Genomic DNA, 72,089 nt, shown 5'->3' on the forward strand with positions numbered 1-72,089 from the left:
ATCGGTATGTCTTATCGGTGCATTTTGTTTTGCTAAAAAACCCCCAGTCTTTCAGAAACCTTCCCTTGTAAGAAGTAAAAATGGGAAATACGCGGTGTATGAATATTCAGGCATTTGTCTGGGTGTGTGGTGCACATGCATAAACTTCGACGCGTGAAAGAGTTTCTGTGCAAAAATACACCAGGTACCTATTAACAGGTGATGTACACAGAGTTTGTATTTTATGTACTTGCAGCAGGTACACAAGGTTATGCAAATCGGGATTTAAGAATATGTCTTGTAGCATACTAGAATGACACCTGCCCTATCTAAGACGGCCATTTCAGGGGATATTATGCTCTGGAATGGCTCTTCAGTGAGTGGGGTGACCTTTTCAGGTGTCCCTTCTAGATGCCTGATTTAGGGCAGATGAACCTCAATAAAAATTCTGAGACATGTGTGAGGGTCGGTAGATTGTTGGGCAAAATTTTCAGTATAATATGCATTTTTGCTTACTTTCGTCATGAAACAGATTTCTCTAGATGTAAACAGGACTTTGAAACTGGATTGGTTTCAATTGCCTCACACAATAAGAAATTTCTTTGTGAAATGTTTTCATCATTCAGAAAGCACACTTTCTACCAACAAAATATTTGGTAAATCTTTAGCTGCATGTGAGTAAGGCTCTCTCCAAACTCTGTTTTGCCCCTATATAAAATAAGTAAGCAGAATAGCTAGTTCAGACATCCAAGACAGTATCAAACTGAATGGGTCAGTGCTCCCTGGAAGCAACAATTCTTATATAGGAAGAAAAAGGGAAAGGGAAAGGGAAAGGGAAAGAGAAAGAGAAAAAGAAATGAGAAATAGAAAGAAAAAGAGAAAGAGAAAAAGAAATGAGAAATAGAAAGAAAAAGAGAAAGAGAAAGAGAGAGATACTTCATTCACATATCTCTACATATAATGGAATGAAAATTCCAGGATCCTCAGGCTCACTGACAACCCACTTTACCCTTAGAAGATATTCGCTACAAAGATCTCTTACAATATTTTGCCTGACCTCATAGGTAGCTCTCACTTTTCTCTTTCTGGAGGAAGCAAGCTGGAAAAGGTATCATTTCTCGGTGGCTGTCTTCCTTCTATTTGGGAACAACCTCCCAGAAAATAAGGAAAAAAGTGCTTCTTAGCAAATGAAGTGTTCTGCTTCACATTCTCTTGTCTCTCACGCTATTATCATCCAACGCAAAACTGTGAAAAATCAAAACAGAGAAGCATCAAATAAATTAGTATAGACTTTTTTGAATCTTGCTTTGATTCCCTTCTGAAACAAAATCTCACTAATATTAAGCAACTTCTGCGAAGTGTTAGCACTTGGACAAAGCCGCTTCCACAGGTGAGAAATCATTCAGCTAAGCTTTTCTGAATCAACTAAAATGCAAAGGAGCAAGGAAATGCATTTTTTAAACAGTTCCAACCCAAAGTCTGGCACAATGCCTGTACACACGCAATGTGTACATAAGCAAAAAATTTTTACCTGAAAATACAGAATAAAACAGTTGTCCACATTCATAAGAACCAGGTACACAGAAAAGTAATATAAGGTAAAGAACAATATTGCCAGAATAAAGGAGTTGAAAGTCTCCAAGACTGTATTTAGTCTGGAAATGAGGAGAGCATTCCTAGGCACAAAGGAAATTAGGTCCTATGATGTACCATCATGGCAAAAGGGCGGAGAGGGGAAAAACTCGAGCTACCTTTGACATGACACTCGGTGAGTTTCTGAGCAGTGATGTGACTTGGCACCAGCAGTGGCGGGCAATTGAGCTTAATGACTCAGTTCCTCCTGCTCTGGGTTTCCACAGGACCGCAGAAAGCCATGCTCGTCCTACACAAAACCAGCAGAGTGCCATTTGAAATCTCTTTGGAAAACTGAGTGCTGAAGGAAAGGCAGCAAAAATTGGGTCCTTTCCTTCAATAAGGAAAGGTCATTTCCTTCCTTTCATGTTGTGAGCCTGCCTGACAGCTAGCCATATTGCAGGCGTCACTTGCCAACGTGCAAATGAATGACTATATAAATATTACTAATCAATGGCAGGTATCAAAACTGTAATTTTCTCAGGACTTTGTAGGACCTAGGTAAACCACAAATCAGGTATGGAGCTGCTGACAGACAGACAATACAGACCATTGTATTGCTCTTACACGGGACCTGTGGCATGGGAATATATTAATTTTTAATGGAAAATGTTATTCTTTATGGTCAGGTCTTTCAGCAAAATCATTTATCAAGACTGACATCAGCCAGATACACTGTACATTGCTAAGGATTGATGTTAGAGTGGAGAGGGAGGGAAGGGGGAGATCTAGTATTTACAAATGGCATGGTTTTTAAAACACCACTACTTAGAATCAAGTGCAATTACAGTGCATTTAAATGAGTATTAAAGTATTTGTATTGCCAGTTTGCAAATTCAGCATCTTGAGAAGCCCAAATGGATTTTCATGTAATTATTATCATTAACTCAAAGGAGTAAATGCTCAGCAGAGAGTCTGCTTTAAAAAAAAAGCAAGTGCATAAATGTATCATTAAATGGCACCTTCGTGCTTAATTCCTCATGTGATCTTCTAAAATATACACCTCCTAACTGCTGAGTACCTCGGTGACATAACACAAGCTTTCTGTCTGCATAGCATTAGCATCAGGGAAGCTATATTTGGGGTCTTCTGAGAAGTTTCTCTTAGGAAGGTGACATTGAGAAATTTTCTTTCCCTGCAGCCCTATTTGTCTGATTTTCTTGCTAACAGATCCATGCCTGCCTTTTTCTACAAGCACTACGCACAGAAAAAATTCCCACGTGTTCTTACTCTCACAACTGTCGCAAGTTTCCCTAATGGTTAGTCCTTTCCACCAGAAATCACAGGTACTGCGCGTTCCACACCAAGTCTCGATCAAAATTGCCCATAGTTCTCCGGTTCTTGTTAGGTTTGAATATGCCGTGGAAGAGATGAGTTTTAGCAGCTGGTCACTAGCAGAGACTAGAAGTAGCTGGTAATCCCAGACTGAGAAATAAAGAATATTGAGAAATACCTTGTTTCTGCCACGCTGCCCCCAAGGCCCTGCGGAGCCTTGCAGCGGTGCTGTGCAGCGCAGCGCAGCGGTGGGCAGTGCTGCAGAGCTGCCATCCCCCTCGGCAGCACCAGAAAAGAGTTTCTGGGTTTGATTCCATCAGTGTGTGGCCTTGGATAACTCTCCAACCCTCCATTTTCTGATGGCAAAATGGGGATAGGAGGACTTATTTTTGCAAAATGTTCTCATCATCCTTCAGTGAAAGACGGTATGAAAGTTCAAATCGCTGATCGATTCCAAGAGTAGTATGTGGTGCCTTATAATAGAAAACCTTCAGCCTACCTCTTAAAAATAGACGGCATGAGACCATGAATGGCACAGGACTGTCCTTATGGCTAGCTGGGTTTTGGAACAAGGTGGACTTTGGATAACTCAGTAGGATGAAGGGATAGCAGGGGTTTTCAGCATTGGCCGAAACAACATTGACAAACAACAGAAAAAGTGGTAAAACAAAACAAACAAACATACAAAAAAAGATTACATTAGCCTAGCTTTAATGAGGATCCAATTTTAGGCTGGAAAGTCTGTCAGGAATCTTGTCTCCGCGTAACAAACCTCTGTCTCAAGGCGGACATTGAATAGTTACTAGTAACAACAAGCAATATGACATTCAGCTCTCTTCTAGAGATTGCAAACATTTGCCCAAGATAAAATTAATTATTTATTCTGCCCAACTAATAATGAAAGATTACATAGCCTAGCTTTAATGAGGATCCAATTTTAGGCTGGAAAGTCTGTCAGGAATCTTGTCTCCGCGTAACAAACCTCTGTCTCAAGGCGGACATTGAATAGTTACTAGTAACAACAAGCAATATGACATTCAGCTCTCTTCTAGAGATTGCAAACATTTGCCCAAGATAAAATTAATTATTTATTCTGCCCAACTAATAATGACTTTAGCCAATATTCAGAGCAAGAAACTCTTTTCACCAAGCCATCTCAGATGCCTTCATTCGTATTCTCAGTACTTGCCCCATTGCCACACAAGGAATATTTTCTCTCCTGATTGCCACAAGCAGGTCCTTGTTCCACCCGGATGTAATACGTGCTCTCAAACTGATGCATGAACTCAATTTCAACTGCCACAAGAGCAACTCCAAACTCAGAAATGTCAGTGTGTCGAGCAGGGCTTTGCTTTATAAACATTCCTTTGTTAATGAAATTGGAAAAGTTCAGAGAAGGAATTTTCCATGAGTAATCATTCCTCACGTAAACACTACTTAAAATCCCTTTCCCCAAATTCACTTTGACAGCTGCTTGGGAAATAATAATAGTAATAATAAAAAATCTTGGTCTTATTGTTATATCAACAGAATGAACATCTGCAGGTTCAAGCACTGAAACCCAAATTTCTGGGTCTTCATCCAACACGGTGCTCTCTGTGGCTGGAGTACACCCACCCAGTTAGGGGACAAGACTCAGGCTGATGGTCCACTTCTGGAGACCACCACTTTCAGAGGATGCCAAGGAAACGCTGACGCCATTAGCAAAAGGGGAACAGCCAGACTTTGTGGCATCTTTGTATTTCCCAGATCTTAAAAGTCTTTTTCTTTCCTCACTGCCGTCCACAAGCTGATTCCACCTACTGCCTCTTATCTTAGAAATAGATTGCCATCTCTTGGGGAAAGGGGGCTGGGTCTTCATTATATGTTTCTACAGCACCCTGTGAAATGGTGATGGGATCTCCAGGGATTTCTGAAGTACAGATAATGAATCTGACAGACTATGCTATGGAGGGGCTGTCAATCAACAGTGAGCTATTCACATCCCCTCTGTCAGGCTCCCATCACTCCACCGCGAGCTGTTGCCAGCGTTTCAGCAGCTAGAGCAGAGGGGAGTGGAAACAGCCCAGGGCCAGGTGGTGCAGGTCGGGCCAGCTCTCAGCGCAGGCAAAGGAGGCAGTCGCCTGGGGCAGGTTATTGCTGCAAGGGGGCTGGAGGAGAATGAAAGACAGGGACAAAAAATAGATACGGCCCTGCAGCCTTTGCACCTTGGAAAATTTCAGTATAAGGTGGCAACTCCAAGCTGCAGTTCCTGCCTGCATCTACCACGCTTCCCAGAGATCTTCCACCCCCAACTGATCCCCAGCTCTCCTGCCCTGCCTTTGTCCCTCTCCTGATAACAGTGGCCTGGGACAAACACTCACCTGGCTTTGGTCTTTGGAGGAGCTTCTGGATTGATAGAGGTGAGCCTCTGATTTTAGGCTCATAGCCTGAAGACCATTGAGGACATACAGTGAGGCACCAGAGCTGTGGGTACCTATAGGTCCCCCTGCTGCCGTGAGCTGTCCTGCTGAATTGCCGTGTAAAATAAAAGGTAAACCAAAGAACAGAGGATGTGTGAAGAAAAGTCATGAGAGGTTGGTGCAATGCCGTAGCTTTTTGAGAGATAACACAGCAAGTGCAAAACACACTACAGAATAGAGAGAAAATCAAATAAACAAAAAACCTCAGAAGTTTAAGGAACAACATAGGGGAGAAGAAAGTGTTGATGAATGATAGTGTCCTACCAGTCAGCCAGAGGTCAGCCCTTTTCCTGCTGATTGAGAATTCTCCATGTGCACAGACACCATGAGAAACAGTGGGTGAAAAAGGCTGAGAAATAGCACTGTGCACCGCTGTCCACATCAGAAAACCAGTGTGCTGTTTGAACCAGCTATGTTCAAGCTGGATATTGAAGAATTGTGGATTATGAAAAAAAAAACAAGGTTTGTTTCCCTGAACTACAGTCGTAACACAAAGGCTTTCCAAGAGGTAGATGTTCCTATCGTGATGAGTGACCTTTAAGGCTGCAGTTACATCCCCCCCTTAAAAATAAGGCTGAAGTGATGGAGTACTGCCTTGTGCTGGCTCCTTTGATTTCAACACTATAAATATTTCCCTTGTCACTGGTACCGGCCACAACAAGAACTGGTTAAACCCTCTGTGAAAATCAAAAGAGCAGAAATAATGAGTAGAGTTGGGCTTTGCAATGCACCTAGGACACATGGAGATTTGAGGTCCTGTTCCTAGGAAGAATGACCTGTTTAAGATCACAACAGTAGTGTTACCCATCACTTCCGAGTCTTGAATTAGTGTAGACAAGAAAAAAAGAGAAAAACAAATCTCTCTAGGCTTTGACTAGACTTTGTCTTGGGCTGATATATTCAAAGCCCTCCACCACTCCTCCAGGTAAGAAAGAGGACCTGTGAGTGTGAAAAAGAGCTTGCATCACTGGTCTTTCTTTCTTTCTTTAGTGTAAAGAAAACTTTTTTTTAAGACCTTATTTTTTATTTTCACTTTGGCAATATGTGTTGTGTCTAGGCTGAAGGACTGTCCCATGAGAGACTTTCTACTAAAATGAAGAAGAGTAAGATAAGAAAAAGCAGAGTAACCTTTGTTAACCATTTATTTAACATCAGTGCTTAAACTTTAGTCTTCAGAAAACCTGTGTTAGAATTTAAATACTGGCGCTTGAATTGATTCGCACGGTCTTTGTGAAACAGCTCAAAGATTCTTCAGTAAAAGTCTCAGCAAGAACAAGCAGCAAAGTACTGGAAGTGAAAATGTAAAAAACCTTTCGGTGAGCTTTTGTTCATCGAAAGGAAGCACAACAAGAATTTAGAAAACTTGTAAGAGGAAGAGGGACAATTGTTGAAAATCCTTGGCAGGTTACTTTTAAACACTCCTTCCCCTATAGGTCATAAATCATACAGAGAAGAGAAGCCAAGTTGCATCTCTTTATAAGATAGAAAAGAGTGTAAGATTTCCATAAATAGCCATTTTCTGCATTAAATCTGCCTTCAGAGAATATTTCTATCCTGGTTTCCAAAGAAAATAAGGACTTACACGATCCAAGATACGTGTGTATCAGCTCATCTCTTTGTGTCCCCCTGACAACTTTTGAACCTGTTTCAACAAAATTTGTTAGAATTATACAGGTTTTATGAAAATTTACAGCCTGGGGGAAGACAGGGACTTGATTAGTTGCACCAGCCAGAATAAGACAGGCTCCAGTTACCCTTTATCAGACACTGGAGAATCCATGTTGGGGACAGACATTATTCATACCACAACCATGAGAAAAGCTTAAGTTGGCGCTCTTGTTTGACGAGAAAGTTCAAGCCCGAGACACACATCCACAAGAAACGTGGTTTCATTAATTCTGCTGCTCATGGAACATCTTGTTCCCACTAACATCTTTTGTTGAAGGTATTAGCAAAGATGCCACTTCTTCCATTAACACTGTAGTTCCCCGTACTCATCAGCTGATGACACTGTTGACAGCAAAACAAGCCTTTTAGAGACTCGTTAGGCTAGTGGCTCTTCTGGACCATGTATGCAAACAAACTCCTTACACAAGCATTTCTCTGTTTCATTGTGTTGAAATACAAGTGGTGAGCGTGTGGGTCAGCTACAATTCAGAGCTCCTCTGAGTGTGGTCTGGGTGTCTTGCAGGAGCACAGGGAGAGCCATCAAGGTCTCTGGCTGTGTGTTGACTCTGAAAGGTCTTTTACAAGCCCAGCAGAAAGGACCTACTTTCTGTTCACCACCTGGGGATGGACCCACCACACCATCACTGCTCACAGTGGTTCCAGTGACTGGGTCATTTACACCACGGGCCCCTGGGACTAATCACAGCTCTTTTACACCTAGACGAGGTGTTGGTATGTTGCCATATACATACGTCACCTTAGACTTACTGATCACTCTTGCCCTATGGCCCTCCAGGATTTCAGGCTCCTGTATCTCCTTGTTTTAGGAAGAGGTGACCAGAAGCCATCTCCATTTCCCAGCACGCTGCAGGCTGAAGTAGACAGGCTCTACTCTGCAATTGTAAGAGGACAAGATCACCCCACGTTTCCCTAGTGAGTTCAGGCTCCCTGAGTGTGTGTGCGCGCTCCTTTCTGTCCACAAAAGTCTCTCATCTGCGCATGCTGGTTGCCTCTCTCCAAGGCCAGATTCTTTCACTCAGGCTGGAAACTCACCTACTTTGCAGAGAAGACAGTTTCTTGCCAGCTGCCTTTCAAAGTAGTTGCTCAGTTGGGCAGGGGATGCACAACCAACCATGCAGATGTGTTGGAGGACGCCCCGGCAGCACACCAGGTGGGCGACCCTCGCCGCATCTTTGCAGCGCTGTGCACACATGCAGGCTATAGTAAGCCAGTCAGTCCACCCTGTAGTTCAGACACCCTCAAGGGTCACTTTCAGGATGTTGTAAGGAGCAATTACTTCTCCAAATGACAAACTATTTAGTTCATTGCAGGATATACATGAAGATGGGATGGCATAAGAGCTATACTCTAAGTAAAAAGCCACCCAGGGCACCAGTGGTGGCTTGGCTGTCACCACATCCTCACTGCAGTTGTTACTTGGAGTAAGCAGGGTTGCGCATACTCACAGATTAAATTGCCAGTGGTGGTATAGCTTCTGCCTGGGACCCTCTATTAACATGGTTTAATCTCTAAAATGTTAAACAGGCCACGGCCATCAAGGCTATTCCCTTCACCACTGACCCTGCGAATGGTCTGAAACACAACCTTTCAGGAGAAAGGGCTTCACCTTGTACAGTCAGTCCCCGTGGGGGTGCAGGTGGCCCCAGAGATCCCAGTTTGTGGGTAATAATGGTCACACCTGGCTTGTGGATTCTTTGGGGACAGGCCATGCCTAATGAAGTGTGGTTTTGATCAGGGACTCTGAGTGCTAATGTGAATATAAATAGTATAATACTGTAACCCAGCCCCCTCCCGTTCTTTCAAATAACAAAATATCAGAAAAGTCAAGAAGATTCAACTTAAATTACAAACTTTAAGTATTGGCTGATTCTGAGCTAATCGCTATGAGCTAAAAATCGTGTTAAAAATTTCTTATAATTTGGAAACACATTTCATTTGCCCTTGCATGATGGCAGCCATGGAAATTTTGCTCAGATTTTCCAAGGTGATTCACTTTCTGGCTTCTAGCAAACATGGTTAATGCCAGGTGCCAAAAATTTCTTCAACAAGCATTTTGAGCTAGAATGAATGTTCCAGTCCCAATAGTAAATTTAATAATTGTTCATTCTACTGCATTTCTATTTGGGGTCTTTTTAAGAACCCCTCACAAGAAATAGATCCTTTGGTAGATATCTTCAGTACGTTTTCAAACTCAGGGGAAATGTCAACGACGCAGTTTTAATTTTGAAGGTCATCTTGGGACTTGAACTTCACAGCTGTTGAAGATGTCCTGCTTTTTCCTATTCATTCCTTCCAACACTGCAGCACAGAGGCAATGCTTACAACACTTTTAACGACTTTTTAATGATTATTAATTGTCCTTTCTTAAAACAGTTTGACCAAAGGTCCTGATTTTTTGAATATGCTAGCTATCTTCCTCCTGAAACTGATTTGCAAATTGGAAGTCCAAACACCGAGGCGCATAAAAATGTCCAATGTCTTTTGTATCACTGGTGGGTCTGAAGGGCAAAATCTGCTAACTCTGGTGATAAAGCAGAGACAACGGAAGCAGGTGAATTCTGCTCTGCACGTGAATGCAGACTCACTCCCTCTAGAGAGAGGAGCAGCTTTGCCGTTTCACTTCCCAGTAAGTACGAGAGCGCTGCAGAGCTCTGTGGTCTCTCTTTACGGATTCCATGCCATGTGCACTCGGCTTATTAATTAAAACATATTCTTTACTGTTTTCAATACATTAAATTGAACTCATCTAATGAATATCCAGCTGCACTTTTCCTTCTTTATACATAATAATTTAGAATCATAAATTGCACTCGTTCCAACCCAGGAACATTTTGCCCATTATATGGCTGCTGGTGATAATGTATCAGACAGCAATAATGATGCTTGATTTTCATAAGCTGTACTAAATGGGAAGTGCTCAGAGCTACATGTTTTGATTAGCAGACTAAGCAAACCATGACATGAGAATCCTTATTTACATGGAATACTAAGGCTTCTTTCACAAAGTGATTTATTTAGCCAGAGGGACAGTTTAAGTGTACCCAACCTGCCTTAACTGAGATCTAGATCATCTCAAGGTGGACACCTCTGATGCACAAAGCACTTGAATGATTGTCTAGCCTAAGCTAGATATGCAAAATTGTATGCTAAAATTCATTCTGCAGGTGATTTACTGAGAAAAGTAGTGTCTTTTTTAATGCTGCATGTGTAGAAGTTGAATCAAATGCAGAATATACTGTGGAGAGGCCTACAGACAGAGAAAAGCTATTTTGTCCCAGATGAAAATTTCTATGTCCATTCCTTTTCTAATGCTCCTCCATCTTTCTCCACGGCAGTCATGTGCCCTTCATGCCCTCCCTTCACTATACAGCTACACTTCTGTCATTTCACAAATGCAATCCCTTCCTGATACACCAAAAAAAGCAAACAAACCCATATATACATTCACTTGTGTGCTCTGCGTTGTTCCTTCAGCTCCACCTATTGACATCCTAAAAAATGAGTGCTTTGGGGCAGCAAGTCTCTTCCATCTGTCTTGAGCACATTGCTCAGCCTTGTACATGCACACAGGTGACCCATTCCCCTGACGAGGCTGTAGTTTAGCAGGTTGAGGGACATGACTAATCTCTGTGGGTTCAGGACAACTGAACAGACAAAGCTGTACTCTACCATGTTTAAATGGAAATTCTTCTTCAGATTGTGGCAGAAACCTGTGCTTTAGCTAAGAAAAGTTGAATACAAGCCAACCCAAAGGAAGAACAACCATCATTACTGTCATTACCATCATTACCAGATAGTCTGGTTTCAAGTCTGACACAAAGCCTACTAAGTTAGTGGAGGCAATCAGGATAAACTATAGAGAAGTGAAGAAATAAAGATGAAAGAGCAAGTAGCCAGTTATTTGTGTGGTTGGTGCACAATACTCCTCATTCACCAGACTGGGCTAAGTGAATGAAGAACTCAAGGAAAACCTGACACAGTGAGCCATGAAAGAAGGATGGTAAAGAGCAAGCTGGCAGAGCTAGGAAGTCTGGGGGATGAGCAATGGACTCAATTTGTTTCTCTCCCCTGCTGTTTGGGGTTATATTTTTCCCTCTCTTCATTGTGAAAGGCCTTTGTGGCCCAAAGGGACACAAATCACAAATCAGTAAAATGTCAAACTGCGAAGCTTTTTTTGGTCACCCTTGCAAAGCTCTAAGTGGAGGGTGTACATGGGGAAGGGCAGAGCTAGATAGTGGGGGAGCTGCTGGCAGGCATCTAACAACCTGCCACAAGGTCCTCTTCACCCCTTCACCTGAGCCTCATGCAAAGTGCAACCACACTTCAGTGCTCTTTCCCTGGGAAGAGTATGTTCACCACAGCGTAGCTGGTAGGTCCCACAGACCTTGTACATCTGGTACCTCCACGGCTTGCCCTTCTTGGAGGTCAGGATTTCTGGCTCTGGAAGAGCTGGTCCAGGACATCAGATGGGCAGAAAAGCAGCCTCATGCAGGGCAGGGAGCACTGGGCCAGGCCACATGAAATCTGAGCTCTCATTTGGCTCGAACTCACTACTAGCGTTTGACCTCGGCTGAAAAAGCACTTTCTCACTTTATGTCTGTCCTACCATCTTTCACAGGTAGCTTTTCTAAGCTCCCATTTAAGGGGATGTGTCAGATAATCCCCATCTTACCTGGAGCTGCACTCACCCAAATACCTGGTAGCAAATAAAGACACAAGGGAGAGAGGTTCCACTTCCAGCAGTGTTACGTCGCACCAGTCCATGCTGGGGAAGTCACCTATGGCTCAGTGGTCAGCCAGAGGTGGGGTGGCAGCGGGGACTTCAGGGAGTTGCTCTGAAACACTGAAATGATTCATATTTTTAAATAACCTTGATCCCTGATTGGAAGGAACTTGTGAAGTGTTAAATACCATCATGAAACAAGGACTTGGAAACTTTTCTCCAGCGATATTTGGTTTAAGGTTGGTTTGGTAAGTGGCCCAAACTACTGGATGTGCCTCTATAAGCGTTACTGGAGATGACTCTGAGTGCTGATTCAGAGACACACTCGCAGCTCTGCAGGTCTCCAGGCATTATCTGAACCCTCCCCAGCCTACAAATAGATGTTGGCAGCCACAGAGAAATGGGCATTTCCATCACCTCTGGTAGAAATATCTTGACAACAGCCTCGCCATATCTTGGCACTTCTGGTTCCAGAAACTAGAGATGGAAGCGGAGGGGGAAAGTTGAGGTATTTTATTTCCATGACTTTAATGAAAGGTTTGGTTGGAGACATTGAACACAGTCAGAGATTGAGCAACAAATCCATCATGGGAACTGATGGGCAACATTATAGCTTTTATCTTCTCTCCTATGTAGCTGAAGTTTATAAAGTAACTTGGCAAGCCTTTCTGGAGATAGCCTGTCACCTGGAAGGTTTACAGCTTTCCTGCTGCTCTGCAGTACCTAAAGAGGGAAAGGATGTGGACAAATTCATCTCCATGTAACTCAGCTGGGCTGAGGGGCGTTAGCACAGGGAATGAACCTGTCTCGCGGTTTGCTGTATCTGATATGAGATATGTGATCTGATAGGATGTGATGCAGCTCAAGGCTTTGCAGTAGCATAGACAAAAATTGCATATAGGCATCCCGGGAATGAGGGGCAGAGCTGAGACAGAAAGTCTTGCCGGGCAAACCCTGGAGAACTGGATTTGCAGCTCCTCCTGCTGCCACAAGAATTGACTGCTGTTCCTATGAGGGCTTGACATCTCCTGGAGGAGATACCGTCCCAGACACCCCAGTCACTCCCCAGCAGCAGTGGCAGCAGCCGGAGAGTCTGGCAAAAGCTAAATAGACGGTGACCAATGTCACACTGTCATCTGACCACTTACTATCATGCCCACAGAGCATGCTGTTTCCAGCCATCTATTTGCTTTGTATCTGGCCCTGTAGAGCCTGCAGCTTGAAACCGTTATGTCTTTGCTCACCACTTCCCTGCTTTGAATCACTCCATCAGCATATAGCTGCAGGAGCCACATTTTGTGTCGAACCGCTGCAGTCAATAAAGGAGACACGTCCACACCCTGGGCTCTTTGACAGAGACTTTTGCTCATCCTTGCAGTAGTTTTTTTGGGATCTAGCATAAAAGCGGTTCCAACCGAAAGGCTTATTTGAGTGGGAGAAGACGCAGGAAATGCTCAGACTGCTGGAGGGAGCGTAGGCTGAGGACACGCAACATCTTCTGTCTAGGAGAGAGAGCCCAGGAGAGAGCAGCCCTCCTGCACATTGCACTCAGGCTAAAAGATGTGGCTGCGTCTGTGTGGAAAGCCTGCCAAGGCAACGCTCAGATGCCAGATAAGGCTTGTCATTTTAAATAGGTACGGGGTGGGGTCCCAGGGCACTCTGCAAGGAAAAAACCATGCAGCCTGCGCGGTTGGTTGAAGTCCAAAACCACACTGCCTCTTTATACACGAATCATGAGTCTGTGGACTTGTTCCATGGCCCCACACTATTTCTGTATCGTTTCACACACATTTAGGAAACCAGTGCATAATCCCTACAGCTGTATATTTGCACTGTAAATTTACCAGCTGGTTCGTTACCCCCTCCTTCCACACACACACGTGTATATATTCATACAGAGTCTATGCCAAGACTGCAAAACCAATTCACAAACAGTGCCTAAAATTAACATACAAAATTTTATCCTCTACCCTCAACTTTCTACAGTATGACAGACAACGGCCCCTTGGGCCAGGTACAACACAGGGGCAGAAATGGTTTAGATTTTCATGTAGAAATGAGCTGTGAGGGGGGTTTGGGGGGAGGAACACAGGACATATTCCCAGAATCCACTATCGGAAAGATGTTCAAAACAACCAGTCATCTCACTAACCTCCAATCCTTGTTATTCCCCTTCCCCCATGATCTCCAAGTTATTATCTGTTTACCACATTTTTGAACTATAACAAAGAAAACAGAATAAAATCAATAGCCCTCTTTACAGCTAGGAGGACAAAAATGTTCAGCTCCCTGGTGGGAAAACTGGTTCTTTCTTTCTTCCTTTCTTTCGTTCTAATTTTAACCTTCACTTAAGGTTCAGTGATTGAACAAAAGCAGACAAAAAATATTGCAGTTATCTGACGTACAGAAGTGTAACACGAAGTCTGCTCATTATGGATAATATTTATGGCAGATCATAACATTAAATTACAACTCAGCCGCCTCAGCCAGAAATTTGTAACACCACACATGTGCTTCTAATTAAGGGCTTTTGAAGTTGCCCTGGATATTTATTTTCAAGGGATTTAGTGCACAGAACGATTAAAGTTTGCTCTTGTTAGGAGTTCTGCAATCTAAAAAAAAAAAAAAGAGATTGCAAATGGACCTCAAACTAATATATACATTCATTTTTGCATGAATGTATACGTGCGCGTCTGTTTATATACATCTATAAAAAAATAAAAATGTGTGTGTTAACATAGATAAAATAATATATTAAAAAGAGGGAGACAAAGGGCTCTTTGTTTCAAATGTGTTCCAAGTCCAAAATTTGTGACCGTAATTTTGTTTATAGGAAATCCTTTATAATGCTAGTTTAGTGTTTCCATATGGAATTCTCATAGGACTCTTTTTTCCCCCCTCCCTTTTTTATTTGGATAAGGCAAGAGAAAAGTGAATGTACATTCCAAAGATGCATAGTCATTCCGGATCAAATTCAATGGATTCTGGCAAGAGTTGAAAAACACAGATGCAGTGTTTTAGGTCTCCTGCTGTGCAGCCTCCAGCCGTGAGTGTCTGGTTGAAGCACTTTGTAAAATCATGAAAAACCTATTAAATTCATGAAATATGATATACTGCGTTTTCAAGCTAACTTTCCATTGAACTGTCCATGAAGATGGAATTTGGCTGGCTTGCTTATACAGCGAGTGTGCACACACACACTCACCCCCGTGTGTGCACAAATAGATACAACCAGGAGCTGCTGCAATCATTCAGAGGGGTCTTTTCCCCCCGCTTCTACAGCTGAATCTTCCTCTCCAAACCGGCAGAGCCTGGATCAAACCTCAGGAGTTCCCACCAAGCCTGCTCTACCTTTTGCACTGCCTAGCTCACCCAATGACCTCCATACAATTAAAGTGCTGAAGAGGTCCTGATGTTTAGGTGAATGGAAGCTAGTCTCCAACACAGCTGCCCCTCTTCCAAGTTAAAACAAAATCCCTTGCTAGGAAACTACCCAACTGAAAGCAGTCTGATATTCTTACTTCATCTCCTATTGGGTTTCACATAATAAAACCATCGCATGTTTGGGCTTGGGTTTCTTTTCTCCTTTTTTAAATGAAAAAGTGAGAGCAGTCCCCTGAGGAGAATGGTCTTGCCGTTAAATTTGTCCTTAAGACACAGGCAATTGCAGCCCTTTGCATGCCTGTCAGGGTGAGAGAAGTATATATTTTGGTAAAACTAGTCTGCCCTTGCTTATTTATGTCTAGGCACCCACTTGGTTGAAAGTTGTAATACATTTAATAAAAAGTGCATGTACATGAGCTCTCAATACAACTGCGTGAGGTTTTTTTTATCTCCGCGTAAGGCAGATGGAGCTCTCCCATAAAATATGTTGTACTTCCAATTGTGTCTTTTATTCAAGGATCTGTAGGTACTTTAGAAGCACTGAAATTCATAAATGTTTGGGACAGAAGGAACATTTCAGCATTCAGCCCATGTAATACAGACTGTAAATTTCATCCTGTAGCTGCTGTACTGAGCATAGTAATGTTGACTTCCAGTTTTGAGATGAAGACTTCAAGAAAAGAGGAATCCACTGCTTTCCCTGGTAGTTTGCTCCAACAGCTAATCAGCCCTTCTGTTAAAAACATTACCAGCAATAAATAACCCATGAGGTTTAAGATAATATTGCTAACAGGAGGATTTAAGTTGTATATCTGTGATTAAGACTGTCCGCAGGAGTCTTAACTCTAACCTTTTTCAGCAAAAATTATGATAACGTGCTTCCTTTTCTCTCCATGAACTCTACCAAGTTCTGTTCCACCACATCCACACATAATGTTTAAGATTTTGTATAGAAATGCATGGTGGTGATACTTAAATGGATATTTAAGTACAATCTTTTGGTACAATCTTTCCCATTTCTGTTGTTTGTAAGCTTTCTATCAGTGAAGGTTTGATGCTTATTAAGTGGGTGCACATCTTTTGATGAAGCTATTATTGCAAGTACTAAAGCCATTCAAAACTGGAAGTTGCTTTGCAAGAGAAATATCCAGAAGTTTGGCCATTTACTTAAAAATCCCAGATCCCTCTGGACTGGAAATAAAGGCTTAAATTTCAGGACCACAGTGCATGTTTGACACATTCGCTGGCCTCCGATACTCCAAAACAGAGACAATAGGCTGCCTGCTATTTCCCATTCAAAATAAGAAGGGTAAAGGAATGCCACAAGTCCCTTAAGTACTCACTTTTTTTGTATAAATAGAGTTTTGAACTTGAGCTTATTGCAGCATTGTTGTTTGCGTAAGGGTTAGATGTGAATTCTCTTAGGTTGTGCTCAGATGAATTACCTTCTGGAGCTGCCTGTATATCTGCATTGACTAAAAAGGAAGTCTAGCGTCTCTCATTCAGACCTCCATCGTTTTTTAGACATTTATTTTGGGTGAGAATCCCGTTTTTTCCTTAAGAAAACACATTGAAATGAAGACGGTTGCCGAAGCGTTACTACAGCTGTGATTGTCTGAGAACACAAGCAAAAATGGAGATAGCAGAGATAAGACCTTCTTTTTTGTTGATTAGAGGCTACAGGGTGGTATATTTCTGTACCGTGTGTCACCAGTGTCAAGGAGTCTGCTAAGTTACTTTACAGGTCTTTAAATTTTATTGATATTATGATTCATAATACAATACTCTGTGGTCTTCCAATTTCCTTTAAAACACTGAATCATACATGCGCAGATGCTAAAGGAACATTAATTAATGAGGTTTATGTTAACAGACATCTTGAGAGGATTAACGTGCAAAAAATTAGATAACTAAGTGCATGCCATTTAAGCTTAAAGTGCAACTCCTGCTGTGTTGTGTGAAAATGTTATGCAGAAAAGCACCTGTATTCTCCATAGTGCAACAAAATAATGGGGGACTTATTAAGCTTTACTAATTCGATATATAAAGTGGCAGCTACAGGAAGCATGTATTTACCGCTCTCTGCGTTTTGGCAAGGAAGGCTGTTCAAAGGGAACAAACAAAAACGGTCTGGGAATATTTTGCTGGATATCCAGTGAGCAAGCTGAGGGAAAATAAAAATTTGGGATACCCTTGGCTTTGTCCTAACCTCCCCATTCCTACCCCGGCCCTTGCTGGTTACAGCCATCATCACAGGTTGCACAACCCTTTTGACAGGGACATACCAGTGGACACGTCCTTTGCAGGGCTACCTTTGGTGACAGTGACCAACGTGCATGGGTCCCTGTCCTTCCAAAGCCTCCTGAGGCAGGAGGGAACAGGAACTAGAGGTAATGTCAGGCTCCTCAGAGCACTCGTTACCACCTCTGACCAAGATGTCGCATCCTGCCATGCAGTGCAAGCACTCCCAAATTCCCCAACCGTGTAAGATGTCTCAGACCAGAGTCTCATGAGCATGGATTTACAGATTGCTTCCAGAGATGCCATCAAGGTGAGGAACGCAACCCATAGACCTTGCAAAGGTCCCTAACCCTATTGCTCTTTACTTATACAACAAAATAAAGCACAGATAAAAGAATGGCATTACACACTTCTGTGCCCCAGCTCAGAAAGCACAGATAAAAGGATGGCATTACACACTTCTGTGCCCCAGCTCTCCCCCTGTTTCCGCATGGTTTGAACTTGGACCAAAGTCTTTTTGTGAAACCAGGATCCTATTTACCTCTGAAAAGATGATCTCTTGTTTCTTCTTCCCATCTCTGGAGTGGCTGGTGAGATATTTCCCATCGGTGGTCTCATCCTTTCTGTCTGGTCAGGCCCGTCAGATGATCACATTTCTCCTGAGTTACCCACTGATCCAGAACATTTCTTCTCAAGAAGAGCCTACTCTTTACTTGACTAGTATTTCCAAGTAAGTAGAAGATCAGGAAGATTTAACAGGTGTTTGCAGTCTTCCCTGTGATGCTTTTTTTTTTTTTTTAATTTCAGAAATTTCAAAAATAACAAACCATTCCTACATTCAGAACAGGGCTCAAGATTTGATAATACCTACAGTTAGTAATTTCAAAATAAAATTACCAAGCCACTTTTGTCAGTTGAACCCTTCATTTATTTCACATGGACCATTGGCCTGTCAACAGACCATCCTTCTTTTTGGTCCCCTATCTAGCTTTACATAGCCACATACAGTAACTGACCCTAATATACTTTGACTGTAAACTCTTTGGAGAAGGAATGATATTTGGTTCTGCATTCGTGCGGCGTATTCCAGTGCATCCAGCTCCATGATCAACACACAAATTGCTACCACCGTGCAAATAACACTACCTGGCGAAACACTTATCATTAGGATTGGCAGCAATAGCCAATGGCTTCATAAATTCTCACTTCCAATAACCACAGCTATTCATTACTTCAAATCCCATTTAAGGGGCTATTGGATCACAATCTCTCTTCACCCTCTCCAACAACAATAGGACTGTTAAAAAGGAACATTGTGCTCATTGCTTAAATGTAATGAAATGTTTTGTCCACCACACAAGGAGCTAGATCCTAAAGCCTTCCCTGCTTCCTCAGGCAAAACTCCAGCAAGACAATTCAAAATGACCACACCGTTACTGGCATCCTGCTTAATATGCACTGGGGGGGTTCACTATGGAGTAGCAGGGATGGGCATAGTTCAACAGTTATTTCCTAAAAATCCTGTTTAGAAAATTTATAAGTGGAAATGCTAGTTTGTTGAAATACAGTTCCCTGTCCACTTGCAAATCCCAGTGACACAAAAAAAAAAAAAAATCACTTTAAATTAATTTGAACTTCTCTCTTGCTTGTGGCGTTCTATTTTTAAATATAGGATTTGTGGCTATGGCAAGCTTGATTATATTCTCTAGTGTTATTCACATTATTCTTATTATTCATATTGTGTTCCTTATGGAAGCCTTAATCATAAATCCCACTGGGCTAGATGTTGTGCATACTCAACCCGAAAAGATGGCCCTCCTCCAAAATAGTTTTGGATTGAAACTTGAAACAAAAGAAAAGATTGATACAGACAAACAGATGGGAAAACACGAGCACAATACAAGGCAATACTGGTCAGCTGAATAGGCAAGAGCTCAACACACCAGAAGCCTGATCGTTACCAAATGCCCCATTTTCACTGTTCAGACCACTGGGTTAATTTGATTAAGTTCACTTATTTCTAACAAGGCTATTAGTCTCACCACCACCCCATTTTCCCAGTGAGCCTGGAGAAGACTGGCAGATAGAACAAGAGAAAATAGGAAGGAACGGATTAACATGAAATTTGACAAAGCTCTAGAACAGCCTTTCCATGGAATCATAGAATCATAGAATCATAGAATCATTGAGGTTGGAAAAGACTTCTAAGATCATCAAGTCCAGGGAGAAACCCTGGACTGGAAACACCCAGGGAGAAACCTGGCTGGTTCTCAGATGCACAAAGCTGGGTCTGTGTATGGGGTTATAAAATGGGTTGCCTGGTGGCAACCAGGAGGTGGACTTGATGACCCAGGACTAGTGGCGTATATATAGTGGGTTTTTTAGCTTTAGGCCCAAAGGAAAAGTACATAGAGATATGTTTCAGAACACCAAAATGCTATGAAGAAAATAAAGCTTATTAAAACCAGATTCTATACACTCCAAAAAAAAATGTTTTTATGGAGAACAGAGGCCACATATAGCTGAAAAATACTGGTTAATTTTATGAACAGTAATCACACTTGTATTGCAGATATGCAAGTTAAACCCCTATTTCTGCAAATAGACATATTCTTTACTTGGTTCTTTGAAAGATTTCCAATAAGAATAAGCTATCATCTCCTTTTCCATCTCTCAGAAGAGTAATTTAACCTGTCCAGAGCTCTGTACTATTGCAGCCAGGCTACTTCTGGCCCAGATAGTTCTTGCCATATCCAAAGAGATTGCTTCTATGTTTAAAGAGAGCATTTCAGGTAAGGTGGCATATGCTGAACATATTCTAAGATTATATTGATTATGCTTTCTGTTCAGAAGTTACTTTTTTACATATAGCATTTACACTGCCTACAATGTACAAAAGATTGGTGTTGCTCCATGTTCAAAATGGAGCCTTCTCTAGAACCAAGACCAGGACAGAGAGGGGAGGGGCAGGACCACCACGCTTCTCTGACAGGCATCCTTTCAAAGGGAACTCATAGAATCATAGAATCATTGAGGTTGGAAAAGACCTCTAAGATCATCGAGTCCAACCGTCAACCCAACACCACCATGCCCACTAAACCATGTCCCTAAGCGCCTCATCTACACGTCTTTTAAAGACCTCCAGGGATGGGGACTCAACCACTCCCCTGGGCAGCCTCTTCCAATGTTTCACTACTCTTTCAGTAAAGACATTTTTCCTCACGTCCAATCTAAACCTCCCCTGGCGCAACTTGAGGCCATTTCCTCTCGTCCTATCGCTTGTTACTTTGGAGAAAAGACCAACACCCACCTCGCTACAACCTCCTTTCAGGGGGTTGTAGAGAGCGATGAGGTCTCCCCTCAGCCTCCTCTTCTCCAGGCTAAACAACCCCAGTTCCCTCAGCCGCTCCTCAGAAGACTTGTTCTCCAGACCCCTCACCAGCCTCGTTGCCCTTCTCTGGACACGCTCCAGCACCTCGACGTCCTTCTTGTAGTGAGGGGCCCAAAACTGAACACAGTATTCGAGGTGCGGCCTCACCAGGGCCGAGTACAGGGGCACGATCACTTCCCTACTCCTTCTGGCCACTACTACAGGCCAGGAACTCAACAACTCAGACTTGAATGTCTCTTCAGCACACCAGAAAAGTCACCTGTTCCTGGTGAGACATCTCAAACCTCCTGAAGCATTTTCAGACTCCACAAATAAATGAAAATAACAGAATGAACATACCCATGATCTCAGTCAACACTGACGTTTGTGAAACTATAAAGCAAGTCATGTAGCCCAAACTCACCTCTTGTGTGAAGAAGGAATCTGACCATCTTACTTTTGCCAATGGTTCAAAGCAGTAGAAATTTCAATCCAATATTTAGTTGGGGAAGGAACTGCAGGTCTTCATGAGCAAAGAGGAGCATCTAAGTGTGGAGGGACTGGAGACAGATGAAGGAACAGCCAGTGGCTGTCCCTCATAGCTGACTCATTCCCGTGTTCATTGTGGGCTGAGCTCCCACGGGGCTTGTACTCTGTTCCTCTTTTGTCCCAGCCCAATCCCCTTTGGATGTAGTAGATATCCAGGATACAGTGGACTCTGCATCGCCACAAATCCTCACGTTTAGATCAATTATCTGCCTAGGTGCGATGTTACAGGTCAGACAGAAGTTTTGGGCTTTTCCTACTCTGACTAGCTCAACTCCACTTCAGCTAGACATTGACAGGACTTTCTCTGGCAATTAAAAAAATATAAATCCCTCCTTTAACTAGGGTACAACAGCTACCGAATCACGCAGTTGTTCATAAACACTTTTCCCTCACTCCATCTGTCTCTATAGCCAGTGAATCTCGTGATTGGAGCAGTAATAAGCATCCATAGCTGTTTGACCAGGCACAAAGTTTCCCTAACGCTGGCATGGGTGACTGTGTTTGGACACATGCCAGCTAAGGCAGTGTTTTCATTTTCACAGGCTGTGGCCCTCGGGCTGTCCGGCAACTCTGTTTTGTCCTCTCGTTTTGTCCTCTCATCCCTTCGACTTGCTGGTTTTTGTGAGCAGGTTTCTCTTGTTCCATGACAGCACTTTCCACCCACAGGTCTCACAGCATGTTTGGGAACATGCATCAGTTGAGGTCCACGGTGATAACCATTGGCTGAAAATTGTATAGCCCCTGAAAAGGCTGTATGTGCAAAGGTGACAAAGGCCCTCATCCAGAACCCGTTGAAGCCAAGAGAAAGACTTATAATCGACTTCAGTGGGGTTTGCATCTAGCTTACGAGGATTTGATTTCCAAGGCTGTTGATCTGTTGCCTTTCATGAGCACTAATTTTACTAATGTATTTTTCAATGCAGTTCAGCTATTGCTTAGATAATTTCAAATCTGCCAAGTCAGATGGATGTGCTGCACACCATGGTCCATAAAAACGAAAGGTCAGCTATTAATTGGCTTCAGTTTAAGCTTAGTGACTTTGGAAAAGTCCCTTTCCCAGCCACAACATGTAATTTATGGACAGATATATTTGGATCTGTTTATTTCAAGAACAAAATTCTCTGGTTTGCAGCCATTGATTTTATAAAAGAGATAATAAAAACGTAATGAGTATGGAGATGCAAAAGTGGAAATGACACAGAGAAAGTAATAATCATTAAAATAAAAATATAAACCAAACCCTCAAGATATTTGCCATGTGTCATGTAACTTTTATACCTGGTACTTCATAATGCATAACTTTCAAAGAAAATTAATTTGATTCTTTTGCTAACCTTACTCAACCCCAATCAAGTAATAGGTAGCAGGAAAAACAATTATATGCACACACAATAAGCCTTCATTTAGTTCAAGTGGTAATTCGAGTATTTTGATAGCATAATAAAGACCTGAAACCCATTTTACCAATAGCAACACTGAAATCCCAGAAACTCTGTTTTTTACGTGAGACTGCTTGGATACTTAAACCCTCTTAAGCTTCTAAAACAGAGCTTTTGTGGGACACTTATCTGTGCTGGCCTCTCTAAATTTCATCAGGTACTTTAGACATGATTCAGCAATAAGCTATAAATATGGGATCAGTCTTGCAGGAGGGACAGGGCTTATGACCAAAGTACGCTGCTGGACCAATAGCTGGTAACGATGGAGACAAGGACCTCTGGGTCCCAGTCTGAGTGGCCAGAGAGGAAAGGACTGACCCTCATCAGCCCACCCCCGGTAGGACCATCCACGGCAGAGGGTTTAGCCATGGCAGCTTGTACTGCGAGCCCGACCTGACAGCTCAATGTGATGATGCATCAGAGCTGAGCCCCTGTTGGGATGCCCAATGGGCACTGCGCCATCTGCGTGATGCCAGGCAGGAGGCACCTCCCAGGGAGCTACAAGGGGGTTGCCAAGACAGAAGCAAAGGACTGATAAGGTCTTTAGTCCTTCACCTCCCTCCCTGAGGTCCTGTCCCGAGCTCCCAGCAGTGTGATTGCTGCTTCACTGCAGAAGGAAGGACTGAATCACGGAGATATTGAAGTGGCTAGGTTCAAATTGGGGCATTTGGTCCTTACGTCTACCCAGAGATGTATGGCTTGATTATCCCTGTTGTGAAGCCTTCCTGCCTCCCGCTGCCTTCAACAGACCTCAGACTGCACACACACAGATTAGAAAATCACACTGACTGTAAAGATGTGTGATTACGGATATTTCCATAATCACAGGCAAACATGTCAGCCTTAAATGGTCCTACTCTCAGGTTCCCCACCTGTAAAACAGAAAACAAGGCACTTCACACACCTTTCCAAGGCTAGGGTTATTTCTAGAGCTGACGGAGGCCTTAGGAAATGGAAGAACCATGATCAGAAAGTCCAGAGATAAAAGAAGGTATATGCTGCAGAAAATATTACTAAGAAGCTTTCAGAAGCAGGGAAAGTTGCTCTGTACTAATAAATCCCTGAAGGTTTTGCTGCCCTTGAGTTCAGTGACACGGCTGAGAATTCTGTAGTCATACAAAGATTACAATTCTGTAAGCAGCTTTGTTGATTGCCAAAGGCAAGATCAACAAACCAATCATTATCATGATTCATATCAATTAGTTTTTAAAACCAATGAAAAGCCAAAAGCTTCAGTTCAGTAGGTGGCCTGTTCCACTAGCTGAGCCACAGAGGGTGGCAGAGCAATCCACACGCCCTCCGACTTCACCAGGGCTTGAACAGGGTCGTAACATCTTTGAGTCACAAGGAAACTTGGGAGCTTTGGACAGAACCTGAGCTTCAACCAACGCTGTGAGTACCAGAGTCCTCAGGCACCCACATTTCTGCAAGAAAGCATGAACTTAATGCAGGTGTGATAACATCATTCTTCCCTCTCTCTCCCTCATTTTCAGCTCAGTTAACAAACAAGGCGTTCTTCCATCTTTGGCTGGAAAGACATGTGGGAGAAGTATTTTCTGAGCAGGTCTCATCCCAGGACAACAGCAGCCAGGAGCCAGCTGCCCGCAGAGCTGGAGCAGCTCATCCAGCTGCAGCTCGCTGCTTGTGCCCCAGGACAGGAGTTGGGGAGAGGCAGCTGCCAGGTTGGATGAATATTTTGGCAGGCTGAATGCAACCCGCAAGACAAACATTTCTGGCTGAGCTGGACTCTCACTTGCCCTCTGCCTTGTGCCTGTCCATTCTCCAACAAGTCAAAGTTCTCTTGTCCCAAGTCATGACCTGGGTGTATGTCTCAGGACAGTAAGCTCCAGCATGAGTCAAGGTACTTACAAGGCAGGACAGCAATACCCAAGGCCCCCTCACATCATCCCATGTATCTGACTATAAATAACTGCTGAACTTCAAAACTAATTCCCTTTTCCAGATTCTCAGCTTCTTAAGCATTTACAACTTAAAATACTTATCTCTCCCATTACCTCAACCAACGTGTTGATATGTCAAATGAGGAACATGTTGGCAAATTGGCTGCAAATGTTTCTTCTCCTTCCCCTACCATGTCCAAAACATACAGATTACGCCATCCTGAACTCACATAAACTCCCAAATGTGTTTATTTCAGAGCTGTAAAGCTGATTTGACTGTTCAAATTGATACAAGGAAATAGAAACAAATCACTTTACAGCCTCCAAGTTGGCTTCTGCTGCCCAAACATCTTTCTTTGTGCCTCAGGCCTCAACAGTTCTCCACCAAATGGGTCTGAGCACAAGCCATGCAGATGAGTTAGTTCTCACACATGTCTTTTAGGGCTTTTCACACTCAGATCTTTTTTTTTTTTTCCTCCTTTTAATTTCCAAGTATCTGGTTTTCTTTAATCATTCACATACTTACTAAGGACCTTGCCAATGTCCATTTAAACCAAACGATGTCTTTCTGAATGGTACTGGGTCAGGCCATCCAGAAAGCTATCTTACAACGTTTTCCTCTCATGTAATCTATAATGAGAACTGTGTGAATAACTGATTTTTTTTTTGTTTTAATGGTTGAACTGAAAAAATAAGAAAAAAATAGTATTGGATGAGTCTTAAACTGTTTCATTTTTCTCAAAGGAATGAAAACAAGCACAAAAACACAATAAATGTTTTATTGCAGTATTTTTCTCCTTTGAAAAATGATCGCTGAATTTAGCTAAACTAGGCTTTAAAACATCCAGACTGTAACTCTTTGATTTCCCCCCCCTGCATTTGATCTTTTTTATTTTCTTCTGACAAAGTACTGTTATTGCTAGATGTGGAGTGACCTGAAACTGCTTTTTTAGCAATAAAATGCATCTTTCTCTCAAAAATTATTCATCTATATCCAGAGAAAGAGAGAGAGAGATCTAACCTTTTCCTCTCTTATAGCACAAAACTAAGTGATACGTTACTCTTTCATGATTTTTTTGGCCAAGATGCTCTAAAATCTTTACTAAAATCTCTCTGGTAGTTTCTGAGGTAGGTTCTGCTTTATCATCCTTAATGGCAAAAGGGGAAGGGACAGGGACAGGAACTCTCAGCACCCTGCCTAGAAAGCAGTATTTACTCGTGATGGGGCATAGGGATCAGCCATGGGATTTTGCTTATATTGTAGACATGGAAAACATAGACCACGGTCCAGAAATGACATATCTGATGTCAAGGGCAACATTATTTATAGTGTGTTTCTTTCATTGACTGTGTCACCATAGCATTTCAGCTTTTCCTAGAAACACAGGAAACCCCAGAGCAAGCTCATGGAGGGGTATTTTGGTCCATAACAAGGACCCCTGGGTGCATCTTGACACCAAGTCTAACCCCAACTTTGGCCCCAGATGAGGCACTCAGACTAAGGGATTCAAATGAAGTGGAAGCAGTCCTTGGCTTTTCTCTTTGCAGCTGGCAAACTTCAGCCAAACCCCTGGCTTTCCAATTCAACTTCTTATGACCCTCCAAACTAATCCCAACCTTCGCACTGGCCTCAGTACAACTGGCAAATTTATACCATAACCCTCTTCATGCATCCTTTAGTCTCATAAACCATATATTACCCAAGCACTGGCCATGCAGAAGGCACTCAAGGCCACACAAGCCTAAGAACATGGTGTTTAAATAAGCTGAGACTAGTTAGATGTTTCCTCCACATAACTGGAATCCTTCATTGAAACAAAATGTTGCATTCTGAGCATTACAATAGAACCTAACGCTAAATCGAACCCTGGCTATAGATAAGGCATATTCTTCTGTGTGAAAATTCACTGTGAGTAAAACAAGCTGATGCAAACTCTATATTTTCCTCCACCATCGTGCCAAAGCTCAGCTATAAGCTTGGGTCTGCAATGTGTCTTTCAAATCCTCTAAAAGTAACTTGAACAATAATATAGGGAATGGGAAAGGCATAAAGCACCACAAGAAACTTGAGTTTAAGGTATTCAAGTAAAATGATACCACTATTCTCCATCACAGAAGCTGCAAATCTGAAAATAACTGTAGCTCTGTAGTCACCAGTTTCATAGAGGCTATCTCCAGTCTCTGCCAGGAATACGTATCGAGCAAAGAATCAAAATAAGGCAACCAAATCAACTGAGAGCAATACACAGCTTTCCTCCACAGGGTCAACAAAATTCAGTCCTAACCTTCATCCTGCAGCAATTATTTTTGTGATCCTAACTCCACCTGAACACTAGCTTCTTACATGCTCATACTGCTAACAAAAAATTAGGAATATAGCATTTTTTTAAAAACTGTACAAATTGTGAACATATCTGGCCTAAACAAATTCTAAAATGCCAATATTTTTTTAATTTTTAAAAAAAATTTAACAAATAAATTTAAATTTTGAATTCCCAAGACCTGCCTCCACGTTCTTCCAAATCCTGCAACTAACCTTAAACCTCAGGCAATGCACACTGCTCAGCCTAAAGGTGAGCCCCAAACTGGCTCACCCACCCAGCTGTGAGAGTGTCCCCGGTGTTATCCACACACAGGGGATGAAGCTGGGGATACATCACACAGAGACACCAATGCCACATTTCCACCTCTTTCCACTTGAATAACTGTGAATTGCAAAAACCGGCTATGACTTTGGCTCCGCTTCCCTGTTTCACAGACCCTAACTCTAACCTGGTCCCTAACTCCTCCTCCCTCCTTCCCTTTCCTCTGGATGAGTCGAACATTGACCTAATCCTGGCTTTCCAGCCTTTCTTCTCTGGAAGCCCAACCTGAACACATCTCCCACCCTTGGCTGGGCCATTTACAATACTCACACTTGCAAATGAAACACAGAAGGGGCTCTGGCAAGATGTTCTTACTTCTTTCTCTTCCTTCCCTTTCCTCACAAGCATCAATGTTTGAGCTAAAATATATCCCTGCACAAACCTTAGTCTCATTTGTTCCCTGTACCGTGGTCACTAACCCCACTCCCAATATTAGCTATGGACGAGGCATCCACTGGCCCCGGCTCCCACCATAGCCAAGACAAACTGGTAAAAAATGCCCTTTGCATGAAAAAATAGATCAATAAACTAGGATGTGCTGTGTTGAATTTCACAAACCTTAACCCTGGCCCTATTTCTAAGTCCATAACTCAGTCTCTGGAAAACAAAAGGCAGACTCTGGTGTTGGTTAAAGTCCTCTACCAGGAACCTGTTTGGCACCCAGAGATAACATCACCTGCATCCATGGGGAGGGCTGAACCTCAGGCAACACTTGACACAACCCACGGGGGCCTCAGCGTGAGCCAGCAATGTCCCCATTGCCCACCCAGCACACAGGGCACACGTATATCGTGGTGCCCAGAGCAGGTCACCTGGGAAAGGTCATCTACCTAAGACCTTAGATATGACAGACACTTAGGTATGTCTATCCAGGTCAAGGCAGTGCAGGAAGGCACAAAGAACCAAGAAATCAGGCTGGGATGCAGCTGTCAGAGAAACGGAGATGAAGGTTATAGGAAAGGAAACAACTCCCAACGTGAACAAGTCTACCACAGCTCCAGCTTGCATTAGGGCAAGCTCGGTGGTGGGCCCTCACCGAAGATACAGGAGGTCTGCTGAGCTGTGCACACAGCCTCCAACATGCAAGTGTCCTAGGGATCCCCCAAAAATGAATTCTGCCCAACCTATAAGCAGGAAAATAAGCAGTTGCACACTTGTACTTTCACCTTTCAGTATTAAGGATGGGAGGTTATCTCTGTACCTCACGGTGCCTTTCAGAGGCCCTCACAAAATATCTTCTGACCTGCCCAGGGAACAAATTCTCTGGCATTTCTGCTGGGAGAGTGAAAATTTCCTTTGCCCCCTCTGCAAATTCCACATTTAATAGCTTTGCTGCAGCAGTCAGAGTTCTTGGACCATGTGCCCCCACTCACATTAGAATTAGGATTAAACTAATTTGTGCATGTCATCTGACCCTCTTAGTCCGCAAATTTAATTTAAAAACTTTTTGAATTTCTGATAAATAACACCCACCTCTAATTAGAAACATTGTTTAATAAGGTTTCATGTGCTTTCAACCTTATTAGATTCTTGTCACAACCCTGTGTATGATTTGAGCAACCCACTTGAACACAAACATATTGGCCACCAAAATACACCAAAGATGTCTTCTGATGACAGGAGTTATTTAATGTTTCAGTTACATGATATTATAGTTCTCACAGCACAGTAACAAAGCACCAGGGGAAAAAATTGTAGCCATAAAACAAGGAACTTCAGAAGAAAGTCTTCTGATGACAGGAGTTATTTAATGTTTCAGTTACATGATATTATAGTTCTCACAGCACAGTAACAAAGCACCAGGGGAAAAAATTGTAGCCACAAAACACAACGAACTAGAAGAAAATCACCGTCTCCTGAGATTTCTGTGAAAATCTCTAGTGCTATTCAACCTCTAGTGTTCCAGTTTTCCATTTTGAAACCACACTTTGTTTCATCTGTAACTTGATATTGCAGATATACTCTATGGCAATTTTTAAAGGTCAAAGTAAAACTAAATATTTTGAAAGATCCACATTTAAAAAATAATCGCCGTTTTAAATTTTTCTTGTTATAGATTTTTGTAAAGGAGGGGGGGTTGTTCTGTGCACCCTTTCAAAATTTCTAAATCCTTCACAAAATAGCATTCCAGTCTTTCATGAAGCTCTCGGGCTATAAATAGGTACGCTTTGTGATGTAGATGTAGCGTATAGATGTAGTCACCAGTGGAAGGTGGAGCGGACCTGCCCTGGGACACGCACTGATTCGGTAGCATGCAGAAACCACGCTCGCTCCTGTAGTAAACAAGCCACCACTTGCAAACAGCGCCAGAAACAGCTTTTATATGTACAACAGCACAAATCCAGAGCAGCTCCACTGAGGGTGATGGATATGGCCCTTCTCTCGTTTGTATTCTATTAACTACACAGGAATAAAACCTGAGATGAAAACCAGACTCCATCAAGTAAACTCTGGGCTTGAGCTGCTGCAAGAAAAGGAAACCTGGGCCATAGAGCGGTGCCAGGGTCTGCCAGGAGTCTCGGCAGCTGCAAAGTTGTTATCTGCAGCTCTCGCTCCTCTCCACTTCTTCGATCTTAGGGTCTGCTGAAAAGGTCATTAACATTAGGGGAATCTCTCCATCGCATTTCCAAAAGGTGTAAGGCCATTTCTCCAGTGCATAAATGCCATTCATCTGGCACACGAGCAGTGAGATTGCTACGTGGGTGTGGACACAAACCCCCGTATCCTGCAACATGCCCTACTTTTTTGTTGTATTCTAGTCAGTAAGTCCCAGTGCTGTTAGCAACTCAGGAAATTTGGCCTGTCGTCTATAATCTTTGAAGTGCAAACTTCAGGCTCATGCAGAACAGAGAGCAGAAGTGATGTCTGTATTTTCAGATGAGCAAAGCTGCAGACTTCAAAGGTTCGGTATTAGTCTGTGAAGCTTCTTAAAGATTGTCACCTGAGTTTCTCAAAAGCCGGCTGAAAATGTATCCGTACATCCAGATAAACGTGTTCTTTGATCTGAGTGATAAAAACAACTGTTTTTCTACATGTAAACTCCTTTTTTGTAAATGTTTATGAACTGTGGGAAATTATGTCTCTGCCAGAATTTAAAATAAAGTGATTCAATGGGCTTGCTTTACATTTACCATTCATTATGCTCACTAACATTGCAGGAATCCCAACGGAGTTTTCAAGGAAGGTTCACGGTGTTGTAGTTACCAGGGAAACACACGATAAATTGTTGCTATCTAAAAAAGAAAATCTCCATTAACTTTCTATTAAAGAGCAAGTGATATGAACTATATGGAGAAATGCCTTTACGGTTACCCTATTAAAATGCTGTATGTTTTGTTTCAAGATGTAACCAAATATTGGCCAAACTCTGACATTTTTATTCATTGTGAACAGCACCTAGCACTTTACAGTCTGTGGTTTACCACGCATTGTTAAAGACAGTCCAGTATTCAGCTGATTCGGCCCAGGAATAGCAGACACTGTGTGATCGTCACTAGCAGTTAAAACATTTACAGGCAAAGCTTTGTTGGAGAGAGGTTTGATTCTTTCTTTCATGTTAAGCTAGCAAAACCGACAGTGTACACTTCACACCAAAATGAAGGGGTTTTGCCAACCCCCATGGCTTGTACAAGATATTCAGTCCCAGTAAAAGGGTTTACAGGTTGAGCAAACAACTAACTCTGCATGGTATAGACAAGGCTTCTCAGCATATGTCTACATTAGGTTTTTGGACTTGGAGCACAGTTGTGTGTACACAAGTGTCACAGGTCACAGATCACCTTGGCCCTACAGATCAGTGGTGGAGACATGGATGCTCCAACCCTACCTTGCCCTTGGTGCTCCAGGGAGTGAGGACACCACGTGACATCACCTAAGCAGCCACACCGAGATAATCAAAAACTTCCTTGATCAAGCCCTCTTTGACCTCTTGCAGATCAGGTGGGCAGTTTAGGAAGTAACCATCACCCTCAACCACCATCTCTCAAAGGGACTTGATATCGCCACCATCTTTTGGTCAGTTCCCAGCCTTTGAAACTGACCACAAGAGCTGCTCCAACCTTACTGCAACACAAATAGGTTGCCTAAAAGCACCTTCAGCAGAAGCTAAATTAAATCTGGCTTCTTCCACACTAAAATGTCCTAAAAGCATGTTTCCTTCCCTGTTCTCTCTTTCATACCCATCAGTTACGGTATCTCAGCCAGGCAGAAGGTAGCTTCCAACAAAGAACAGTAATTTCTCTAGCTGCTCCAACCTGATTCACATTTGTCTGCCCATGTCTGTCACACTCAAGCCTTACAGAGTCCCTGAATCACTATAGTGAGTAAAAAGGATTATTCTCATTTAAGAGATCACCCCTGAATTTGTGAGAGGCATTCAGTAGCTGACTTCCCCAAGTTTCCACTGTGAATTAACAAGACAGCAGAGATATCATCCAGTTTCTTGCTGTATTATTCCCACCTTGCTACTCTCTGGATTAAGAAAGGCATTAATTTCACTGGAGCTCATGTTAGGACATCTAAGCTTTGTACCACAGGAGAGGATCTTTAGAAATATTTCTGGCAAATGGAGGCAGCGCTATGGGTCAGGTGAATGTAGAAATTAATTTTTCCCTCCTGATGAGACAGAGCAACGACTGGCTCTGAAAGTGAAGACGTGCAGCTCACAGTCAATGTGAAGGAGAAAGAGGGTCATGTCAAAGTGAAAGTTGGGAAGATGGTGATACTACAGGGCAGGAATGACAGGTGCTGCGCTAAAGGAGAAGTGATATGAGAGCTTAGGTGAGAGTTTCAGCTTCTTGGATGGATAAGAAAATCACATTTCAAAAAACATCGCACAGAAAGAATCTGCAAGATTTAGACACAGCCTGGATGGGAGGTTCTAGACCAAACTGAAAGAGCAGTGAGAGCTGCAGGGCATGGTAGGGGTGATGACAGAGAGCAACAGGAAAGAAGGTGGGAAAGGGAAGACACAGTGAGCCCAGGAGCACTACTGGCAGGGCTTTTCCCTGGCACATCCATGGACCCATTCCTGCTCCAGGTCAGACAGGGTGGCCATCTGAAAATGTCTCACACCTCCCATGTCCCTTCTCTTGTAAGAAAAGGCTGCTCCTGTTGATGGTCACATCTCTAAGGCCATAACGCTCTAGGGGAGGGAGGGAAATCGGGTTCTCTCTGAAGGCAGGGCACAGGTCCCACCTCCCTTCTCAGCTCCCAGGTGACCTTGCTGGTTCCTCTGAACAGCCAACACCCAGTGCGTTGTAATAGAGATGAGGCACTACTTCAGTCAGACATTTGGCACCATGCAGCTTCACACTGTGGATCTAGCCTTAGCTTTAAATCAGTGTCACCAAGATGTAAAATGATGGAACGAAAGTCTCATTTTAGTCAGCTGGACTAAAAAGTTGACCTGTTTTCCTTTTCATCTCCTTGTTTTTACTTTTACTGGTCTATTTCTTAAATCCATTCCTAAAACCAGCAAATCTTTTTTGTTTCCATTTGCAAAGGATAAAAAAAAACAAAACAAAAAAAAAAAGACTGAGAGAGAGAGAGAGACACACAGACACACAAAGCCAAAAAGAAACAGAGAATCCAAGTGGAGAGGTATGTGTTATTGGACAAGTGTTTAATTTATGGAACTTGGCCGGCAGAACAAGAGTTTGAATTGTACTTCAATAAGTGGAGCTCTTAGAATAAATGTGGCTTGTAAAGTTGTTTTACAGTCTGCTTTGCCAAGCAGCCAACACCTCATGGAAACCTTTGAAAAACATTCTGTTTAGAAGCGACAGTTTTTATATTTCATATTTTCTCTATTTGTTTTCCCCTCTGGTTTTATAACTGAAACCATATGCAGGAAAACAGGATTTTTGTGTCTTAAAATATCTACCTGGTCTGACTACTTTTATTATTAAAAAAACAGTTAGCATTTTGAAAATTCTTCATGTATTAGGCACCTGGTTCAAACATTAACGTGTCCTTGTTTGATACCCCCGTCAGCTACAGATTTCCCAAATGACCTTGGGATAGTCACTTAGCTGAGATTCATCACTCTTCTCCCTATGTATATGCGGTGCAGCTGTGTGCATCTGAGCTGTCTGTCTTTCCCATTATAGACAGCAAATGCAACAGAATTTAGGACATGATTCGTCTGTGTAGGATGGGAGGGGATGAATCATGCTCTAGATTCATATATTGACCAGCTCTTCACTGGAAGTCAAGGCAAGCTGCTTAGATAGAGACACTTAAACTGGAGATACCCACAGTTAGCCACATAAGCCACATCTTAGCCCCTCTGTGCCACTACAGGGATGAGACAGACCCCTCAGGAAGGAAATCCATCCCATCCCAAGACCGATGTCTGACCACCTGGGTGAACTGCCCGGAGATGATACCGATCAGTCTATGCTGACCATAGAGAGCACCAAAACTATAATCTAAATGGCTAAAGGGAGCCAAGAGGAATCCCCCTCTACAAACATCATTCAGGAGACCCATGGTAAGGAAGGCAGACCCTCCTTCTCCACAGTTACACACATATGTATATACGTACAATCCATATACAAATGGTATCGGCACAACTTCTACACAAGACACTAGGACAATCCATTAAATAAACTACGTGCCTCCATTTGGCAGATTGGGAGACACTGCTGCAACAGAGGGACACGGAGAAGCAGTAAAGAAAAGTATTGCCTTGGAGCAAAGCAAAGTATTGCATTACATACTACACAGACTGGGAAAGGAAGACACAGAAAGGCTCCAAGACCACAGCGTAAAAGCCAAGTATCTAAAGAAGGATGTAAGAGTCATATTTAGCCCCATAAGTTAAACTATCCTGATTACTAACTATTGTGTGGTAGTTGTGTTTGTACAGATATGACAGAGCTGCTCTGGAATGTGGTTTCATTTAATGCCTGTGATAGGAAACAAGTTGACCTGAACATTTTTTTCCTTTTAGGTAGATTTTTTTTTTTTTTTTACTTTAAAGGTCTGTGGCTGTGTGTTTCATACCTGCTCTCTGTAATTGTGTTGCATTTAACCTCAGTGACTGTTCTGAAATGCCCTGCTTTGCTCATTTGTTTCAAGCGTCACTGTGATCCTTGGTAGAGCTTTGCTTGGTAAAGTCATAACGACTCAGCCAAGCACTCTGTCACCATCCCAAAGTTTTGCCCTCTAGCTCTTCACTGTATTTCTTTTCTCTTTCTTTATGGTTTCTTATGAGATCAACTGTGCTTTTACAAACTGTTTCTTTTCAAGGCCCTTGTGAGGCCACGTCCCTTGAAGTCACTGCTTTTCTGATCACCTCTATGCTTTCAGCATAAAGGAGGAAAGAGCAACTGCCCAGGCTTGGCTTCAGGTATCTTAGCATAAGGCTAAGCTCCCTACACAAACAGCCGCCCTATAGAAAAGTTGGCTCAAGTGTTATGCATCACCCCTCAACCTGGTCATGCACCACCCCACTGTTCACAGCCCACTTGTATTGTGGGGGGGGGGTTTCATGGGGCCACCAGATCACTGCAGGCTTTTTTTCATGGGGCCACCAGATCACTGCAGGCTGTGTGAGGGTGTTACGCTGTGAACGTTTTCTCTGGTAGCACAAGCAATAAAGAAACCCAGTGCTTACTCTGAATTCAGTACTTATGAATCAGTGTTTGCTGACAAAAGGCCCTTTTCTCAAGGAATTCCCCATCAGCCCTAGGTGTGCCATAAGTGATTCAGGCTCTCATTAGCCCTAATTAGCTAATTGTTCAAATGATTTCTCTATTATTCGTGGAGCCTGTACCACTGAGCACAAGCCTATCAACTGACAGGTGCTCTCTGCAAAGAAATTGTGTTTTTCCAGGGTTATGCTCCTGCAGGGATCACTGTGCCCATCACAGCCCTCCAGGATCTTCTCAAGCTGTTGCAGCCCCTTGGGCTCCTCTGCTGTAAAGCCCCACAGTTCACCACTGTGGCAGTATAGAGAATTTCAGCATCCCCATATCTCTTTTTTGCACTACTCCTTTCCCCAAAAAATCGGTAATATTTTAGCCATCTCCTCCAGTCATGTCCCAGGTTGCCTTCCCATCTGAGGTGGGTGAGTGTGCTCCCTTCCAAGCAGAAATTTAGTTCCCTTCTGATCCGGAGGGAGGCAGCGAACTGGAATCATAGGAAGAGACTGTAATTTTTTTTCTTAGCCCCAGAGCTTTGATGCCCTTCTTGATGCAGATTACAGGCCTCTTACAGATGGCTCAGTGATTTAAAGCCCTAGCCTGGGACTCCAGATCCCGCTTCCATAAACTTCAAGGTTGACCTTGGCAAAATCTCTTAGGCTGGAATTTCTCTTGCCTGAAAATAGCCCTCTAAAAGCTCAGCAACCAGGCTCCCTCTGCAGCCGGTGGAAAGAGAGAGACAGACACCCTTTTTTTTCACATCTCAGATAGGTATGTAAGAAAAGGGACATGAATCACTCTCTGGAGATACTAGCCTCTCTGTATCAACTGCAAAGGGCTCTCGACTACTTTGCACTTAACCCCTAATGGTTAAATTATGTGAGCAAGGACAAGAATTTAAAAAATATACATGTCCCACGTCTCAATTTCAGAGGGAATTGAGCGGTGCAGTCTTGTAAATACAGGCTTTAGAAGATCTGCAGTGATGTTTCTGCTTTGTAAAAACCCAACAGTATTTTTTCCTGGTGAGGTTTAAAATGAGCGTGACATTTTCAGGTGCTATGAAGACATAGACACAAGTACTCAGCATTTATTCTCCCTGCTGGTAACACCTGCACTTGGTTGCTGGTGGTGGATATTGTTCACAGCAAAGAGGCCACTAACCTTTCTTTACTGATGCGTCCCCGAGACTTCAAGATCCTAAGAGATGTTCCAATCTCCTTTATGTGGATCCACTGCAGCTGTCTGAGCCCACCTCAACTCTTGAAACTCTTTGGAGAAGTCTTCTGGAAGGAACATGAGCAAATAAACAAAATAGGCAATATTTAATATCTCTGATATCAGCCACACCTGCTAAATATGAATATTAAGCTCTGGAGGGAAAGCAACCTCTATGACAGCCAAGTGCTAGCCTGGCATTGCTCTGGAGTCTCTTCTCTGCTTGTGCTGTTGACTTCAGACCCTGTGTCCCTCCCAAAAAACATTGGGTGTTTGACTGGAGCACCCAGGTTGAGCTGTCAAAGAGAAGAACAGGAACTTTCAGAGGGCAGTTCTGAGCTGAGATGGGTTGACTTCCAACTGAAGGTGCCCAAAGCTACACTGACTACCAGGAAGCCCAGGGCAATGACACATCTTACACAGCCAAGTGTTTATGGGATGAATTCAGGCACAAATACCATGTTTTCCAGTAGGACCTGGCCTCTTCCTACCTCAGAGGGATGCAAATTACAATATCTGACCATAGCAAATTCCCTCAGCCTAGAGGACACAGAGAAGGAGAAAGGGGACTCCTGCTCAGTGTTCCCTACACCAGTGTCGCTTAGCTAGCCACAAGGAACTAAAAAATGACAGTCACCAAGGCTGCCTCAACTGAAACCAGGGATTGGACTCAGCTTCTGGCCAGAATCTGATTACAGACAGCAAAAAAGAGGGGGGGGATGGGGACGGACAGACACCACGGACCCATACCAGAGAAGGAGAAAGGGGACTCCTGCTCAGTGTTCCCTACACCAGTGTCGCTTAGCTAGCCACAAGGAACTAAAAAATGACAGTCACCAAGGCTGCCTCAACTGAAACCAGGGATTGGACTCAGCTTCTGGCCAGAATCTGATTACAGACAGCAAAAAAGAGGGGGGGGATGGGGACGGACAGACACCACGGACCCATACCCTCCCCCTTTAACTGAAACCAGGGATTGGACTTAGCTTCTGGCCAGAATCGGATTACAGATAGCAAAAAAGAGGGGGGGGACGGGGACGGACAGACACCACGGACCCATACCCTCCCTCTTTTTGCTCCTTGCTTATTCCTGCACTGAGTGCAGCTAGGCAGAACCTGGGAACCTCCTTGCTCACAGCCCCATGAGACACTCATGAGCAAGGTTTTGGGGCTTGCTCACATGAGACACTCATGAGCAAGGTTTTGGGGGTGTCTACTCCTTGCACAACCACATTTGTTGCTTTAGACCACTCAATATCTTCTATAATCCTCCTCCCCCTTAGGATCAAGCAAACTGAGCACTGGTTAGGTTTAGTTTTTACAGTTACACATAACAACATCCTTGCCCGTACATCCAGCCCCAGGCTGATGCTTGTGCACGAAGGTCATCACAAAGACTCTTGCTGCGGTAGGGACGAGCTGCCGGCAGAGAGAGCCAAAGCACTAGACAATAAGCACTGCGCAAAGCATGTGCAGGGCTGCATTTAGCATTGTGCTGCAGGGGTGAAGGGAAAACATCTTTTGATGCTCAAGGACCTTCTTATTAGGGCATTCAGAGCCACAGATATTTTTACCATCTGCCTGCCAGTGTTCCTCTCTGCAAAGCAGCCTTCCCCCCAGCCAGGCATCCCTTCCCAGCCTGTCCTGCTGCCGCTACAGGCTTTAACACTGACAGCCAGTCTGTTTGAGCTACCAAAAAACAGGCTCCCACCAGAAGGTGGTGCCCACATTCCACGAAACACGGGGCAAGCACTTCGCAACACAGTCCACTTTTGGGCAACACTTCTCCAAAATCAGTAGAACAAAACCACAGACCAGCCTATGCCAGACTCCCTCAGAAAGCAGGGTGGCATTTTTGCAGAAGTAACCTGCAGTGCAGCTCACTAGGGTGCGGTGCAGTGTATTTTCTCTTAAGGGGTTCTGTCTTGATGGACTTTTTAATGAACAGAGCCCTGCAACTGTAGTAAGGAGTTTATTAAATCCATGATCCTGCCTGGATATTCACCTGTTAACTAAAGAGCACACAGCCCTGAACCGCGGTGCTTATCTTTGTCTAAAGCCACATGTGCATGCCGATTTCTGTTCAATACTTTGATGCTATCCCAGTTTGCTCTTGATGCTCTATCAAAGGCAGATGTGGAATGAGGAGCATGGAAAGGCCATAGATTTGCTATGATATATGAACACACCAGCTCAAAACATCAAAAGGGATGCAGCCTTCAGCCTCTCCTCCAGTATTTTCTTGTCTCCTGCTGTCTGCTACTGTACTGGCAATTTGCATTGCTTCTCTCCAGCTCGCTGCTAGCCAAACATCAGCAGGCTTCCTCCTTGCTAGCTGCAACAGCATGCAGGTACCAGTCGGTTACTTGGCAAAGGTTATGTCCCCTGTCCAACCAGCAGCTTGTCACACACTGCATCAGGAGCTGGGGTGAGGGTGGGATGCTGCAGGGCACCTATTTCCTCCTTCGTAGCTGCAACAGCATGCAGGTACTTGGCAAAGGTTATGTCCCCTGTCCAACCAGCAGCTTGTCACACACTGCATCAGGAGCTGGGGTGAGGGTGGGATGCTGCAGGGCACCTATGTCACATCCCTGTTTCTCCCTGCAGCTCTGTGCCACAGCCCCATGACAGCAGGGGGTTATTTCCTGGTCCTCATCCCCAAGAGGAGACACCACTGCCCCAGGCAGCAGCGCACACCACTCTCAGCAGTGGTTCAGGCAGGTCCCTTCTCCATTAAACATCCCATCTTTGAAAAAGGTTATCACCACGGGGCTCTAAAGTACAGCAGAAATTTCCCAGGGCACAACCCAAAAGGTTTTCTAACACATGGGCTTTGTGATTTACAGTTAACTCTTCTCACCACCCAAAAGAGATGGAGCTTGGAGAGATAGCTGTGGTTGAACATCCCAGTGAGAGGCAGTTGTATGTGGAGCAGAAGCCAAGAGCCCGGGACCTGCTGGGGAGAAGCAGAAATCGGATCCACCAAGTTTTCGGGTACCTCACAGGAGAAATGAAAGAATATGGAGAATGGATGAAAAGTAAGCAGAGGGATATGTCTGGGGCTTTCTGGCTAGGAAGAGCTAGCTGGGAACATCTATATTGCCAACAGTACTTTCAGTGCTGGGGCGCGAGACGAGGGGCCATTTCGCCCCCTGAGGCAGAGCAGAGGCAGCATGGTCCAAGCTCACTGCAAACTTCTGGCCTTTTAACCCAAATCATTTTATTCTCAGGAAGGGGATCTCACTGCATCCTCTTGCCATTACCGTGGCTGCAGGCATAATTCAGCACAGGCAAAAGACGTCTCTTACACTTAATCGGTTATGTGTCATTAGCACCACGTTCCTTATAGCGGTGCCCAGAATCATCCCATCAGGGCTGGGGATTTAGTCTTGTTTGTAAGTGCCTTGGATCAGCAACCATCTCCTCGGCCGCGTGTGGGCTGGCGATGGAGACTTGATTCCTGATTGTGTGGACAAAGGCTCTTGTATTACCAGCCTTGGGGGAGCAATAAGCACTGTGGCTGTTATGTTGCTATAAAATACAAAGCAAGTACTGATCTCAGAGGTTTACTGTCCAGACAGGAACAATACATGATGGTCCGCATTAACCAGAATTATTAGGGATCTGGGGCTTTGAGAGGCTATGTAGGACTGTGGGTCCTCTGCCAAGGCTAGGTTTGTTAGCCGTACAACTCCAGCAATGGGAGAGAAATAAGAGACAGCCGTGTACAGCCAGGCTGCGTGGTGGCTAACGTTGGTGGAGGAGGTTGGCTGAGATGCCTCCAGGCAGGAAGCTCATCAGGCTGGCAGTGTGATCCTCAGCCACAGGGGAACATCTCCTTCTGCTTTCTCTTTACTCCGGTGGTCCATGCTTGGTAGACAGCTTTTCTTCCTCAATGTCCTGAAAAGCTTTGGCCACTGCCCACTGGTTATATTTGAATACTACCAGTTATACTTGTGTCTAAAACCATGAGCATTGCTGATATATCTCACAGCTCGACACTAAATATTAGTAAAAATTATTTCAGACAAGCCTGGTCATTTTTCGCTAAAAAACTCATTCCTCCCTGGTTGTAACTGCCTAGCTCCCCAACAACGCACAGCCTGAGGGATGCTTGCAAAGCCATCCCTCAACTTGCACTCCAGCCTCTTGGGAGGACTCTCCCAGTGATGCTGAAGAGATGCAGAGTGGTACCCGGCCCTCCAAAGATCCTCTATTTAAGCTAATCTCATCAGAAAGCAAAACTTGAGACTTGACTGTAGATACAATACAGGGAAGTGAAAAAGGAGGGAGTTGGGGAAGAGAGGAGTTTTTAGGAATAAGTCATTGCCCAGATTCAAAAAGTAGTCTGGCACTTTATGCTGTATCTAATTAACAATCTAAACTAATTGAATTAATTTTAAATATGTAAGAAGGTGAAAGCTGCATATACACATTGCATGAACATATTGTACATGTAAGAAGCCCCTCTTCCTCATTTATTCTCCTTGTATCATGTTTAATAATGCATAGCAGTAGAGAAATAGTTACACCTTTCCCAGAAGCGTGACAGAAAAAGACTTAAAGTCAATTTGCAGTAGAAGAGCCAGCAGCAAAAACTTATTGCAGTGCTACAAGACCCTCCTCGCCCCATTAGGAGCTCATTAGGAGCACTGAACATAGATCATAGAATCATAGAGTCTTTTAGGTTGGAAAAGACCTTTAAGATCATCAAGTCCAACCGTTAACCTGGCACTGCCAAGTCCACCACTAAACCATGTCCCTAAGCGCCACGTCTACACATCTTTTAAATACCTCCAGGGATGGTGACTCAACCACTTCCCTGGGCAGCCTGTTCCAATGCTTGACAACCCTTTCAGTGAAGATGCCCTCAGCCAGGCTGCCCTCAGCCCCACGCACATCCCACCTCCCCCCAGCAGTCACCTGAGATACCTGAGCTTGGTGCCCATGTGCTCTGTTGAGGTTCAATAGTCTTCTCTGAAGAGCAATGGCTCTTTGTCCTTTGGAAATGCCTCTTTCCCCTGAGTACAGCCCAAGCTATAATAACTATCCTCTTAATTTAGGTTCTTCAGTTCACAAAGTACTTTTTTAGACACCTTTGACAGTTTGACCCCATCTCCTGTATACAGTGTACCTCCATGTTCTGGGTCTCTAAAACAGCAAGTGTTTCCTTTTCATATTTCCCTATCCACGTACAAACTAGTTTCAGTCTTTGCCTAAGTCCCTCTCTGCATCTGAATTATACACCAAAAAGGGACTATCTCCTCATTAAATTTATAGCAAAATCTTAAGCAATCTACTATGCAAGAAAGACTATTCTTTGACCACCGTAAATTAACCGCTTTTTTATGAATCCCTCCATGAACTTTATAGCAGTGCCCAGACCATCCCTATTAGCTTTTCAAGTGCCAGATGCAAAACATGCTCAGACAGCAATAAATCAGAGACTGGTTTTACAGTCCTGCTGACACATCGCCTCTGTTTTGTGGCCAGAAAGCGACTGCAGAGATGAGTGTGCTTTGAGGGAGTCCTGCTGAAATGATGCCTTATCACCAGCGTTTTCATTTGATCTCCTCCAGATAAGCCCCTAATGGTCCAGCTGGTGGACTGGATCTTGCGAGGGACCTCTCAGGTGATGTTTGTCAACAACCCGCTCAGTGGGCTGATCATTTTAGTGGGGATCTTCATCCAGACCCCATGGTGGATGCTCACGGGCTGTACTGGAATGACCGTGTCAACATTAACTGCGCTGGCCCTCAGTCAGGACAGGTAGGTGGTACCTCGCATCCGGGCAATTAATAAAAATTGATCATTATGGTATCAGGAATCCGCTGATGGGTCATAGCCCCACATTTGAGTATGTTAGAGCCAGCAGACCAGCTTTCCTTATGGACGGTTTGGAAGCAGTTAGGTGAGGACAGAGCTGTGGTCCAGAAAGAGCTGGCCTGTCCCCATAGTTGGCTGTCTTTGTGAGAGCAGACTGTTATCTCTCTCTGGTAGCCATTATCGCCGTAATGTAGGTCCTCTGGGTCACAGGAAACCCCCTGGATCATCATCATTCAACAGACTCCGAACTCCTGCCTTCCACACACCAGTGCAATGCAATATGGCAGTTACCTCACCACTTTTTCCTCCTTCCCCTACACTCCCTTCACTGGGAGCAGGACACTCATAAATTGTGTTTCAGTGGGTCCCTGTGACAGGTCACCTTCAGCATAGCTTGTTACCTTGCAAACATTTCTTTCCATCACAGATCCGCCATTGCAGCTGGGCTGCACGGCTATAACGGGATCTTGGTGGGACTGCTCATGGCCGTCTTCTCTGACAAAGGGGATTACTACTGGTGGCTTCTTCCTCCTGTGGCAGTTATATCAATGGCCTGGTAAGTGCCACTTCTCCTCCTAGGGACAATTCTCAGAGAATGAGGAGTCCTGCTATACACAGCTTAAACACATTGGAAGTCCCCTCTACACCGGCAGCTCCAGCCACCGTGGCACTGGAAAGAGGCATTCATTGACGCACAGAGCTCGTGAGGCACGTTGGTAGGAGGTCGAGTGCACAGACAACACTGATTATAACACATGGACAAAGCAGCCCCACTTCAACGCTCTGCAAATAGCCCTCATCAGAAGGACAATTCAGGGTGGATGTCATTGTGCCCAACACCAACCGTTCTTCCTCATCCAGGCGCTGAACCGACCCGGCGCTCTCCCTCGGGCTGAATTCAATCTTCCCCCACTCAGACATACAGCCAGTCATGAGCAAAATTAATTCCTCCAAGTAACTCTGAATGCCAGACAATGTCCTTTCAGGATTAAATTTACCGTTTCTAAATACGGACCCTAACAGCACTGCAGAATCTATTTAACAGCCTTAACTGAAATTAATTCAAGAGTCACATTTTAATCACTGTTAGCGATAAGATGCAAGTCATTATTGCATTTCACTGCTTTTAAAATCAGATTTTTTTCATATTTTATTTTTTTAGTCACTCTCAGCAAAGGTTATTTTGTAACAACCTCTCAAAACCCGGGACATGTTGCAAGAATGTTTAGTTTGTCTTGTCTGCCAGAATTCCTTGAGGCTTTTTATTCAAATTTTCCTTCGTTCTTTTAGTTCACAAGACTCGAGGGTAGAGATGAAAGATTTTGAAATTAGACATTTCAGTGATTTTTTCAAATGATACTTTGAATTTCATCTTTAGAAGTCAGCATTTCTTTAATTGTTTCTCTTTTTTCCTGACAAGATGTATAACTGGCAGAAGCTTTGTATTTCAGCACAGAAATTAGGACACTGTTTTCACTGAAGTGCTGACTTTTTTCCTACAGCTACAAGCAAGTAAATCTGTAAACTGCTCTGGTAACCAAATTTGCCGTAAAATAGACTTCATTTGAGATTATACAGGAAGAACAAAGCATTTTTTCCACTGATAGTATCTGCACAACAGGACACAAGATGTTGCTTTTGAAATGCCAAATAATTTGGGTGGGGTTTTTTTATTAGAACCAGCTTAATGACTTTCCAGGACTCAAATGCAGCTTCTTGAAAAATTCAAGTCTTTAAAATGAATTTTTGTAAACTGTGCAATGCCCACTGCTACTTGGAGGTTGACCATAAGAGCTGCTCAGCTCACTTATATCGGGAAAACTCAGCTGGAAGCAGCAGAACGCAGTCTATTGCCATCAAGGACAGGATTTGCCCTTTCACTCTCTTCCACGTGCTTTCTGGGCCCCATAAAAAACAGATATTATCTTGCCAATATGCTACGGCAAAGGCATTCATGCAGGACGCCCACTTCAAGTGGAAATAAGGCAGTCTGGAAATGTCCTGAGAAAAGCAGATCTGGTGAAGTTTATATCCTGGGTTCTACAGCCAAGAACTTTGGGAAAAGTCATGGTATCTCAAGGTTTGCATGCTTTTTAGTGTTCGATCTCTAAATATTTTGAGGGTCACCCCAAATACATTACGTGCTAAATATACTCAATCATGTTTCTGAAGAAGGAAGCTCAGTTTTCAGAAAATGCCATATGATTTTGGGTGGTACCTGGGCAGCACACAGTAACATCAGTCCATTGACATAAGCAGGAGCATCAAGGTCTGAGTCATGCCTGGCACACCACCTTTCACAGTATCAAAATAGCGCCGAACATAGTAAATATTTTCCGTCTTTCTTAATGGAAGATTTTCCATCCTCTTTGATCACCTCTTCTGCTTTATTTCTTTTGCAGAACCATCTTCTGATATCCTTCAAACTATTTAAACAAACAAACAAAAAAAAGCAAATTAGGTAATTTCTAACTCCCTCTTGCCTCCTCAAGACAGCAGCTTCTTAGACCATCCAAACTTCTCCACAGTTCTTCCTGTGGCATTCCCAAAATTTGCTCTTCTGTTTCTTGTTAGATTTTTCTACCAAATAAGAAGCCAGTTTGCCTTTCTCCATCCGTGCCTAAATGCTGTACTGGATGTACATTTCTTTGTTGTCTTCCTGAGCCCGGCATAGCTAGCAGACCGCTTGCACACTAGCCAGCTGTCCTGAGAGAAGGGTGTGGAGTTTATGCCATCCATGAGTGGATGTGAGAGTTGTTGCAAAAAGATGAACAGCATTCTGCGACTATTTGTCTGATGCAGACTAGCGTATTAAAGGTATTCACTCCCTGATGTTTCTAAAAGGAATGGCATTGGCTTGCATTTACCAGAGCTTATGACCAAAGTGGTAGGCTGTTTCACCACTGTAAATGTTATGAACGAGTTATATTTGTTTCTCTTCTCCTTCTGTTCTCAGTCCAATCCTGTCCAGTGCTTTGGGATCCATCTTCAGTAAATGGGACCTTCCTGTTTTCACTCTGCCCTTCAATATTGCGGTGACCTTGTACTTTGCAGCCACAGGACACTACAACCCCTTCTTCCCTACAACCCTCATCAAGCCTGTAGCATCAGCGCCCAATATCACCTGGTCTGCAATCAATGTGCCACTGGTAAGCTTCGCTCCAACAAGTTTACGCTATTTCATTAAAAAGGTGAGTGTGAAGGCATTCAGCTTGGGATAACAATTCCGCATGGGTCAGAATGGGTATATGATATGTACAGCCAATACCAATTCACAGAAATACACGGCTCGGTTCAGTCCATGGAGGACAGTGCCATAAAAGCCCTAGGGAAAGTCCTGGCTGATCCAGCAGAAAGGCTGATTAAGCCTGAGGGAAAAGAGCTGCTGAACTACTCACTTCACCTAAAATTGGACTGCCCCAAAACAAATCTTGAGTGCTGTCAGTACAGAAGCACATCTAGAGATACACTCTCACTCTCCAGATGTGGCTGAAAGAACATCAGCAAGACAGTCAGTAACAATATAAAAAGACAGAAGAAACATCAGGATTCTGAAGGGACAGAAACTCATTTATACCCAGTCCCCTCAGGTCTAGCTCTAGCTCTGGAGGATCACCTTCCGAAAGCAGCGTAAGGGTAACTGATATGCTTCATATGATAGATAATAAACTCAAATCAACCAGGCCCACCATAGTATTATTGCCTAGGAATGTTACCATTTTTCTCCCTCACTAAAGTCATATTAAAAAAAAAAAACAAACAATCAAAAGCCCAACCCCCCCACTCCCCATCCACCATATTACCATCCCAAAAGAAATAAAAGTCCATCTTGGACTGATAAAGTTCAAACCAAACAATGAACTAACTCTGGTTCGGAGAGCATGAGAGCCCACATTTACCCATCAGTCCCACTCACAGCCAGGGTTGCTTCCTTCCTTTCTAACCAATAGCTTGGACAAAATAACTGCTGTGTCCTTCCGAGTAGAGAGATACAATAACATGCCCTTTTCTCCTGGCTGCTGCAGCTCTTGCAATCCATCCCAGTCGGTGTTGGTCAAGTGTATGGTTGTGAAAACCCCTGGACTGGAGGCATCTTCCTTGTTGCTTTACTTATCTCCTCCCCGCTTATTTGTTTACATGCTGCAATTGGATCGACAGTGGGGATGTTTGCAGGTAAGAAATATTTACCAAAGTCATTTTTTGACTAGGTTATCTTGATGCTAGCCATTATATGACTCTGTCCAAACTTTACAGTTGCATGGGCTTGGACGTACTTGGGAAAACACTCCCATTTTTGAAACTGTCTAAATTTGGAAGGTCTTACTGAAGGTCACACAATATGGTGAAGGCAAGAACAGAAGCAGATTTTCTTTAAGCTTTCAATTTGTTATTAGATCTGTAACTCAGGCAGGTGGTTTGTTCCACCTTGCTTAACCCTCCTGCCATTGGATGTGACGAATCCCACAGAGATGATGATAAAGAAACATAGAGAAATAGTTTCAGAACTGATCTCTTGCCACCACAAGTGTTTTAAATTACCACCACATGCAGATGTCTACCTCAGAGCTGATCAATGAAAAGAAACAAACTTTTCTAGGATGAAGTTCATTCTATCCTGCTGCAGATTTGTAAAAATAGCTAAATGAATGCCACTCAAAATGGCCTGTGTCTCCACTAACCGGAGAAACAATCTTAAGTTAAGAGAGATGAATCTGACCCTTGAAGTAATGACAAGATTAATGCCACTTATGTGACTGATTGTAATAAAAAAATATGATGGAATAAGTGTAGTCTGAGACAACAACCTTGGAAAAGGCACAGACATCCAACAATAAGTTCCCTATGCTCTCAAGCACTTTGTACAAGATGTGAGCTGCCTTATATTTGTTTTTTTTAAACAAAACTACCCACAATTTGTATGGTTAAGAGCATTTTGCAAGTTTTGTACAGGTCTGACATTTAATCTAGAAGAGAAAGGTCAGGGGAAAGTATCTGGGGATAAGGATGGCGATGAAACAGAAGACAAATGAGGACATTATAGCAGGAAATGTATTAATCTTGAGTGACATGAAGGTGGCCTGTGCACTACATACTGCGCTCTTCTTTATACTGGTACTCCTGAAGCCTCTGAGAAATCCTGCAGAAGTACCTATGAGGTCAGGTTTGGAGCAGACCCTCAGCTCCCAACCCAGTGGAGAATTTCCACAGCAATGATGGAGTGACCATACCTAGTATCTAGACCACATCTAGCAAAGGTCACTAGGAAGAGATGGAAAACCCTGCTTACTCCCACAAAAGACACTCAGCTGTGCCTCTGATATTCAAGATCAGGGTATGTATGAGGTTTAAACAGTACATGGGAGCACAGCTTTCTGCAAGAAGGACACCAGGTGAGAAGGTCCTCCTACACTCTGGCTGGATCCTCCATCTGGTCAACTGGGAGACTAGCTACAACACACTCAGTGCGTACACAGGAAGTTTTGCCTGAAATAAACCTTTGAGACTGGGCCAAATTCCAACTCCAGGGACATTATCAGAGCTCCAAAACAATGAGCTTCATTTGATTTCATGCTTTTTCTGCATGTGCATGTTATGCAAGTGTGAGCATGGTTAAATTTATCTAGATGTCATAGGGAAGAGACGATGGATTCCCAGCAAGCGACGGGTCCTCCTGCAGACACCTCTCATACCTGACCTCACAGCCCTGCCTTTTGTCTTGCAGCACTGAGCATTGCATCACCATTTGACAGCATCTACCTTGGCTTACACAATTACAACTGCGCACTCGCATGCATTGCGATTGGGGGCATGTTCTATGCCTTGACCTGGCAGACTCATTTGCTGGCACTTGCCTGTGGTATGTATCTTTCACATAAAGGGAAGACAAAAATTTATGCAGCCAGGCAGTCTATGAGTAGTGCAGACTGAGAGTCAACATTGGGCTCCCGCTCTGCTGCAAAACTAGGTACTATCCAAGAGCTATTTCTGTGATGGCATCAGAGTTGAGCTTGGATGTGCAAGCTGCAAGTGCAGAGAGAAGGGTCTTTAGGCCCTGATAACATAAAAACATCTAGAAAGGGTGGAAGTACTGTTTGCAAAAGGAGCACAAGCTATGCCATGAGCAGAAGTTTAACAAATTAGCAATTCAACAGATTCATAGAAGCAGCCTTCTCATAACCATATGTATCATTAGAGGAATTGTGTCACAAGAAGAGAGCTGTTGCACAAGGTCAGTTTAAAATCCATCTACCCAAAGACCCCATCTCCAACAGCAGCCCAAAACATGGGAAGAGTTTAAGAACAGTGTAGCATATATAAAATTCCCATGAAGATTCACCCAGCCTCCAACCATTTGCATTTCAGTAATTTTCTGTCCTGAGCACAGTTTCTGGATTGCCCCGTAGCCTTCCCTTCCTTGACTTTGTCCTTGGGTGCCTTATCTGCTGCTTTGCCACCTCTGACATCCTGGGGCAAGGAGGCCCACTGCTAACTGCTCGTGGTTTGAATCCACAGGACAGACACCGGTGGAGAATTTCATAGAATCATAGAATAGAATCATAGAATCATCTAGGTTGGAAAAGACCCTTAAGATCATCAAGTCCAACCATTAACCTAGCACTGCCAAGTCCACCACTAAACCATGTCCCTAAGCACCACATCTACATGTCTTTTAAATACCTCCAGGGATGGTGACTCAACCACTTCCCTGGGCAGCCTGCCATGTCCCTACGCGCCTCATCTACACGTCTTTTAAATACCTCCAGGGATGGGGACTCCACCACTTCCCTGGGCAGCCTGTTCCAATGTTTCACCACTCTTTCAGTAAAGACATTTTTCCTCATGTCCAATCTAAACCTCCCCTGGCACAATTTGAGGCCATTTTCCTCTTGTCATATTGCTTGTTACTTGGGAGAAGAGACCGACACCCACCTCACTACAACCTCCTTTCAGGTAGTTGTAGAGAGCGATGAGGTCTCCCCTCAGCCTCCTCTTCTCCAGGCTAAACAGCCTCAGTTCCCTCAGCCGTTCCTCATAAGACTTGTTCTCCAGACCCCTCACCAGCCTCGTTGCCCTTCTCTGGACACGCTCCAGCACCTCAACGTCCTTCTTGTAGTGAGGGGCCCAAAACTGAACACAGTATTCGAGGTGCGGCCTCACCAGTGCCGGGTACAGGGGGATCCCTGTAATGGCCCACTGCACACAGGTCAAGTTGTGCCAATTAAAAAGAAATTAAAGATAAAAGGAATACCACCATCACTTGCTCATGACAAAACCACATTCTTCATTCACCATCCATCTCTACAGAGCAGATAAGACCAAATGTAGTCCACATGGCCAGATGCAGCATTGGGGCATTTTAACTAACTGTTGAATTATAAAATTAATCCTCACATCAGGTAGCTGTCAGGATACTTTACTGTGCATTTGAACAATATTACTATTTCTAATAATTTCTTTGGAGAGATGAGCAAGATTTTCCTCATCTTGAGCTGTCTTTGGTCTTCTTTTCTCAGCATTATTTTGTGCCTACTCTGGAGCAGCTCTTGCTAATGCCCTATCTGTGGTAAGTTTGAGGGTTTTTTAATGGGGCTTTGGTTTGTTTGTTTTAACTGTATTTTGATTTGTTATGATATAACGCTAAGGAAGTACCCCAAAATTCTCCATGTCAGTTTTGACAGCATTGGAATGAGAATGCTGCAGCCAATGGCAGATCTTGTACAGATTCTCTGTCAGCTGAATTGTGCACGTGCAGACTCGGCAGCTGATAATAAGATTTTAAACACTTTGGAGCATGTCATCCACAGCAGGACTGTGCATGTATATGTGGATTCCAGCAACAGCAAGCGGTTTGAGATGCAACACTTTGTTGCAGGCAATATTTTTGAACAACTATTTCCAATGGTCTAAATTTTTCCTTGCTTCTTCCGAGATCTTTCTCCCACCCTACCCACAGATACTATTTAAGTTTGATCTGGATACGAGAACTAAAATGCGGGGGGAAGACTGTTCTCTTAAATACAAAATCCTCATATCTGGACAGATCAACAAAGAAGTGAAGCCAGAAATGCCAAGCTTTGTTTCTTCTTTAAGATCTGAGAGATTAAAGCAAAACCATATTTTAATAAAATTGATTTAGTAACTTAAAAGAAAAAAAAGTAGAACTAGCAGCTTCATTCATTAAATATATTCATCTGGCATCCACTTAGTACCGTGTAGGTCCCTGCAGATGGGGGGGACCTACCCTTTTGTTAAGCACACCTGCTTTTGGGATGCATCAGAAAAAAAGAACATTTACATTTTCTTCTTATGATCTTGTTTTTGGCAGACCTCAAGTCAGGTCAAGAGGTGGGGTCACAGGGCAGGCCTGAGGGTTGGATGCGATGCTGGTAATACATGGGCATTGAGGACAGCCAATATGTGTGAATAGTACTCTCAGTACGTGACATTTTACAGGACAGTGAGAGTAGGATTCAGCTCATTTATTAGAGAATTTTAATGTCCACATGTGAGCTAGATGTCTTGGTTTTCATTACAGTCAGCAGAGCTCTGGACCCTGATTCAGTTGCTTCAATATTGGTGCCAAGTGCCATTCTGGTCAACGGCTGCATCTCCAAAAGGTCTGAGGTCTCCAATGTGGGATGCCTTACGTAGCCCCGTACAGTTCAGATAAACTAGATACCTCTGTGTGAGCCACTGAATCGACGTTTGGTAGCAGAGGAGCTTCCCAGACCTCCAGTGACCAGCAGGAACCTAGCTCACGTGTAGACCCCGTGTAGGCACTTGCATCTGGGCATCCTCCTCTGGATCCGAAGGGGGGATCCTGTATGGGGCATTTCAGGAAGGCATGTCCTATGTCACGCTGTCCTCAGGGAAAGCGCAGGGTCTCCCAGCTTCTCAAATGCAAGAATTTAGCAACAGGCAGAAGTAAGCAAAGGGAACATGCAAAAAGAGGTATCAAAATGCACCTGTCTGTCCCTTTCCCTTCCAGCTTGGGCTGCCACTCTGCACCTGGCCTTTCTGCTTCTCCGCGCTTCTCTTTTTGCTGATAAATTCAGGCAACCCAGCCATCTACAAAATCCCCCTCTGCAAAGTCACCTACCCAGAAGCCAACCGGATCTACTACCTGAGAATGAAGAGAAGAGCATCAGAGAGCAGGAGAGAAGAGCAGAAACGAAAGGAGCAGAAACCCTCTGGTGACTCAAAAACAAGCACAGGAGGCACCCCCCTGTGCACCCCCAAAAACCGCCATGCTTACTGATTTCAAATGTCCGCGAGCGTACAGCTTTGGGGCAGTTTTTCAGACGCTAGCCAAGCACACTACAGCCACAAACACCACCTTCGGCAGCGGTCTGCAGGCTGGGGATTCAGCATCCCACGCTCCGAAGGAAACACGATTTGCCCTTGAGCTAAGCTTTCCAAGAAGCACTCAGGTAACACAATAACAGCTGCCTTATCAATCCACCCGCTGTTAACTTGAAAGTCACCTCTTATCAATAATAATTATAAGAATAGGCAGAAGAACATTAACGCTGACAAGAGGCTGTATTTTATTTCAGATGTGTAATTTAACAAAATAAATATGCTGAGAAGGACTTGGTATCTAATAATAATAAATAATGTAAGAAAGAACTACGTCAAGAGCTGCACTTCAAATTAAGAACATGCATATCTGAAAGTGGAATAAACAGAGTGATCTCTTCCTTTCTTGTGTCCCATCAATGTCTAACCCTCTTAATTCCTCTTAACAGCTACAACATACACAGGTAAATATTCTTACAGAGTGCATACTATTTTTGGTGCCATCTCCTGACTTCTCGTTAAGTACCAAGACAATGAAGGTATGAATAGATATGCTTTAATCAGAGTAGAAAAGTGACTAGCTAGCAATGATCAAACATTTTTCTTTTCCTTGCATCATTTTCTGTCTTACAAATAGAAGATCTCTCTCCCGCTGAATGCAGGATGGCGGGTCTGAATCCCTACACGCATCCAGTGGGAAACAGGAAAACTTCATGTAAAGAATGAGATAAACATTTACTGCTGGTGGCAGTTACTGCAGTTCTTTTTCTCCCTTTCCTAGGGGAGCAGTTCCCTTGCATTAAGCCACGAACAGCGAACAAGTCAAAGGCTCCCCTTGATGTTTGTTGGGTATCAGACTGGGGATCTTCTCATGGGTCTTCAGTGTCTGGCTTGCCCCAGAGAAACCTCACGAGGCATCATCAGGGTTAGTCATGGGAAGCTGAGGACCCTCCTGCCGATGTTCTCCCCGGGGCTTTGTTTCTAACAGGCATAAGGTGCGAGGAGGACACTGCCACTTTATGCCTCCTCCAAGTCCTTACAACAGGGAAGGGCCAATTGCCCTAAAGAGGACTTTTCTTGGGAATCTTTTCCAAACCTCTGCAAAACAAGCCTGACAGAAAGGCTTCCTCATTCTAAAGCCATTTCACGTGATCAGTTTAAAATCACAGACCCAAAGGTCTTGAAGACTTGAAATCCAAAGAGACTATGCAACCACAAACATTCAGATCAGATGCTGTCCTTTCTGCCTCTTGATGTAGGGCTGTTTTGCAGATTCATATGAGGGTCTTTGAGCAGGTGGGAGTCCAGCTTTAACCCAGCACTTGGATCTTTTTAAAAGAGGTGAGCCTGGGTGCTGCTCATGGGACTGTTTGTGCCTTTATAACCAAAAGACCAGCAGCATCAGCAACTGCCAGCCCCTCTAAATGTCCCCTAGAATCAGGATCCAAGATTGAATTCAGCCTGGGAGACAAAAATATGGTGCCATATAAGTATGTTCAGATGCTTTTTAAACAGGTTAGGCCATTCCAGGGACTCTGGTAAAATTTAGGTCCTACTTCCTCCCCTCTCTGGATGACAACAGATTTGAGATTCCACCTGGCAGGACAGCCTCACACATGCAGGTAAGTCCAAATTTCAGTAGCCAGGATAAGCCTGTCATTGAAAAATTAGGGATCCAGTGAGCTTTGTAGCCATTATAACCTGGTCCACCCTCAGACTTCAGCACCTGTGTTACACCTCTGTCCCATTTTAGACCTCAGGCTAACCTCTGAACCTGACCTTACAAATGCCCTCCAGGAAAGCACCGAAGGAACAAGCTGTCATTCCCACATGCCACAAGTCTTCTTGGAGATTAGTAAAAGACCAAGAATCCCAGCAGTCTGCCTGACATGTTAGCCGTGAGACTTTTGTTGGCCCAGGGCAAACTAAGAGGCACGGGACTGACCACAGCTCGATACCTGACCTATCTCTATTAGAGGGAGGAAGATCTGACAGATGTAGAACCGTAGCAAGCAGAAAAGCAAATGCATTATAGTGGTCAAAACCTCCCATGCAAATCCCAGCCGCCTCCCGGAGATGCTGAGCTCTGACAAGCAGCAGGAGCCCAGAGGCACAGATGTATTTCTGTAACACAAGAGCAAGGGATGAAAACCGCTAATTTAGGAGAAAGAGGTTGTTTGCAAGAAACAACCCGGGACCCAGGCACTGGACAAAGGCACTTAAGCCTTAAAGCTATCACAGAGGACTGCTGCAAATGGATCTATGATCTCAACCAGTGTTAAAGGGCATTTGAGACCGCATGTGTAACACTTTATTCCTGCATGGTGACTCCAGAAAAAGCAAAGACACCATCAGAAAAGGTGTCAGCAGGCAGGGAAGAAAGCGGAGAGCCGCAGAAGACCAGGCTGCCAAGCTGCCCTTTGAGCCATGATGCCAGCAAACCAAGGCTAGTCTCGTATGGCCACTACGGACTGCAAGATCAGGGACATCCCAAGGTTACCGCTGCTGTAGAGAAACAAAGAAAGGCAACATAACACACGAGGTGATACATAGCTGCCTGAGCACCTTCCCTCTATACTAGTCAATGAAATATAAAGCACATGCAAACTAGAAGGACCCATTCATCTGCTCTGCAGTTTAATTTAGGTCACACACAATCCAGCATTAAAGAAAGATTTGAATAGTAGCAACACAAAGTTACAAAAACACTATGATAGTCAGCTGAAATAGTGCTAGAACCATATTTTGAAGAAAAACCTCAACTGTGGTTAGTTATGCCAAGTATTTTATTTATTTTCTTAAAAATAAGAGTGAAGTCCAAGCACAATATGGCTATTGGAAAAAAAATTGTCATATAAGAGCCACTGCAGATATTAATTCCTCAGCCACTAGCAAATCCATCTTGAAATCAATTAGTAAAGCAATTTCTAGAGTTTAAGCCATCCATAAAAAATAGGGTATAAACAGCTTTATTAAGTGTCTTGCTAATCAGAAGATTTGAGTAACTATAGCCAGTACTAATAATTCTTGAAAACAGCCAAGACAAATCAAATGTCTCCTGGAAGGGAGCAGTAGACAATAAAAGCACTAACTGAAGTTATCAGTGGTAGCCCCAACAGCCTGCTGTCTATCAAGCGCTATAGAAAATATTCATTAAGAAAAGAAAACGTACAGTTTTCAATGGGACTAATAATTTTTAGCCAGTTCCCAGAGATCTAACATAAAACCAATGTGCCCATTAAAAAAAAAAAAGAAAAGCCTAAAACCAAAAGCCTCTGCTACAGCTAGGGCGGTCACGCCACCCAGCCCACCTCCACAGAAAAGGAAATAAATATTCCTGTACGAATGAACGCCTGGCCTAGCAGTTGCATATATAAAAACAACCTCCTGAAAATTTGCCTTCAAAATCTGAACAGCAGTGGCAAATGGAAGCAGACTAAGCAACACGAAGGAATTGCAGGAGACCTCCCCAGGGAACACAGAAGACCATCTACTCTCCGATAACTGGAGTCCGATGTGAAAACACTACATGTACTATGTGGTTCTAAGGAAAATGCTTACTTTATTGCTCCAAATGTCATTTTTCTTACTTTTCTACTTGCTCCTTATCCCCTAAAAAAAAAAAAAAAACAACTTTGCTCTTTGAGAGGATGCTCCCAGCTCTTCTCACATAGACATAGGTGCTTCTGCCGACAAGATCGGTCACAGAACCTCTTACAGAAAAAGGTCAGACAAGTGCTTCAGATGTCCTGGCTTGGGTATTGATGACTCCAGGATGACTTACCCGTTAATCACTCTTCATGAACAATTAGCAAAGCTGCGCTGAGGGAATGTGGAGGGGAGGGATTTGCCTTCTCAGTGGACATTAGTCATAGCAGAGGTCAGAGCCATGCTGCCATCCGCACTGGAGCATCCTAGTTGCCGGAGCATGATGTTTGCCACCTGATTCCTTCATCTGATGACCTTTTTTGAGACCCAACAACCCCCTCACATACTACTGGGGTCCAGAGCAGACAGAAACAGCAGTACAGAGGGAGACTACTATAGGAAATGGTGGCACCTCTCAGCCCAGGGAGGACACCCAAAGCTGTAGGGCTGGAAAACCTGCTGCTATGCTTCCAGTGATGGGGAGAAGAGGCTGCAACGCTGTATGGGGAGCAAGAGCCAGGCAAAGCACGATGGGTTAAAGTCTGCTGCCACTGAGCGGGTTTTCTTGTTGGCTTCCACCCTTAAGCTGCCAGAGCTGCTCTGCAGCAGAGCCTGGGCCCTTCCCTCCCGGCTCTGTTCAATACTGCTGTGAGCTTAAAATAAGTATTGTCATTTTTTCAGCCCCTCTGCAATGTCAACACCTCCTCTTCCCATACCTGCAACTACAGATCAGTGCAAATAGGAGTGTGAAGTTGTCAGACAGGGAGGGCAAACGTCCCCCCTCCCAAATCCTAGGCAGCCTGTGAGTGGAGCCAGCCAGCACCCTGGCAGCCACCAGCAAATATGGGGAAGGGCTTTATGCTCCAGAGAGTTACTCCAGCAACACGGGGCCTCACCACAAGCTGAAAAAACAGAAACTTTACGACATGTCCAAATAAGATAAGCCACTAAAATTTCCAGCTGCTGGGAAGTTGCTCTGTGCTTTGTCCACGCCAGATATCTCTGGTCTGCAATGATAGATGCATTCTCCAGCACTGCAGACTGACTCGGGTTTTTGTAGATCACATCTGCCAGGGTTACAGAAATACCACCACTCTGAGGGTGAGATCTGTTTGCCAAACACTGTCCCCTCGCTTCCCCCTTCAACAGAAGGGTGTGTTTTATTTTGGAAGATGGAAGGAGTTCAAACAGGAAACAAACCCTTGATTGCAGTTGATTTTACAGTTCTCAGGGGACCTTTTAGAAACTCCTGCAGCTGTTACCACAGCTGGAATTCACACATCCCAGTGGTGGAATGAGAAGACCAGGGATAGCTTGGTGGGAAGCAAAGGTTTCTTCCACCGCATTTTCCCTGGGAATGAGTTTAGGCACCTCCAACTACAGCTCAGCAGCTCCTGAGCACACTTAATTACCTTGGTGCATTTAGCAGCTTAAGCTGTCATGGAGCTGCATCCTCATATCCTTCTCCAGAGACAGCCCTTTGCAGAGAGAGTTGAGGCAGACCCAAATCCGTGCTCCCAAAATGTGCAGCTTCACTCAGCACAGCAGGGATGAAGCACCAAGTACATGCGGACCCCTTCCAAAAACATCCAACTACCTCAACCGCCCAAAATGCACAGGGGTGCAGGCTGCTTAGCACGTCTCAGCAGCTGCAAATCAAATTGTGCTGTGCACTGAACTGCAAAAAGCAAAGACAGAGAGACAGAGACATCCCTGACCTGTGCAACTAGGATGATCCGGAATCTTTTTCCCTTTGCTCCAGGGCACCCCAGCTTGTACCCGACCCCGCTTCTCCGCACTTCCCTCATTTCAACTAAGTGCTGACAGCTCCATTGCTCTGTCATCCACAAATCTCCGCTCTGCAAAACCACTCAGCCAGAAGCCAGGCAGCGACTTCCTGGCTGTGGAGAAAACCAGAAAGGCAAAGATGATGACAAACTATCAGCCAGCGATGGTTTCTTACTGTAGCTGAGTGAGTTTATTTCACTTGTGTAAATTAAATCCTGTTTAGGGCATTTTCCAGTCCCAGAAATGGAGTTATCCAACAGATATGACTTTTTTTTTTCTTTTGTCTACTACAAAATGTGCATCTTCACTGCAAATGGATTTATGTCTGCTTGTGTGTGTGCACGAAAATGCTGCTCTCCAGTACCGCTTGCAAAACCCCGTAAGCATCTATGACCAGTGTAACTCTACCTTTATTCACTGCAGTGATTATCAATTTTCAGTTGTTCCTACTGTCTGCTGATTCATTTCTGGATGCTACCAGTCTTCTTTCTCTTGGTGATCAGAGCTGCAACCCATGCTATGTACAGCACCTTCCACTTCTATTAAGATCTACTTGGCAAGAAAATAGTAATCACTGGGATTTATATGCTGAGAGAGTTTCTTGTTGGAACTATTACAGTATTCTGCTCTTTGCTAAGACCTAAAACACATTCATCTCCTACAACGTATAGGTTTGTGACGACAGATTATTTCCTTGAAAGCAGGCATGCCTTGGGTGAGACTCACAGCCCCACCATCAGGGCAAAGGAAGGGGAAAGAGCATGAAACTCTACCAAGCTGAGATTAAATGCAGGGAAGTTACGTGAACTGGCTTTGAAATTGCAAAAGTAGATGAAGCAGCAGAAAAACTCCTTACCTTGTGTCATAAAAATGAGGCAAGTCTAGCCAGCTTTGTCATTCTCATGGGGATCCTGGTGTCCTGAGGTCGGTCTGGAAAATGAGCCCCTTTGGATTTGGGCTTGTGAAACTCTACCAAGCTGAGATTAAATGGAGGGAAGTTAAGTGAACTGGCTTTGAAATTGCAAAAGTAGATGAAGCAGCAGAAAAACTCCTTACCTTGTGTCATAAAAATGAGGCAAGTCTAGCCAGCTTTGTCATTCTCATGGGGATCCTGGTGTCCTGAGGTCGGTCTGGAAAATGAGCCCCTTTGGATTTGGGCTTTTCCTTGGAGCCAGGAGAAAAAGAGAGGGGTTTGAAGCTGGAATTCAGAATTGTTTGAGTTGCAATTTCCTCTCTGGTCCTGAAATATAGCTATACAGTTAACCTCGGGCTTCCAAAACCCTCTAGTACTTCAGAATGTTTCAATGATGTGGCTGATCCAGTCTACAATGTTACAGATGACCAGAAAAACAAGCAGCCTTGAAGTTCAGACTCATGGTGTGAAGTGGAGATCTTTGTTCACCACCAACTCCTGAGTCCCAGCGCAAAGAAACAAACAGGACCATGCCAAGAGCCAGGCAGAACCGATACTCCATCCTCCAGAATAGATGCACACAACAGAGAGAGAGGAGAGGATCTGAAGGTGGCTGAAGCTGAAGACAACCATACTAGAAGCCAGTGTCTTCCAGCCAAAGTGCGCATTATCTTGGGAGGCAGTTTGCCACAGTAGGTAACTGGAGGTAGGATCATGATGGTGAAAAGAACGATTTCCAGTGGCGGTCCCATGGGTGCTTGCAACTCAATCTCATTTCCACAGGCATCCAGGCCAGCCTAGAGAAATGGCCATTGCTGATAAGAAAAGTGATAGTGCTGCCTGGAAAAAGGGCAGGGAACACAAATCCAAACAAGGGGAACCAGCCAGATGAATGCATTTGGCTTTTCTTTGACCTGTATTTCCTTGGGTTTCATGAGAGATATGACTACCTGGTCTTTCTTGGGGTCTCAGGGACATTTCCTGTGCTGGACACCACGGCCACATCTACACTAATGAATGGAATGGTGCCAGGTGGCAGCTCGTCATCACCTAGGTGCTGAACCACCAGTGCAGTCCTTGGCATGTGTTGGCTTGGCCAGCTAGCTCACTTCCAAGCAATTCTTCACTCCCACGAGCAGCAACGTTTTAAACAAATATCTTGAAAAATCTGCAACTAAAAGAGATTAGTTGTTTGCTAACCCAGCACTCCAGTATTTAGAGCATCAGCCTACAGCAAGAGAGTCTGAACCTCTGCCTAAACTTGGCACCTAATTTCCATGACAGCGTAGAGCTTTTTTACACCCTACTCTAGCCATAAATCATTTACAGCCCGCTCTTTGCAAATTCCTGCCCCACTCCTATCCCAGTGGGTTTCCAGACAGCAGTTTTGAACTCTTGCAGCTGCATGAACTGAGAAGATGAGTCCCGGGAGCACATCAGGCTGGATAGAAAGGACAGCGGGTCTCCAGAGCAGATGGGCAGGGGAGGGAAGTGATGTGCGTGCATTAGGGGAACCGTTTATTTTGGCAGCGTACATCAGCAGCAGTATCCAGAGCCTCACACAAGCTCAGAGCATGGGGAGCTTTGTGCCAGGGCCAGGGAACTGCTGTTTACGAGCCTCTAAAAATCGGTGTCTGAATATTTGCTGTGATTTCCATAACTGCACATGTGGCATACATACCACGAGAGGGAGCTGCATACCAGAGCCGGACAGCTCTCCGCTCCAGCCATCCAGATAGCCACTAGCTAGAAGAAATGCCATCCAGTTGTCACACAAAGGAATGTCACAGGATTTTTACAGGCCAAAATGAAGGGATAGAAGCTGCCCACACCAGCTTGGCTTTTGGTCCACTCTGTATAAACCCAGAACTACTTCCCTCAAGAAACAAGTGCAAGGTTGTGACAGACCCCTTGGTTCTCTGTGCTGAAACAAATTTTTCCACTCTGCATTTGCTCATAAAAACAAGATGATGAAAAGCAACGTGGCCACAGATGCCAATGGGCACAGACTTGCTGATGTTGCTCCTCCAGGCACCTCCGTCCTGCCTCCAGGATGGCTCAACCCTTACCCGACCAGAGGAGCTGCCTCCTCAGCCAGCACATGGGCTGAGCCTCACTCTCTTTCAATACACCATGTGGTTATCTCCCCCTCCTGCCATACCTCCATTTCCATTCCCACCTCTCCATGCCCCTCCAGGGAAATCACAGACTGGGAAAAATTCTGGAAGTGAAATGGTGGGTTCAGTCATAGTCAGCCTTACAGCAGGAGGCTAGACCAGGTGAGCTGCAGAGGTCCCTCATCCTACGGTCCTCAGTCACTGGAGCAGTTTCGGAGCATCATTTGGGTTTGACACTGTCCCCCATAATATCCTCATAGACAAGTTAATGAGGTATGGGCTAGATAAGTGGACAGTGAGGCGGACAGTGGCTGAATGGAAGGGCCCAGAGGGTTGTAATCAGTGGCACAAAGTCCAGCCAGAGGCCAGTCACTAGTGCTATAATCCAGGGGTAATATATACCGGGGCCAAAACTGTTTAACGTCTTAATTAATGACCTGGGTGATGGGGTAGAGTGCACCCTCAGCAAATCTGGGGAAGATACAAAACTGGCAGGAGTGGTTGATATGCCACAGGGGCATGCTGCCATCCGTAGGGTCCTCAACAGGCTGGAAAAATGGGCTGACAAGAACCTCATGAAGATCAACAAGGAGAAGTGCAAAGTCCTACACCTGGGGAGGAACAATTGCATGCACCAGCACATGCTGGGGGCTGACCATCTGGAAGGCAGCTTGGCAGAAAAGACCCTGGGGGTCCTGGTGGACACCAAGTTGACCATGATCCAGCAACGTGCCCTTGCAGCAGAGGTGGCCAACAGCTTCCTGGGCTGTATTAGGAGGAACATTGCCAGCAGATCGAGGGAGGTGATCCTTTATTTCCTTCCCCTTTACTATGCGCTGGTGAGACACATCTGGGATACTGTGTCCAGTTTGGGGCTCCCCAGTACAGGAGAAACGGGGGGACACCGAGCGAGACCAGTAAAGGGACACAAAGATGATTAAAGGATTAGAGCCCCTGTCATACGAGGAGAGGTTGAGAGAGCAGGAACTGTTCAGCCTGGAGAAGTGAAGGCTCAGGGGTATCTTATCCATGTGTACAAATATCTGATGGGGAGAGCAAAGAAGGCAGAGCCAGACTCTTCTCAGTGGTGCCCAGCGACAGGAGCTCAGCTCCTGGCAGTGATTTCCCCACCAATGAGGGATGACGAGGAGCCCGTATACATTGGCTACATTTCAGACATCCACAGCCCAACCTAGCAAAGGCAGACCAGGACTTGAGTTTTAGCAATCTGCAGAGCTCTGTACGTGGATTTACATCATTTTAAAGCACCTGTTGGAGTCCAGGACCTGATGCAGCTCCCTGGGCAGACCTAATCCCTGCAGTGCAACCTGAGCCGAGGAGCACAGCCAAAACCAGCAAGTATAATGGCAATCTGCTACCAAGTGGTTTTCAATGCACCTCCTGAAGGCCACTGAGCCTTGAGAGAGGCACGAAGACAGAGCGTGTGAAGCTGGATTAGGGCCATAAGAGTCTTTCCTGGCAGAGCTGACGAGTTCAAGCACTGTACCCAGCTAACGCAGGTAGACAGCTCCTGCCTGGCGAGCTAACACAGTCAGGGATCATTCAGGCATTTCTCTGGGACAGCTCGGGTACTAGGTCTGGTTAGGATCCGACCACCAACCCCTCTTCTCACCATATCAACCACTGGGCTCGGTCCAAGGGGCGTTCTCAGAGCCACCTTCCTGCAGAGCACAGCAGGCAGAAGAAACGCATCAACCAGCTTCACCAGCTGAGAGCCAATGAGTTAAGCCATGGATTCAGCTCACCTAAATGATGCGGAACTTAGGTGCCAGACACCAACCCCAGCTGCCTTGTCCTCAGCACCAGAGTGGTCTTCACACGTGCCTAAAATCAAGAGGCAACTCGCTAGTCACCTGTAAGTGTTACCTGCATGCTCAGTTTGCACATCATTACATGGTTACCCAGAGCTCACTCAGAGCTGGTGGCCCGCTCCCAGGCAGATGATACCTGACAGCTACATAACAGGCACATGGCACATCTCGATCCTTTTGACGAGGAACGGCCTCCGCTGTTTCAGTCTCCCCACCTTGAATCCCAAAGCCCAAAAGACAGGAGCAGAAACCTACACCTTTGAGTGCTCAGCACTGGAGGTTAGAAGTGGGCACCTGACTCGGCATGGATTGAGTTACACTGGGAGGTTTTCTACTGTTCCTACCCTTCTGCACCAGACCTATATGGAATCTCAATCCTCAAGCAACCAGGACTGCTTTGGCTGGCTAAAGCACACAGCCCGGGCAGGCGTTCCTGCACCTGACTCCAGCACTCAATCTGGGATCTGGCCCAGACCTTTTTGGAAAGTAATTGTTGGAAATTCGGGGATTCCCTAAGGCAATTGTTGCAGTAGTTAAACCCTCCCCATAGTTGGCTGCCCCTGTGATCCAATGAACCCGTCACGTGGCGGTGGAGAACATCACTCCTCTGCCTCTAGTTCACAGAGCAGGCTGCTGCCAGGGACCTCATTCCCACGTAGGCATCAGCAGACTGTGATCCTGTTACTTATTAACCAGCTCTTTGATAAGCTCAACAAAGCATCGCCCCAAGACATCCATCACAGACCTGCAACCCGGTGGCTTTTTTCTGAATCCCCTCCAACATCTCAACGACCTCTTTAAAGCACCAGAATTGGACAGGGCGGTCCTGAATCTGGTTCCCTGGAGGGGGAAGGCGGCTGCTGAGCCTGCAGAGCCACCGCATCGCTCCGCAGTTGGAGGCAGCGCAGCCCGACAGCGAATCCTGCCTGCCCCCTGCGCTGCATCCCTTTCACAGAGAGCAGAAAAGATGCGGGTTTAAATGACACTGAGGCTGGTGCCTGTTTGATGAGAGGAAGCCTTGCTCGTGCGGCAATACTAAGCTGACAACCACTATCAGAAACCCTACTCTTAGCGGGGGGGAAAAGAATGCAGTCTCCTGTTAAAAACATCGCCGTCAAAAGACAGGCAGCCTGGGAACGAACACGGTGAGAATAACATCACTCCAGCTCATGTAGATGCTGAGGCTGTTTCCACAGGGCTGGAGGAAGCAAAGTCATAAAGCTAGATGGTTTCTGGTTCAACAACGAGCCATTCGCTCCAGCACTCGGGTGAAGTTGCAGGGTTGCTTCTCTAAGCCATCACTGTAAAAGAGTCCTAAAGTGAATTAAACTGTGGTTTAAATTAGCCTAGCAGGTTCTTTCAGTTCACTAGCTTTTTCTCTGCCCTTTCTCCTATAATTCACTCTCTCAAGACTTCCCTCTTAAGCCTCTTCTCTGCCTTTCACAGCGATTTCACAGCCTTATAAACCTCTCAAATATGCCACACTTCTGATATTCCAGATTCCTCCAGCGAGGCAGGGAGGCCAGGTTAGAAAAAGAAGGAAAAATACCCCTTGAATTTCTCAAATAACTGATAAAAAGCAATTAAACAACAGGTCACCAGATCCTTCACTCCAGTGTGTTAACAGAATAGTGCCTCCAAAAACTACCCAGAAACAGGAAAACTCGACAGGCTGCTGAACACGACACGCTGTGATGCACACTCCCAGGTCAGTGTTTTGAGAGGGGAGGATGCTGAGCTGTCTTGGATAAGGAGAATAATGCCAGAGAGGTCGAGCTCAGGTATACCAAGAGTCCGCTTTGAAGCCTTGAGTCCTTTTAAGTGGTGGAGGAGGAGAAAGGACAGAGTTAAAGGAGAGTTAGTTAAAAAACAAAACAAAAAAAAAAAAAAAGCAGCAGGGAAGAGGACATTTGGAGAGGATGTTGGCAAGAGACCAAGGACAGAGCGAGAGGAAAGGTGGAGAATTCAAGAGGGAACCTTCTTAACATTTGCCTGGAGCTCACCAAGTGGGAGGAGAAACAAACTAATTAGTAATATCAGGACAGGAGCCATGCTAGCCTATATAAGCTGGTGGGGCATTTTCTTCCCCAGTCTCTTAGCCCTGCTTTCCTTCTGTCCTAGCCAGCAAAGCAACAGCTGCCCCTGAACTCATCGGAGAGGTAAGAGCACTCCGTTCGTTCCTTTTAATGCACAGCAATAAACATGCACCCTGTTACTGACTTACTGACTTACCTGGATCTTCCTTCTCCCCCAAAACACCTAGCAAACAGCATTTGATCAGTCCTCCTGAGGGAGAGCAGCTAAGGCTCAAGAGGAGCACAGAGGTTGGGGGGTGTCACAAGAATTTCAATTACTGAGAATTTTCTCGCAGGGTGAGGATTTATTAGTACTACTTAGCCCAGTTGGCTGAACCTTTGAGAAAAAAAGAAAGAAAAAAACCCTGGAACTCTTTAACATCTCCTTTTACTGCCTTTCTATTCTGCAAAATGAAAAATGCCCAGATAGTAATAATATGCAGTTAATGTGATAGTATCTCTGGATTTCTCTGTCCCCGAGAGACAGATCTCTGAAAATTGAATTGCGAATGGGCTTAATGAATATTTGAATCTGAGGCATGAGCTTTCTTTTGAACTAATGCTTTGAAATGTATCTTCTAGGGGAAAACCTGAACTTTTTTTTTTCAGTGAGGGTCAAGTGCATTATAACCTCTCTGTTTTGGGGAGTGTGCTTGTGCATACGTATGTTCCTATATGTAACACAACACTATACTTCCCCAGCTTTACTAAACCCCTGGTAACATTGCACAGGCTATGCTGGAATCAGAGTTGCTGAGAATCCGGCCCTTTCCTCCTATTGTACTTGGATGCAGGAATTCCTCTAAAAACATGCTGCACACAGAGCTGGCTGCCCACACACTTCACAGCAACAATTCAGAGAATGCAAGATACAATGACTGTAATTGTGCTGTAGCAGTTCCTTGGACAAACAAATACCACACGGTAATTTAAATCCTCTTGATTTACAGAATAACTGGAATTTTGTCAGGGAGAGACGTAAAATCCAGAAAGAAGAGAAAGTACTAGATAACTGCTGCATTTTCAGAGATAAAAGCCCAACACCTACCAACACAGGCACTAGCTCGGAAATAACTATTACCTGTGAGTATTAAAACAATTAGCCAAATAAAAGCCTCTGTTCCTTCCCCAGCTGCAAGCACAGCACCACTCTTACCAAGCATAACACAAAATGAATGTGTGACTGGGCTTGTCTCAATTTCAGCAAGTGAATAAAAAAGTATTTGCAGGCCAGATGTTGCAGGAGTGCAGCACCAGCACGGAGTCTGCTTCGCTGCCGCTTTAACGAGGCATTACTGAGATGCCATAGGTATGGCGTGACGTGGAAGAAGTGTACGCAAGTGGAAGAGAACTTGATTTAGGGAGACATGAAGTTGCATAACATCAGCTCTTTGCTACAGGACACTTATTAACTCTGAAAAGATGATAAAAAAACAATAGATTAGCTTCTTGGCCCTGTAATGATTTAATTTTCATGCAAGAAAAACATCTTTTTTTTTATTTTTCTATTCTCACGGGTTCCATTTCATAGCTGATGCAAAAGTATTTAGGTACTTTTAGCTGCAAAACTTTCCTTCTTGCTCACGTGAGCATTCTTAGCGAGGATGGCAGAGAGATATTACCCAACAGCACAAAGATATCTAGGCAAGGGGAGGCAGCAAACACCTGGAATCGCTGGGGAAAAGCAGCAGTGCCCCAAATCTAGCTCTCACTTTCCACGGTACACCATGGGAAAATAGTTTTAAATAGTTCCTCTGCACTCGCAGCAGAGCACAAATCAGTCCTTGCACCACAGAGATGAAAACCACGTTCAGACTTGCTCTGCCTGGGTCCTGCTGCTGCTCCTGTATCACACCAGTTACACACCAGCATCGGGAGCCCGCACTGCATTTCCTACCAAATGCTTGCCTGGAGCACCTCTCCAGAACAGACATGAGATCAGGCAGCGCGCTTCAAGCTGTGTGTCTGAGAGCAGGACCTGCACAGTCATTAGTTAAGAATCCGAGATGAAAAAACACTTTCCCAGACTAATAGAAATAAGGAATAATTATTTTTTTTTTAAATCCTGCCCCCCTGCAGAAGCCAAGCAGTCTGTTCCAATGGAATAGTCCTTTCACAATTATTTCCATTTCCTTCCTTCATTCACTAAGAAAAAAAGCCCGCTTTGACTGAAAACCACGTTAACATAACTTCAATAGCAGGTCTGCGAAAGACCTGCTGTAGACTGGCCTTCATGTAATCCCCCTCAGAACACACACACTTCAGCTTGAATTAAAATTCAAACATCGCTGTCTTAAAATTCTCTGAGCATCTCCCTTATTCTGGGATGACACACTGTTTGTCTTCTGTCCTTTCTTAAATAGCTGCTATTGCCTACTCCCTAAAACAAGGTAATGTGTTAGCAGATTGTTAATCTGAGCATATATGGCAGCTACTGCTTCTTACAATGTCAAAAATTATTAAAAATGCCCAAAAAATTCTATGCTGGTGCCAGTTTCCAAGTGGTTCCCTGCTCCTTTACACTATCTTTGGACAACCAAGTAGTAGCGGTGCAAGTCCTTCGTGCCCTGCGTTTCTGGACGGATGGGACAAGCCTCACGGCTGTGGTGATAGCTGAACCACCGCACATAGGAGGCAGCCCTCACGCAGAGCCTGGGATGTGATTTGGGGTGGCAGTGAAGCCCATGGGACTGAATCTGGGTCTTTACGGTGTCGTAAAGACCCCACCTGAAACCAAGAGTGCTCTTAGCCTACCCATTACATACCAGGCTGCTCTGCAGGTGATGGGGGTGTTTCGTAACGATTCCCTTCCCCTTTAGTATATGTAAGCTTATAGGGAAGGTGAACCGAAGTTCATGTGATCCCTCTCTAGAGAGACACATCACTTGATAGACAGGGACATAACGAACGTGAGTTTGACCAACGCTGCTGGCCAGATCACACCCCCGATCACTGTGATTTTGAATGTTCTGGAAGAACAGGTACGCAGGGCTTTGACGCAGCCTTCATCGGGGGTGAAGTTCAAGCCAGGTTGGTAGAAGTGACTCACCTGGTCACCTGGTCTTTTTGCTGTGCCAAGTGCATCTAGGTGACTTCATTTCTGCCCATGAAAACCCAAAGCAAAGGAGTTCTGCAGCCTCAGACTTGCACCGTGCAGTACTGCCTTAAGTATGCCCTTAAGTACCTTCCTACGGCAAAGCAATTCATCAAGTTTTGATTAATTAGGGCCTCCAACTTGACCCATTTTCTTCTCCACTGTGTGAGCGGACCAGACAGTGACTCCGATACTTCTTCACATGCACATTTCATCCCACGCTGCAGACTCCTGCGGTGCAAACAGCTCCTCACTCAGCATGCAGGGAAACATACCAGGCATGCTAGCACAGGACACACAACATCACTCTGCAAATGCAACTCCAATAGCCCTTGACTTTATGGATTAGCAACAGAGAAAGCCTAAGTTACATAAAGAGGAAGATTCTTTAAATTGAAAATGTAAATGCACTTTCACCAAATGAAGAGCATTTATCTTGGCTGGAAATTTTGATTTAACTGAAAGTGCATCCAATTCACTTATTCCATTATTTCAGAATAAAATATGAGAGAAGCGAAGGTTAATGAATCAAGGTAATGAATTATAACTGAGCCAGGAAAAAGCCTTCCAGCACCGAGACACCATCCCTAGCAACATTCTCGTCCTTTTCTTCCTCTTCTAGTTAAGCTCCTTGCCTTCGTGTCCTACACAGTCAAATTTAACACTCTTCTACGTACTGGTCCTGTCTTCACCCTCTTTCACGTGGAACTTATCCTTGCATTAGCAGGGCCCTTCCAGAAGGCCGAAAATGTCTATTTATTATTTGTGCAAATATTTACTGCTTCCTGAAATGTCACCATCAGCCTACCAATAGCATACGGTAAGAAACTGGCCAGGATGTACATTAACCAGCCGTTCCTCCACAAAGACTCAGAGCTGCTTAACCACGTGTCTGGGTCTGCAAGTGTAATGCCCAGGGGTGAGGCTGCTTTAGCTTAAGTACTCGCCACCTGTATTTCTGAAGTACGAATTCTCTTCCCCAGCTGCCAAGAAGGCTTTTACTGAAGTTGCAAGTGAGTCAAGGACTAACTCCAATAATTACGTGCTTGTATCATCTTATTAAGACTATTAACTCACAACCTAAATTCTTTACTTCTTGCACAAGCTGTTACTCACCAGTGAGACCTGAAGCAGTTCTGGTTCTGTATTCACTCAACGAGGTACCTTGTCTTGTGTTTTCTTTGTCTTGAGAATTACCAAGAATTAATCCTACTCTTCAGGAAACTGAATACACTCCAGGGAAAGGTTTGGCTGTTTTAAATTTGCTGATTTCATATTGAGAATAGGCCCTTGAACAAATAATGAATTGGCTATACGACACTTTTTAAACTCCAGTGTTTACAGTTAGGTGTAAGTCTCTGATCCACATGCCTGAATGAAGCTGTCTAGAGCTGGATGAGGTGCCAAAGGGTATTCCAGCAGCTCCTAATCCAAAGGTCATGTCTCTCATAAGGGACCCCATCTCTGCCAGCCCTGCATGGATGCTCCAAACACCTTATTTAGGCCTAAACACCCCTACCTTATTTAAGTCTTGATATAGTGCCTGCTAAATTTAATAAGAGTGTTTTCATTAGTCCCTGAGTATTTCTTACTACAGGTCCCAATATGTGGTCTCCTATCTTGTCTTATGCTGAAGAGCAAAGGCCAGTGCAGACCACGTCACCCTACTGGGCAACCGGCAGAGAGAAGGCGGCAACATGGCTGAGGTAGAATGGAAAGCAAGCACTCTGAATTTGGCCTTTAAGCTCTTAAATCAGTGCTGGGTACTTCTAAAGATGGGGCGGCTAAAAGTACAATTCTGTATTGTTTGTATGTATGTGAGTAATGGAGCAAGGCACCATGAACAACCCTCAAGCTAAGACCATGCTCATGAGAAAGGCTGAGCTGATCCCAGCAGGTGACTGTATCGAGACCCATAAAGCTAACTTTAGGTACCTATTATTGACGGCTGATGGATAATTTTAAACTGGAAATAAGGGTTAAGCAGCAGGGGAAACTTAATCATTGAAGCAGCTTCCTAGATGGTGGTTCAACTTCTACCAACTTCCGTGTTCATCTTCTATCAATCTGAATCTTGAGGTAAGCTTTAACTTCTGTGAAGCCAGTGTCTCCTAATGCTGTCTTGCTCTTCTTGAAGTCACCCTTTAAATCAAGAGCTGCTTGATTTCTAGAAAATACGGTATAGCTGAACAGGGTGTTAAAATCAGGTGAAATACCACTATGATACAAGGCTCAGTGGTTCCTTCTGGTGTTCAAATCTGTGACTGCATGAAAATCTGAAAGGACAGCGCAGGGTCCCAAGAGAACATGAAGAGAGAATGTGCTCATGGAGACATGAGAATCAGGTGTTCAGAGTAAGGATTTTCTTCTTTCTGGCGCCAAAATAACACGTGGTGAGCAATAATATGTGGTAGAGAGAATAAACAGGGATCAGTAAGAGGCATTGTAATGAACTCTCTTCCCCCCCCCCCCCTTGAATTTTACCAAAGGGTCAGAATATCAACATGGAAAATAGTGTTGATGTCAAGATAGAAACCAAGGGGAAAAGAAAGCCAATAAAGCAGAATCCACTGAGCAAAGCTGGGAAGAGAGTCTGCAGAGCTGTTGGGTACATCACTGGAGACATGAAGGAATTTGGAGCCTGGCTAAAAGGTAAAGCTACTTCATCATGACTAATTAGGGGATTCCAAAGAAGAATTACATCAAAGAAGTAATAACTAACTTCTCAGTAATGTGATTCAAGTTGAAGCATTACAGAAACTACCTCTGCCCTGATTTATTTCCATTTTGTAGGAAAAAATCAGCTATGTGCAGAGATCCAGATATTGCTTAAATCTTGAGGATGACTGAGGTGACATTTACCTCCAACATGCCATGTACAAAGCGCATTTAGTCCCACAGAACATAACCTGGGATGGTTATTCTGTGCTCTGCCATTCTTCATAACGCTCCCTGTCCTTTCAGCTGAGCAGTTTCTGTCAAGCCTAATGCCACTGGGAAGTTAAATTACACATAGGTAAGTGTGTTTGGTCCCCATAATAAATCAGCAACGGGATACACACGCGATTTGCCATCTGAGGCACAGACATCATAAATTAGCCAGTTCATATGAAACTGGTCCAGGGTACTTTATAACGGGGGACTCTGGCAACCACACTGTTCATCTCAGTTTTCCAGCTGTAAGACTTCAGGATAGACCATAATAAATCCCAGTCAGGTTTTACAGTCTTGTTGATTCATTGCTTCAGTCGTGCTGCCAAGTTCAGGTGCCAAAACTCTCCCTGAGTTTCAAGAAAACCATCCCGAATAAGTATCATCTGTGCATTCTGGGGTGTTTTATTATTATTATTTCATTTGATCTCTTCCAGATAAACCTCTCATGATCCAGTTTATTGACTGGGTGTTGCGTGGGATATCTCAGGTGATGTTTGTCAACAATCCCCTCAGTGGGCTTATCGTAGTGGCTGGTTTCCTGGTGCAGAACCCGTGGTGGACACTCACAGGCTGTTTAGGAACAGTTGTCTCAACTTTAACAGCACTTATTCTGGGTCAGGACAGGTAAGTTCATCCTTTTCCCCTTCAAAACCAGACTGTCACTTCAATGCTGACTTACGTGTTAAACAAGTGACATGGATGAAAAGCACGTATCTAGCCTTCGCTGGCTATGTATCTGGTCTGGTAGGACCAAACAGATCTTCCCACCAGCTGCATCTGATGCAAAGGTACACTGGATGTAACTGCAGAAGGGGTAGCTGGGGCTGAGAGGACATGGGACTCAAGCATGTAAAATTGAAGGTCGGTGCACGAGCCTTGGCAGGCCGTCATCACACAGAGTCACGACTGCATGGGGAGGGAGGGGGTGATGCGAGCAAAGCACCCGCCGGGGAGAAGATTTCAAGATGGTTGTTTCTTTCACACAGATCAGCCATTGCAGCAGGCCTGTACGGCTATAACGGCGTCTTGGTGGGATTGCTCATGGCCGTCTTCTCTGCTAAGGGAGACTACCACTGGTGGCTTCTGCTGCCGGTAGCACTGGTGTCCGTGACGTGGTAAGTCGGATGGCTCCTCTGCTTCTTATTCCAGTCCCAGTGTCCCCACACTGAGACTGAACTGTTGTGTTTTTATGCACTATACAGACTACAGTGGGAAAAAAACACAACTGGCACATATGTGCTACTAAATCTGTATCATTATTTGCACTTTTAACTCAAATGTAATCCCAAAACAAATAAAATACCCACATAATCACAAATAAACCCAACGGGGAAAAGGAAAATCGATGGCTGATCATATGTAATTCAATGCCCTAAATGTTAGCCATATTGCTGCGATGCGTCGATTCATTTTTGTCTCGAGAGGAACATTATTTTAACCATTCCCTACCACCATCAACCACAAGTGTTTCATCTATTTAAGCCACCATATAAAAATGTCATGAAAATTTATCTCTCCTGACACAGAAGCTGTTCAGTGGTCCCAAGAAGTGATGGTTGGTGCTAATGAAAACAAACAACTAGCAATACTTTACTCGTGTATATGACACCATAATCTGCTAGGTATTTGGACAGCAAAAATTTTGAAAGCTGGTCTTTCACCCCCAAATGTCTAGTTGGAGATTGCGAAACCACACATATCATCTGTCTGCCTGAAGTTCATGTAGTGTTATACTCACTTTAATAAGCACAACTTTGATGTCAGCCTTTACTTCTCATCCTTAAGCTTGAACAAGGACACACAGCCACCTTCGCAGTTCACTCAGACCTGGCACAGGCGTCCTAAATTCAGTCCGCTTCAAGTACTGAAAAAAAAAAAAAAGTAAACACTGAGACTGAGCTGTGGAATAACTCCATTAAATCACTGGGTCCTCCCCATGAGCGGAGGATCTTGGCTCCTTCACGGTCACCAAATTCACCTCATATATTGCATAATATGACAGGAATCTGTACATTGCTAACTGCCCTGGGAAGGGTAGGAAATTTACTGAGTGACCCTAGCATTCTGATTTTATCAGAAAGACTGAGGAAATTAAACAGCTTTTTTTTTTAAAAAAAATAGAGTTAATTTCCTGCAGTTGTTGTTTTTGTTGTGGTTTTCTTTTTGCCTAGCTGACAAGCTCCTAGCGAGACCATTTTGTTCTTCTTTTAGCCCTGTTTTCACCAGCGCTTTAGGCTCAGTCTTCTGTAAGTGGGATCTGCCTGTTTTCACCTTGCCTTTCAACTTGGCCTTGACCCTCTATCTGGCTGCGTCAGGACCCCATAACTACTTCTTCCCTACAACTGTCATTCAGCCTGCAACAGCAACACCAAACATCACATGGACGGATGCTGAAATGCCAATGGT

General features: G+C 44.2%; 2 protein-coding genes across 2 annotated transcripts in view; both read left to right on the forward strand.

Moving 5' to 3' along the window:
- The first annotated feature begins 39,028 nt into the window (after positions 1-39,028).
- Positions 39,029-51,241, forward strand: SLC14A2 (solute carrier family 14 member 2). Its single transcript, XM_019472563.1, has 8 exons — positions 39,029-39,194; positions 41,736-41,925; positions 42,410-42,538; positions 44,939-45,131; positions 46,008-46,155; positions 47,705-47,839; positions 49,497-49,546; positions 50,972-51,241. Exons 1-8 carry the CDS (start codon positions 39,029-39,031, stop codon positions 51,239-51,241), a joined length of 1,281 nt encoding a protein of 426 aa, XP_019328108.1.
- An 18,882-nt stretch (positions 51,242-70,123) lies between these two features.
- Positions 70,124-72,089, forward strand: part of LOC109279509 (urea transporter 2-like) — a 6,924-nt gene continuing 4,958 nt past the window's right edge. The window contains exons 1-3 of the mRNA XM_019472564.1: positions 70,124-70,307; positions 70,670-70,798; positions 71,895-72,087. Coding sequence (XP_019328109.1) covers positions 70,129-70,307; positions 70,670-70,798; positions 71,895-72,087 — 501 coding nt within the window. The 5' untranslated portion in view covers positions 70,124-70,128. The remainder of the gene's footprint in view (positions 70,308-70,669; positions 70,799-71,894; positions 72,088-72,089) is intronic.

This window comes from Aptenodytes forsteri, unplaced genomic scaffold (genome assembly GCF_000699145.1).
Source record: "Aptenodytes forsteri isolate BGI_AS27 unplaced genomic scaffold, ASM69914v1 Scaffold36, whole genome shotgun sequence".
NCBI classification, from domain to species: Eukaryota; Metazoa; Chordata; class Aves; order Sphenisciformes; family Spheniscidae; genus Aptenodytes; species Aptenodytes forsteri.

Excerpts from the sequence above, each read along its gene's own strand:
- SLC14A2 (XM_019472563.1), top strand. The coding sequence starts at position 39,029 with ATGGAGCTTGGAGAGATAGCTGTGGTTGAACATCCCAGTGAGAGGCAG. Across the intron at positions 39,195-41,735 it reads ATATGGAGAATGGATGAAAA|ATAAGCCCCTAATGGTCCAG; the intron begins GTAAGCAGAGGG and ends GATCTCCTCCAG. Across the intron at positions 46,156-47,704 it reads GACAGTGGGGATGTTTGCAG|CACTGAGCATTGCATCACCA; the intron begins GTAAGAAATATT and ends TTTGTCTTGCAG.